Below are 70,232 nucleotides of genomic sequence, written 5' to 3'. Positions count from 1 at the left end.
CACTCAAAGGCGTGTTTTTTAACTAATAAGTAAAAATATGCAAATTCTATGTTCTTAATTTCATTTACAAAATTGTAATTCTCAGTGGAAGTCAGTATTTTCAGGATTTTCTTTAGTGTCACAAGTAGAAATGAATAGATTTGAAATATTTTAGAAGAGCTTTCTGTTCCAAGAAGCTGAAAATCTTAGCAATATCTGAATTCTCTTTGGCCCTGTGACTCCGCCATTTATTTTGCTTTACTTTATGAGCCTTAGCCTCCTGCCAAGAGATAAGCAGTATTGCTGTATCTCATTAGTTACAGCCTCCAAAACACAACAAAGTATTGCATAATTTAAGTCAGTGTTTAAGTTTTGCAAGATTTGGAAGCATCTGAGTTATTGTAATGTTGAGATAAAATGTACTTTGTTGCTTTTAATTTTTAGATAACTTTTCAGCCATGGAAAATAGCTGATTTGCTGAGAAGTGATAACCTTGATAAGACTGCATTTTTATTTGAAATGGTGAAGAAACAAACAATCCACTTGATTATTTTTAGAACTGGAATGTAACTACAGCAAAGGACTGGTGAGGCATGCAAAGTAATACTTGTGCATGTCAGACTTTCAGAGTAGTGCCTCAGAACCTCTCTGCAGATTATTTGACCACTTTAAGGCTTGTTTTTTTTTTTAAATTAATCGAGCTATTTCTTCATATGCACAAAAACGAATCTAGTGATTTCAGATTTGCTCATATAAGTTAGAGCTGGTAAAAATACAAACTTCTTAATAGGATAACATTTTTGGAAGAAGGAGAAAGTGTTGGAACATGGAGATGGAGAAAGCCGTACGTATAGTGAAATATGGTGCTCCAAACAGAAGAGAAGCCTGTAAATGTGAACATATCCATTTCAGATGCTTACTTAAGAGCTTTAATTGTAAGTACTCCTCTGTCTGAAAAAAAGAAATTGTCAGATCTGGCTTAAATTATTTCAGTGAGCCAAGTGTCTACCTGAGATGTTCTCCTGTAATGTAGTCAGTAAAAGAATTCAAATTAGTCCTGTAACATACTTTAAAAAGCCTCTTTTTATTTGGGGGATCTCAGAACATTTTCTAAACTGTTGATCATTGTATTCTACAAATCTGGGTTTGTTACCTGTTTTCAGGTCATGTATATAAACCAAGGTAGTTCTTAGTCTCTCTGACTTTAGATCTTTCTGGTGATTGGCTTTAAAATAAAAGATTATAGTAGTAGGGTTCCACATCTAACACGTTTCTGTAAATGATATATTAAAATACAATGAAACAAAATTAATCTGGACTATATAATCAATCTGATAATGAAAAGGTAATTTGTTTTGTTTTGGTTTGGTTTGGTTTTGGTTTGTTTGTTTTTTGATGTGTAATGCATTACAACTTGATTGCTGAGAGTAGGTCTCTGAAGGCATAAGTGTCTGAGATGTTTTAAACATGTGAAGACACGATAGAGAATATATTGCACAGATCTTTCAGCCTGCACTGGACTGTCTTTGCAGCACTGAATGAAAAAAAAAATAGTTTATTATGTAAATGTCCATTTTTTCTTTTATTTCTGCACATTGATGTCTAACTACATGATAGAGAACCAAGCCCTTCAAGAACTGGCTGTGCTGAAGTGGGACGGTGCTGCTCTTCCTCCTGCCTTGCGTCTTGCCATGTGGTCTACCTGCTTCTTTGCATAGGCTCTGGAAACCATCCAGTTCCATACCTGCCTGATTCGTCTTTCTACAATGACAGAGCCAAAATGCAAATAATTTTTTCCCTGGGGTAGTGAATCAAATCATTTTACGGTGTGAGATGAAAGGTCCCAGAGCTGTCTCCTTGTTGCCAGGAGTGGAGTGATAACAAGGCACATTTTTTTTTTGTAGCAACAAGCTGTTAGAGCAGCCCAGCCATGTATGTAACATTACCCTTGGCACAGCTGATGGAACTGGCCCAACTCATCAGTTTTGTGTGATGTTAAGTACCCGTAACCGGAGAGCACATGAGCCAATGCCCCAATGCTGTATGCTGCTCTAATTATAAATTATCCTTGCCAGTTGCTCCAAGTGATCCCTTCCAGGCTGCAGTTGTTAAAGGAAATGCTGCTCTTTTTGAATAATGCTCCTCGTTATTTTATTTGTCATCATCACCATAGTATAGGTGTATCTCTGTGTATTGTGCTAAGCAACAAGTTTAACATTTATCATGACCAATCTATTCTCCTGCTCACTATCTTGCAAAAGGAACACTGAGCATTTAGAAAAGCTCTTGGTTTTGCTAGCATTTTGGGGTGAGATTAAGAGCATCAACTTTGACATTTCAGATAGAAGCGTGCAGAAGTGTAAGCATCTGTCTTCCAGAGAGGGATTTGAATTGGCAGGTTTCCAGCAACACATACCATTGATGGAGTTTAAAGTCATTCTGCACCTAAACTAATGCACTCAAATAACTGCAGAAGCACTCTGTCTAAGCCTGTGAGCAGAAGCTAGGTACTTAAGCAGTCATGTTTCAATGCAAGAGTTGTGGTACAGTGAGAAAGGTAAACAGCCAAACTTGTTCTCCTCCAAGCCTAACTTCCTCCTTCCTTAACAGTTTACGAGGTTGGGACCTGATTTGTGTCTTCTTTAAATGGTTGGCTTTGCATGAATGTATGCATCAGGACTGGCAGGAATGTGGTCTATAAAACTGTAGGAACTCTGTAGCTATAAATGAGTGGATGTCATATGTATAAGAACACCTGTATGTCCATCAATACATCATAAAATTAAATATCTACCTAAAGAAATTAATACACTTCCTATTCTTTATAGATTTGCATATGGAAGTATGCTGACTGTGAACATTTCAAAATTTTCCTAGAAAACTATCCTTTCTCTTTGTGCTTTTATAGGTAAATATGGTAACTTCATGTTGAGAGGATTGATTATCCTTTATTCTTTTCAAATAGGCACGTGGGATGAGCTAATCCAACTCTGAGATACTTTCACAAAGTTAGAACAGTGACTGGAGCCAAGGAGCTATCAGCAGTATGATTCATGTTGGTCTAAATCCTCTTGGACATTGGCTCTTCAATTGCCACATAGCCACAGCTTTTCTGACAGACTGCTTATAACTTATGGAAGTGTTTTCTCTGCTCTGATGGACTTAGCCATCCCTGCTATTGTTTGGATTAAGACTAAACTCCTGAACTGCGCATACTGAAGATGAAGAGCCTGGAGTTGGTCAGTGTACCAATTCACCCAATCACTTCATCACTTGATCATGTCACTGTTGTAGAAAGCCTGGAATTTTTTTATCAGTGGCAAACACGAAGAAGGTGTGTATCAGAATACCTCTCAAATTTTCTTTACTACCCAAGTTAATAAAAATGGTCACCTCCTTGCTCTGTTGGAAGTTTCATCCTAGACACTTAAAACTCAAAGTCTGTCGTGCTTGGGAATATCCCAAAGTTCTCCATGATAAAGATCCATCAACCAGAGATAAAAACAGACAATATCACTGCTATAATATCAATAAATAAAGTACAGCAAGGTTCTCCTTTCCAGCAAGCAACATAAAGCATCAATTAAATTTAACAAATATTTTTATAATTAAAGTGAATGTGCAGGCATTGCCTCATGTCATTTTATGATTTCCATTGCTGAAATACATTTTCCTATTTCTTGATTTTATTTTTCCTTCTAGATAAGGATTTATTTTAAATCATATATATTATAGGTAAAAAAAAATAAAAAAGTAAAAACAACAACAAAAAATCTTCAAAGGTTTGTTCCCTGGTAGAGAGAGAAATAGTGTGGTGTGACAAGTTAGCTGTGTGTACTTTTTTACAGCTCAATAATGCACAGTACTCTTACTGAAATAAAAGCTTCATCATGTAGTAATAAAAACAGAGAATATAAGATAATGTTTCCCTTTATCCTCATTTATCAATGATTAAGAACACTGTAGTATATTTTTTAAGAACAGGACATTAAATCAAGCTTTTATCAAACATCAAGACAGTGTGCTAAAAGACTTTTTTACTTATGTAGCAAAAGGCTTTCCACTTATGTTGTCCTAATTTGCTGCTAGAAGATGATATGGCAGGACTATTTATGAGCTTATCAATACGTTGATCAATTCAAATTCAGGTATGGAAGAAAAGGAATACAGAGAAATAATAATGAACAATTAAACACACTGTGTGCATTGCCTTTTTAAATCTTGCATTTGGAAGGAATTGTCTCAATTCCTATTTTAATACATTTAACATCATCTCTGTTGAGAAGAGCAGCATGTGCTTTATATTAGCACATACTTGAGTTAACAGTGTGCTTAATATTATCCTGAGTAGAGATGCTATGTTGAATCACTGTATAAAGAAGAAAGTATTTGCACTGCAAGCATAAATGTCTTTAATTTCTGGAGACATGGTGAAGAAAATGTCTCCAGAACAGGGAAGGTCATTTCCTTCAGATGTCTTCTTTCCCCTCCCAGCTGCCTGCTACTCCACTTACCTGGTGAAATTTATGCCAGAAATTTATGTTCAGTCAGCCAGAAGAAAACTACCTCTGAAAAAGAAGTGGATTTCTTGCAAGAGGTAAAACATTCAAAGTGCACATAGTAACTACTGAAAACTTGGACTTACTGCATAAGAATGCTGCTGAAGATGCTTTCAGACAGGCTCTTCTCTCCAGAAAGGATTCAGCACCAAAAAGCACAGCTTTCACACTAAGCCTCGGGGTAGAGCTTTAACTCCTTGGAACCTTTGTCACACCCTCAGAACTTCTTTAATGTTTCTCATCACTCCATAAATAAGGATGGATATATATATATATATAGGGCTGAAATGTGTCTTGCCAAAGGTCCATCTAGCCAATATCCTAGTGACAATGGCTGATAGCAGATGCTTAGGAAGAGAGTTGAAGAGCAGTATAAAAATTAAACTGCACAGTGAATATGCACTATAAACCTTCCTGATGTCTGGAGGTCAGTTCATACTTTAGGGATTCCCAAAAGATGAATATGCCCTCATCTTTTGCTCAGTAGCTTCCAGTGGACCCCATCAACTCCACTCAGAGCTTCTTATCTGCTCTTCCAGTCCTGGAATCTTTTCCCACCACCCACCCTACATCTAGCAACCTCCCTTATCCTTACCATCATTCATAAAATAATGTACTCACCCACAAAATGTTGTGGTCATCAAAATATTTAGTTTTGATGCTCTGAGAACAAGGACAAAAAGGCTGTATATATATATATATATATATGATTAAATAAGTAGTGCTAGAGTATTAGCCAAGGCATTGTCCTCCTTTTGTCTATACAGTGGAACATTAGCATGTTAGCACCGTAAAGTTTTAGTCAAGGTTAGTCAATGTTAACACAGTATAGCATATCACCAGTTTGCACCAACCCATGCACCTCACAGCAACTCTTACACGTAGTTTGGAAGGTTGATATGGATGACAGACCATGCTCCATTGAAAGCATGGATGAGATCTCTTTTTTTTCTTTCTCTCTTTTTCTTTTTTTAGAATATGAAAGAGTTTTTTCCTTATGGACACAAACAGGCCACTTGAGTTGGCTTAGAGGTATGAAAGATGGTCCGTTTTATTTACTGGTGGGGACATGGAGTACAGACATTAATTTTTTTTTTTGTCTACACTTTTGAGAAACCCTGAGGTGGCCCTGGCTTCAGATGGTCCTTCAGAGATCAACATCTGCACTCTGATACCAGGACTGAGCATGTTCTGAAGCATAATTCATAGCCCCTGCTCCTCAGATCTAGCAGTAGGCAAAATGTGGCATTTTGGATGGCATTTTGGATGGCATTTTGGACTTCGGCATCTCAAGCCAAGTTTTGTAATTAATTGGAGCTCTCTGGTACTGCTGTGGTATCAAAAACTAATCAGCCTCCTCATTGCCATTAATTCCAATCACTGTGTTTGTTTGCTTGTTTTCACTTAGTTCCCTTAGAATTAAAGTCCAAAATTATAAATCAAAGGTTTTTCGCCCTTGGAAAATGCTTGTACAGCTTTCCAGTCCCAGTGCTCAATCTCCCATCTCCCCGTTCACATATGACCCGTAGGTTCACCTCTTTCACCAAGCATATGTGTAAAGCACAGAGCAAAACACAGACAGTCCCTCCGGAGCTCTGCACTAAAACAATGTCTGAAGTGGAGGAATTCAGAAAACAGCTGTAATTCATCATCCTCGGTGTAATTTATTTCTCCTTTGGGCATTACGACACAGCCCAACATCAAAGCCACTCAGCTGCAAAACGAGTACGATGCCATGCGCATTGCTGTAGAGCACAGATTATGGACAAACAATTACTCAAGCTAAATGGCACGAGGTCCAAAAGGAGAATAAACAGACAACAATGTTCTTCAACAAACTTGTATGTAGGGAACACACAAAATCTTTGGAATAACAAATTAGCAATAGAAAATAAGAGAGCTGGCCAGGCCTAAGGAGGAAGATGAATGTAGTGAAAGTGAGCGAAGAGACTGCTTGGCGAGGAGGCCACTCCGTGACTCTGGCCAAAACTAACTGGAAGCTAAAAATGATCTATGATGTAAAGGGAAAAAGTGTTCAGTGACTTAAAAAAAGATCTCAGTGCTGAAATATCACAATGAACTTTTAATGGCTTCCAGTAGAATAGAAAGGGCTCATTAAAGAGGACTGGTGGAATGACGTGGAAGAAGTCCTGGTCCTACCAAATCCATCCAATGGGCAGTGGATCCCATCAGCATACCTGGATGGATGAGCCTTGCTATCCTTCCTAGTTCATTTCCTTAACTCTTTCTTTTTCAATCAATTATGTCTAGCTCCAAACCTGCTGAGGTCAGTGCTGACTGAACTTACTTTTAAAACAGACTCCTCAGGAGAAAGTTGGGTAAACTTGGCCCAAAGTTGAGTGAAATTGGCCCAGAGAGAAAATGAAGGGCTGTGCATGGAATTACGCCAGCTGTTTCTCAGGCTGACAACTGATCCCTGGCTGCACCTCAAGTTCAAGGTGAGGTTTTGATGTTTGCTACCTGTCCCTCGACGGTCTCTGTGTGTCCCAAACAGATTTCACCTTATCATGGAAACAAGTCTCTGGTTTCCACCAGTTACAGGGATTTTTTGTTTTCTTCCTGACTGGGTAGGAACATATTTTTTGTTTAACTGAAGAACCTGTGCATCTGCTCTGTTCCTCGATAGACACTTCACAAACGCCAGCAGCTGCTTAGAGTGATTCATCTTTAGTCTGGATGTCAGGAAAATGACTGGATGAATGTTAACTGAGGAGGCTCCAAGACATATGTAATACGAGATTGGATCATTCCTGGATGACGCCTTCTAACAGATAAAAGTCTGTGAGGTATTTTGTTAAATTACAATCTTCTGAGAAGGGCTGTTCTGAGCTTTCACTGAAGTAGAAGTAGAAACACAACATGTTTTGTAAAATCAGAACTGAGTGGTCCCAACAGGTGATAGAACTGGGAAAGCTTCTGACTCCGATTTGTTAATCACTTTGGACAGAAGATTTTAAGTTGTCTGCAAATATATATATATTTCTGTGAAGACAACATCATGCTTTACCTTGACCTAGGCCATTAAAGGGATATAAATCACCATGCTCCATGGTATGAAATGATTACAGAGATTGCAGTTCATAGGGACTTTAAAAAGGAAAACATACATCCTGTAGACCAAGGTTATCCATCACGAAGGTTTCTACACGTTCTTCTAAAGTGCTAGGTCAGGGCCTCTTTCAAAGATGAGGTGCAGGTCTTGGCATTAGTACCTGCCACCTCTCCCAGCCCCTGTCCACATCCCGGTCTCTGCCAGCCACAGCTTTTCCCTCCTTACCCTTTTTTCCTCTGGGATATGACCTTCATGTCCCAGTTCTCTGCCTCCCCTTTTGTTGCTGAGAGCCAGCATTTGGGGGCAGGCAGGGGGAAATGCATCCAGCAGGGAGGAGGGAAGAGAAAAGGATCCCAGAAAAGGGATCAGCATGTCCAGCCAAGCTCGAATCAACACGTCCAGCCAAAGCTGAACCACCCTCCCTGTTTGCTAACACTTTTATTATCTAGCTGACAAAGATCAGTCCATGTTACATGGAGTGGCAGACAGATAAATTTCTAAGAAGGGAATGCAACATATGCATCAACAATCACTAGCAAAATGCTGGCTTTGCCTGGCTTTGCATCGTTTTGTTTTTGACTTGATCTGAGAGCTCTCCAAATTTATCTTTTCTTTTTTTTTTTTTTTTTTTTTTTTCTGCTTTGTGGCCCTGTGGGAACTGTGCAGTGTGGAAGTGTTTGGGTAACCTTGGGCTTGTACCTTAAACAGGTTCTTACACCTTTTTTCTTTTTTTTTTTTTTTTTTTTTTTTTCCCATATGAGAGAACATTTGAACATTTTGGATCAGTGTAATGAGTTCTGCGCTTAGTTACCTTAATCACAAATTTAGACACTGCTTCTTATCAGATATGCCAGTAGAAAAGGAATTTGCTCAGAGAATTGCTACCACTTCACTCAAGATGCTACAGTATCTGGTTCATCTTAATTGTCTGGGTAAATTGTAATGTGGTTATTTGAGCTGGGAAAGGGTGATCCTCGCAACCTCTAAATAGTGCAGATTACAGCATGTCTGTTTCTTCTCCACAATTACCATCCCAGTGTGTGCACACACACGCACATAATAATAATAATAATAATAATAATAATAATAATAATAATAATAATAATAATAAATAAAAACTATGTGGACACAGATACTCTGCCTGAAAGGGTTTTTCTCTATTGCAGAAAGAAGAGCTGATAGTTCTCTGAGGGAAGGGAAACCTACCCCTAAAGGAAGGGGATTTAGGGCCAAATGACAAACCAGAGCTTTGCTTGGACTTGGGTGCACTTTCTGAGGGTGGACTTTTGTTTGTTAATGATAATTGTCATTGCTACAATGGATTTAAAAGGCTACTTTCGTAGTAGATCTTACCAGTTGCAGCAGTCATTACTGCTGACTCCAGAAATACATTTTTGCTGCTTTTTGCTTTTTCCTGTTTTCTTATTTGTGGGAGAGTTTTGCAGGATAGGGGAAAGGATGTATGGTTTTAATTCTGTTGGCTCAACTGACAACCTGGCACCAAGGAGTCATGAGCAGATTTTATTCCGGATTTCCACCCTGCCAGCAGGACTGGTAGCTCACTTCCAGGACTTTTGTTTACTCCGTGGTTTATCCCCGCTTGGGAAGGTGTGCTTTATCTTGCCTCGATGAAACTCCTAGTCCATACAAGGTAAAACCTGCTGGTGACAATTTAATAGCAGCACTTATCAAAGCAATTCTGTGCTTTTACAACCTTTTCAATTTAGGAGCAAGCAGGGTTTGCTTGCAGTGAAAGGACATGACGTGGCCAACCTTGCTTAACCAGAATATCCCACTCCTTTGAAATCAGTTTGGTTAAGACAGTTCATAACCCTTTGTGGGCATATTTCAACCACCTACAAGGTCTTAACACAGCTATGAGCAAAGCCAGCTAATGTAGAAGATGATTTCCACCATGTAAAAATAAATAAATAAATAAAGATATGGGATAATATGGATAAACATTTGTAGAATAAAATGTGGATATCTAACGCTTGCCCATATAAAAGAAAAAACTCTAATTAAAATGTGTACAGAGGTGGCCATCTTTTCTCATAATCAGATGCTACCAGTGGTCTTTTGTGGCTCCATAAATGGAAAAACAAAACAAAACAACACAAAACAAAAATAAAATACCCCAACAACTTTATTTCTTAGTTCACACAAGCCCTTGAAGGTTGCTCCACTTGCCATTCATCCTGGAGCAATCGACAGATGGTGGGCACACAGTCATTTCAGGTTCCAGGGTCTTTTTTTAATTTGTTTTTATACGAAGCCATTCCACTGTCCGAAGTGACACCCACCATTTCTGCATGGCCTGGGTGCAAAATACTTTGTCCTTCGATGCAGGTATCACTTCAGATCACCTATGCCAGTTCCCAGATTATTACAGTCACGTCTGTGGTGGGACCCTCATCAGAAGCACCTGGGTGATGACCGCAGCCCATTGCATCAGCACGTGAGTGGGATAAAGAGCATCAACACTCTTGTCCTGTTCCTCATTATTGCTGAAGACAGGTGCCAGATCCTTCTCATCCTCTGAGCTCCCCTCTGGTGCCTTCCTCGCACAGCTGGACATCTCGCTGCACATTTAATCAAGGGAACTGGGAAGCTCTCATTGCTTTAACCTTGATTTTCCATGTAATTGCTGACTTCCTGGGAGTGGAAATCAAGCTGATTGCTGATTTACATGAGAGGAGGTGCATTTGCATTAATGTGAGCATTTCAAATGTGCTTGCATCCTGAGAAAGCTGCACAGAGATGGAAAGGAGGAAAGAAGCATGTGTTTCCCACCTTCTCTTTCTTCACCATCAAATTGCATGCAGCATTTTCCTAATTCATAAGACTGGTTTGCTGCAACCCATTGAAAATCCTCCAGTGGAAGGATCCCTCTAGCATCGGAAATGGGTAATTATTTGAAATATTGTCAAAGGGATGGGGTCCTTAGCACCCCATCCTGCCAGCGGTGCTGTGTAGGTTCAGTCCAGCCCTTGGTGAAGCTGGGAGGTGACACAGTGGAGGTTTACTGAATTACCTTCCTCTTAGAAATGATGCAGGCTGCCTCCTGGGATGACCTCAGCCCTGTTTTTCCCAGAACTGGGGAAAGGCAAAGCTTCAGCAGATTCAGGGGTGTCTGTCCACCCAGGATCCACTGCAATTCACTCTGAGGTTGGGTGCCTCCAAAGGAGTAAGACCTTTTTTGCGTGGGAGCTTTTGCCCTTTATCAGTTTGTACCATGCCCTCCTCCCTTAATTTTTCGTATTTTCCCATCTCCAGCAAGATGGGAATTCAGGATCAATTCATGAAGTTTGCAAACTGTGTGTTTGCCATCATCCATAAGCTAGAGACCTGTATAAGTGACAAAACGTGCATGAGGACATCGGATCTGCTCTATAACTAATTCCCTACTGTAACACCTGTAAGAAGCCGACAGTCTTCATGCATGAGTCAGCCTACATGGACTGGATCTACACCGTGAGTGACCTGGCACATCAAGGGGAGGTGTCACAGAGGAGCTGGATCCTTCCACTTATTAAACCATTAAGAATCAAACTGGGAGGTCTGGGCAGGCCTAAAATCAGGATATTTGGTGCTACGTTTGGTGCAAACAACTCTAAGGAAGGAGTCGTTGTCTTTGAGATGATCTTTTTTTTTTTTTTTCTTTTTTTTTTTTTTTTTCCTAGTTGTTCTGGCTCTCTGCTGAATTCACCTCTTTCTTGTTTTCCAGACCATGAAGAATAACGGGGGTTATTAGGGAAGGATCAACTAGTGCGTTAACCTGGGAAGAGCTGCATCAAAATCCCTCTGCTCATCAACCGTCTTTGCATCCCTTCTACACTTTCTTGGGTTATTCACCAGGTTTGGCTGAGATCATAATAAAACATCAGTGATTTCACCCAGGGACTTTGAGCCCCTGTTTTTGCGTGAATTCAGCCCTCAGTGGATGGTTGGGACAAACCCACCTGGAGCACACAAGATTTCCAAATTAAAGCTATGTTCCTATTAGGCAAACTGTGGGGTCAGTGAAGGGAGGCAGAAGAAAACACAAGAAGCCAGTTTTTGTCCTTTGATGAACTAAAAACCCATCTTTTAGGAGTATTTGGGGCATCCCTCTACCATCCTCTCCCACTGGCATGAGGATGAGCATTTGGAAATGCAGGATTTGGGTTTCGCTCCTTTTCCATTTCAACCCACTCGTGCCCTGCCTCTCGTAAGGGACACAGTGGTATTTTTGCAAAAATACCTTTGGGAATACCCAAATTCTTTGGGAGCGCTGTTTCTGCTCGCCAAAAGCCACTAGAGGGCATTGGCAAACCGGAGGAACCCTTGTCACGCTTCTCACCGGCTGCTAAAGAAGTTTTGTGGGCTGAGCGTGATAAAAAGGCATGGATACAGCCTTGCACTCTGTCCTTTGTGTTTGCTCGCAGACAACGCCGATAAGCACCCGGGAGCTGCCTTTAGCTGCTCTTTCCCAGAGGTCTGATTGGCAACCAAATAAGCCCTGCTTAAACCCCTCGGAGAGCGCAAACGAAAACAAAAACCGGCAGCGTTTCTTCAAGGCTTGCAGAAGGGCTGGAGCCCCAGCTGTGTCCGCAGCTCTCTGCTTTATCAGGCTGCCCATGGCTATGCCCCCTCTGTGCTCAGTTGTTGGCACTTCTCCTCTGCTGACAGGGAAAAAAAGCCAAATAAACTAAGAAGCTTGCCTGCCCTTTAATATTACCAGGTGGTTCTTGCTCCTTTTAAGACAGCACGTGTGGTTTCTGCTGCGATGGCAAGTTCAGCTTCTCCCTGAAGGAGCCTAAATCCATTAGACTCACTCAGTGATGGGCTGACAGCTCTTGAATTTCACCTAGGAGCCAAGTGAGAGCAGCCAGCTGGTCGCTGAGATCTTGCCCTGACTGTTTCTGATCAGAAGCTTTGGGGAGCATTTTTTTTTCAGTGGAGCCCCTCAAACCACTTCCAACCCCCCTTGGATGCTGAGAGGTGAAGGCCTCCAGTCCCGGCTGGCTTTGGAGTGCCTGATGCCTGGGGTCGGGTCTATCTCTGCATGCTCAGTGCCTGGGACATGAATGGTTTTAGGGATGTCACACGGGACCCCAAATTCCCCATCACTCTCCATCCAGCAGACCCAGGGACCTCCAGGGATGATGCTACTCCTTGGGCTGAAAACACTCGAGCACCGCATTAGCAAGTCAACCACATGTATGAGCAACATCCCATGCTCAGGGCTGTTCCTCATTGGTGCTTAAGTGGCTAATAAACACAACCCCAAACATTTATATCCCGATATGACAGCAGACAAGGGCTCTTCCTGCTTTTTCCTGCAGCTGCACAACTGCCCCTGCTCTCCAGGGAGCAGCCGTGGCTATCAGGCACTGGAAATCTGCTGTCAGCCTGCTCTGAACTTTGCTCCTTTAACGCCTCCTTATGCAGCAGCCCAGAGGTTAAACATCATGCCGCAGCCACAGGAGCAGGAAAACCACGTGTTGGAGACTGCTCGGGATCATTATCCCATCCCTGGTGCCAAGAAGAGCCTTTCTTTCCGGGTTCCTGTGACGGGAACAGCTTGTGCTGCTCAGCCCTGATTTATGACGCAGGGTAGGAGGGTGGTGGCGGCCCGGCAGCACGCACACGGTGCTTCCCTCATGCCCTCTCGGTCTCTGAGAGCCCTGTGGGAGTGGCTTGGTCCTGAGCAGCGTGAGCAAAGCTGTAATCCGACCTTGGGAGCACGTGGAAAGTGCTGTGCTTCCCATGGGTTTTATTGCGTGACAGTACCGAGTCTCACAGCGATGTAATATCCAAGAGTATGGGGCAAAAGCCACTGGGCACGGTAATACAAGGCTCCTATCTAATGTTCCCAGCCTTGTCTCCAAAGCTGGGTGGTGAGGACACAGCTAAAACCCTCTAGATTTTGGAAAATTGGTGCACCCCACGTCCTGAGGTGGAGCAGAAAAAGGAGATGCCCGTGGCTGCAAGGGACAGCTGGAGTGGTCCCACCACACGCAGGGTACTCTGGAGAGGTACGAGACTGGCTACAATGCCTCGAGATGTTTGATAGTGCTGTAAATGCTGAGAAACACAGCTCTGGGATCACTGAAGGGATCAAATCTAAGGGTCAGTACTACCAGGGATGTATGAGGACATTCCAACCCATCCTGCTGCTGCTTCAGAAGATCACAGCTCTCCTGAGGCCCCAAGTCATCCCCACCAGGATGTTCAGGCTACGGACATCTCATCCAAACGATTTCTATAATTCTATCACTTAAAGACCACAAAGTTCTCTTCTCTATTTACTCCAAAGAGTAACTTACTTAACTCTCCTCCAGCTGTGGACACACGCACCAGGTGAGGGCATCCTCACCCATCCTCCAGACCCAGGCAGATCATTTAAGCCTTATTTTAATTTTTTAATAGAAAAACCCAGTGAAATACACAATTCTTGGTCCCGTGGAGAAGTGCTTCTCCAAGCTGGAGCTCGAGCTGCTGCCCAGTAGATGGCAATGCTGCTGTTCACTCCACAGCAGTCTCAGTGGCCTGAAGCAAACTGATGGAAATGTGCGGATCAAGCAGTATAAAAACTCCTAATAGTTGTAGCTGTGAAGGAGGAAACCTAGTTCTTTCTATTAATGGCTTATCTGAATTCTCACTCCAGCCAGCCCTCTGACAAGAGATGAATTTTCACTGCTTTCTAGGGAGAAAACACTAGAGAGAAAACTCTGAAGCTTTATACTTACTTACATTTCTTCTCTACATTTAACATCACCCATTTCCTGAGATGCTGAGGACTTGCAGTCCCTCCGGAGACGGATGGCCACAGAGGGGCCCTCACAAGGATCAGAAATCAAGCGGCTTTTGTATTCATATGTAGTTTTGGTCGATTTGGTGGAGAGGATGCTTGTGGGATCCTTATGGTGTAATGAGGAGTTCTGTGATGCTGGATGTCAGTACCCAAAAAAAATAAGGAATAACTGCAGAACCTATGTATACTTACAACTTCAGAATATATATATATATATTATTTTTTTTCTTCTCATCCTGCAGTGTTGACAGATTAATCTCAAATGGTCCATGGAAACATGCCAATAATTGCCAATTCTGCAGAGCCTTTTTTTTTAGGCAGGCCAAGCCCATCTCCAGGTCTGAGTGAAAACCTCAGCAGCTGCAAATTTTTTCTCAACTACATGGAAAAAAAACCACTTGCATATGTGGAGAATGGGCCTGATGCAGGGACAGAGGTCTTGAAGCCAGTGGAAACTCAAAGGTTACCACCAAGGACACTTTTTGTTGCCTTTGCTGCAGACCGGGGACAACCCTACCCCTGGTGCCACGTTAGTTGGTAGAAACTTGTGTTTTCTTTTCATGACAGAGGAGCAATAAGAAAAGGCATTTTATTCTATTTTATTTTATTTTTGGACCTCCAGAGCAGGCACAAGGCATTGGCGTGCAGGAACTGGCCCTGTGGAAATGCCCCTGCTGCTGCAGAGCCACCACCCCTGCACTCGCCCTGCCCTGCAGCTCCCAGCTTGGTTTTTCCCTGCGGGAGATAAAGTCCATTCCCTTTGACAATTTTATAGCCCTTCCTGCTGAGAACAGCTCCGGGGTGTCTCCTTCCTGCCCCGTGCCAGCTCCGGGCAAGGAATGAGTCAGGCTTTTTCCATAGGTTGCTCCACAACCCGGGGAGAAACACTTTCTGTCTGCTGGCCACACGCAACCTTTAACTCTTCTCGTAGGCACCGGTGCAACTCAGGAAAAGAAAACAAGAGCAGGTGATGAGTAATTCCATGCCTCCGGGTGTTACAAGCAATGGTGGCTATACAGAGGGAAATAAAAAGTCAATAAAGAGGTAATAAAGAGGGTGAGGAAGGTGGGGAGCAGGCAGCCCGGGCTGGATGGGATTTATTGGGTTCATTAAAGGAGCACCGCCATCCGCTGCCACGCAGGGCATGGATCACAGCCTGTGTGTCACCAGGTCTGGGCATGGATCACAGCCTGTGTGTCACCAGTCTGAGCACGTGTGTCCCATGCTGAGCCCGAAGCCTTCACCCTGCCCTGCCAAGGAGGGAGGCTCACATCGTGGGAGGCTCCTGCGGGGGTAAAAAAAAAAAAAAAAAAAAAAAAAAAAAAGCAGGGGGGCTGGGGCGACATCAGCACTAAAAAATAATAACATAAAAAAAATCTTTTCTATTATTTTGGCACGGCGAAGCTGAAAAGAAAAGCCAACAGATTTGTTTTCGAAAGGCAGGAGCAGCAAAGTGGCTGCTGCTTTAATGCCAGAGCTGAAGAAATTGGGGAAAATCCTGCGGGGTTTCCGCCGTATCACACCCTGAGCAACCCCAAACTTCTCCTGGTACAAACCCTCTGCTCCTCCCAGCTGTGGATGTAGATGTTGGGATGCCGAAAGTCATGCAGGGTCACAGAGGGGATGTGGCACCTCGTGGCTGTCCCCTCGGGGGTGGCCACCCTGCTGTTCCTCAGGGCACGGTGCCAAGCCATCGGCATGACCCGAAAATGTGCAGGAGCTGAAACCGTGCATTGGGCTCTTCTCCCAGCCAGAGAACAATTAACAGACAGGAAATTGTAGGCAAAATTGCCATTGTGCCTATATCCCATAAATCCCATTATATATATAAAAATATAAATAAAACAAACACATCCTACACATCCTTCTGAGTGGGAAAACCCCGAGTCCTGCATGGATTCATCAGCGCAAGCCGTGATGACGGTATTAAACACCTCTGCCATGGACTTTGGCCTTTTTTTTTCCCTGCCTGGTCTTGGTTTCCAAGGGACTTAAACATCAATGTCAGGTAAAAACAGGTATTTCCCAAACCAGCTTGTTCTCTGCGTTAACATCTCTGATTTGCATTCACCGATGAATTTGGCCTTTCCACCAAAAAGCCAAAAGATGTTTTTTAACTCTGGGTGTGATCCCAGATTTCCAACAGCAGGGCTTCCTGCTTGAGGGCAAACAGGCTTGCTTTGGGTTTTCCTCGAGTATCACTGGAATTAGTTCAAAGAAGAGTAAACTGGGGTTGTTCCCCAGGTGATGTGCCTGATGCTGCTGGAGAAACCATTCCCACCAGCCTGGACCTCCTCCAGGCCAAGAACTCGGGGATGGCCTGGCACTGGGTGCCCCTCTGAGAGGAGCCCCATCCCTGGGAGAAAACAGAGGGACTTTGGGGCACCCCTGGAGGCCACCTGGACGCCCCCCTTCCAAGGCTGCCACCATCTCACTCTTTGGGGTGGGAACCCTAAAGCGAGGAGACCTCCATTCAAAAACAGTCCAAAAAAAGTAAAAAACAAAAAAAAAAAAAAAAAAAAAAAAAAAAAACACGAAAATGGAACAGCTGTGACATGCAATACAGCACTCACCCCCACCATCCAAGTTTTTGAGCCACTGTATGGAATAAAAATTAACACACAGCCATGCTGAAGGAGCAAGAAGGGCAAAGCCACTGCCGTATTCAAACAAAGTTCTTTTATTGAAAGTGTAATGGAAATTTCTTCATATTGCTTTGATGAAATGAGAGACAGCAGCTGTAGACAAATATGCTTTTTTTCTTTTTTTTTTTTTTTTAAACAAATGCAAATGGATAAGGTAAAAATAAAGCATTTTTTTTTAACTTGTACCTTTAAGCAACATAATCACAATATATACACAAAGAAAGCTAAAATAAAGCTATGTTGAAACCGAAGCGTTTCAATCAATACATTAGATAATTACAGATTGTGTCAATAAATACCCAGTTTTTAAAATGTTTAACAGGCAACTTTTTACACAGATACAAAGAAGAAAAAAAAATTATATTATTTACAATTCAGTGCCTTGGAAAAAAAAAAAAAAAGAGAAAAAATCTTTTCTTTTTTTTTTGGCACTAACACAAATAAAATGAATAAATTATAGAAAAAAAACATCCACAAAGGCAGGAGTCAATCCCCGTCATTCATTTAAAAAACAAAAACAAAAACAAAAACTGTGTATATATATATATAAAATATAAGTATATATTTTATATAAATATATATATATGCGGAGAAACCGAGGAATGTTACAAAATATATTAGTGCCAATAAATACAGAACGGTACCAGACTCTCAACGGTCAGCGAGTTTGATGCAGTCTGAAGGATAGCAACTACCACCTAGAAGATAACTGAAGGGGATTTTCAGTCGAAAGAAACGACGACGACGACGACGACAACAAAAATAATATATTTATATATATATATCTCCAGGAAATCCTCCATCTGCCAGTAGTATTCCTACAGTCGCCCTCCTGCCCGCGGGGTAGTCCCCGGGGCGATGCCTCGCGGGAGGACGCGGTGGGTCAGCAATGCTTCGAGGTTGACCGGCTCAATACCAGAGAAGATGAACAATTAAATAATAATAATAATTAATAATAATAATAATAAAACCCAGCCTTCGCGATATTCGTACGCCAGAAGCTGCCCGAATTGCTGGCAGGGCGCTGGTGGTGCCTGCTGGAGCGGGCAGGGCTCGTCCATCCCAGGGCAGGTACCAACCAGCACTCAGCAGGGATATCAGCGGTTCAGCCGGGGGAAAGGACCCCAAAGCCCCTTTTTGGGGTGTCCCCTCCCCAGCTGGGTGGCTCTGCACCCTTTGTAAGGGGGGGGCTCAATGTAAAGCTGCGGGTTCCCATCGCGATACCCGGCTGCTCGCGCTGCTGGCGTAGGCACTTAGTGTATCACTGGCGTGCGGATTTTGGGTCCAGTTATATGGCATGGCCAAATAGTGTCATGTTCTTGGGCTGATTTCCACAACAAAAAGCCAAGGAGGCCTCTAATTTCCCTCCTAAACACACTGATTGCTCTTTTTTTCCTTCCTTCTCCAACCGTACTCAAACAATAAATAACCCACCAACCTTCACATCCCTCCCCCTGACTCGATTTACCCAATTGACCTATAAAAATGAAGAGTCTGGACCATCAGTTTGGGGGGCTGCGATACCCTCAACATTTGGGAGTCCTAAGAAGCACTCGCTGAGAAGTATGAGCAGGGTGCTGCTGCCCTTTGCTTTGCTTGCCTGAGTCCCAGGATCCAGCCCCCCTGCTGACGGGTCCTCTGCATATTCAGGCACCGAAAGATCTCATGGCCAAATCCTTAGGAAGTTAAATAAGTTAGAAAATAATTTATGAAAAGGGTTGGGTGGTTTTTGTTGATTAGATTGAGCTAGCTTGTGTTTCTTGGGCAGTTGAGGGTCCCCATATCATGGATATTGGACACCTTCGTGCTCTCATGTCTGTGAAAGGCTGGCTAGCTATCCAAGAACCCTACAGGAACCTTTCCCCCATCCCTCCCCTCCCACCCACTTGCATTCGGCTCTTGTAGAAATGTTATGTGAAGACCAAACAGCCAGCACCTTCCAGACTAAAACAACAGGGCCATCTTCAGGATGTGTGCCACTTCGAGACCTTATTGCCCTTCCAGGTCACTGATAAACCACAGTGCTACTCATGTACTACAGGTAGAAAATAAATAAATACAGATATATTATGCAAAAAATATGATTGTACACATAATACATCTGAGGTATTACCAATTTAAATAAGGTTTCATGCTAGTTCAAGCTTCGGTGGCTATTTAAATTCTGGAATTTGCAATAAATAGATGAAGAATGATTATGTATATAGTGTACGGATCTCTTCTGTAAACCTTTTTGGATTTGAACGCAAGAGCGTGTTGGGCTAGCTCTTACGCAAATCACAAAGTTTCACAATAAATACAGCTTCAGAAGTTGTCTAAAAAAAGTTCCCACAACACTGAAACGTTTCTAGAAGGGGCTGTGTGTACGACTGGCAACGTTCACAAGGAGCATTTCTCAACAGGTCTTTGCATACAAAACACAAGGAAATTCATACTTGAAAGTCTTTGTTCCTCCCTCCCTCCCTCCCACCCCATCACGAAAGTTTAGAAATTTTTGCACAAACAGCAAGAGAACTGATTGTAGCTGCAGTATGTCAAAACGTCCACGTTCTATAAAGACCAAAAATAGTTTGTCTGCTCAGAAAGTCTCATTATTTTTTGTTTTTCCTTTTCACATAGCACATCATCCTGTCACTGAAAGTTTGCCCATCCCACCGTTCTTCGGCTTTGGTTTCGGCACCCCGATGCTGCCGGTCCTTCCCGTCCCTGGGTACCCGGGCATCTCACACCTTCACCGTCTCCATCAGCGACGACTTGATGGCGTCCTCCAAATGCTGATTGTCTGTGAAAGGGGCCGGGGTTTCAGGGACGGATTCGGACAAACCGAAGAGCGACTCCAACAAACAGGAGCCCTGATCTCCGCCTTGCGGGAAGCTGGGGAAATTAGGAAACTGAAACTGTAACGCTGAGTAGTTATCGAGGTTCTCGTACTCCTTCAAGGAGTTGTAAAGGGGTCCCAAGTTATAGTCCGAGAAGGACTGGAAGAAATCCAAGGAGTCAGAGGAAAGGCTGAGGTCAGCGTAGCTCTTGGAGCAGGGCTCGGCTGGGGCCGGGGCGCAGCAGGACAACCCGTCGCAGCGCGCGTGGGCGGCCTCCTCCAGCATCCCGCCACCGTCCTGGTTGGCGTTCTCGTCCAGGCACTCGGAGAGGTGGGACGAGGCCACGGGGCCGGGCTTGGCCTCACCGCCGTGGTCCTCGATGAAGAAGTCGGCGGGGTGGAAACAGCTCAGGTTGTCCTGGCAGCGGCCGCCCTCCTCCTCGGCGTCCGAGTCGTTGAAGTGGAGGATGCGCGCCAAGCCGTCGTCGTCGACGTCCGACTGGGATTTGTCGGAGGGGAGGCTCTCGTAGGGCTCCTCCAGGTCCTCGCTGGGGTGGGAGGAGAGGGAGGAGTCCGTCATGTCGCTGCTGCAGCTGTTCTCCCCCAGGGCTTCCAGCTCGGGGCTGAACTGGAAGGCGGGGGCCAGCGGCGCCGCGCGCTCCTCCAGGGGCCCCTTCCCCGCCGCGCAGCCCAGCTGGGGCAGCCGCTCCCGGAAAGGAGGCTCGGCCTCCGCCACCCCCTCGCTGCTCTGCTGCTGCTTCTCCAGCTCCAGCTTCATGATGGTGTGGATGAAGTGGGTCTGCACCCGGGACTGGTTGAACTCGATCCTGCCCTCGGTGTTGCCGCAGCCGTCCTTGGTGCAGCCGCAGGGGAAGGAGGTGTGGTCCATCTGGAGGGGGAGAAAGGAGACACAGGGGTGAGGACACGAACCCAAAACAGAAGCTTCCCTTGAGCCACCCTCGGAACCCACCCCAGCAGCACGAAGGAATGGCTGAGGGGTCTAAAAGCAAGCTAAAAAATACAGCTATTAAAAAAACTCCACCTGCTCTTTGGAAGGTTGTCATAAAAGATGGATTCCGGTAGAACGGAAAAACCTTAAAAGGTTTAAAACAAATCAAAATATAACACCCCAAAAAGAGAGGTAAATGGTAAACTTGAATTTTAATATACTGCATCTCAGTATTTAATATCCATATCCTTCATCCCAGGGAGGGGATGAAGGACAAACCGTGACACCTTCATGTCCCAGCTTTCAGCAGCCACTAGAGGGGGGCTGTGACACGCACACGGAGCACTCCACGCTTGTGCACGCCTGTGCACACCCACCCTGCAGCACCCCAGTGTGCAGCCACAGCATAGGAACGGCACCCGGAATAGGGAACGTGCCCCCAAAACCAAAACGGGGTGGGCACCCATAAAAATATGAAATATTTATAAAAAAACCAAGGTGCTAAATTGCATATAATGGGATTACCCCGCTGCTGTGATCTGCGGGGCTGACGCTGATGCTCCCACGTTTGCCCGAGTGCACCGGGAGCTGTGACACGCAGCAAGGAGGGGAACAAAAATACCAGCAGGGGGAGGAGGGGAAATCGCTGCCTCGCTGGAGGAGCGAAAAGCTTTTGTTTGCCAAGAGCAGCCCACATGGTCCATCTCTCTCTGCCACGCTCCGTGCGGGTGCGTTGGCACATCCCCACGGGACGTGTGGTTTGGGAGGTGGATGCTTTCGAGCAGCGCTTGCCTAGCAGCCTGGAGAGCATCTCCAAGACCTTCTCCTAGCTTTGCCCCGAGGAAAGACGCACACAACAGGGACAATGCGAGCCGGCGAGGGCAGTACCTGGCATTTAATGCCCGCCAAGCTGCAGCTGCAGGTCTCGGGGTCGCAGACCTCCTGGCACTCGCAGCCGCAGTCCTCCCGGGACAGGCGGATGTTGTGCAGCTCCCGCTTCTCCTCCTTGTCGATCTTCTTCACCCCCATGGCTTTGAGCAGCGCCCGCCTCTTTTTGGCGGGGTAGGGCTGGAGGAAGAAGCCATCCTCCAGGTCCACGTTGCTGACATCGATGTCATCGTCGGAGATGTCCTCAACAGTGAGCTGGTTGGCCTCCTCCGACTCCTTTGTGCCGTTCATGGTTAGCTGAGGGCACAAAATGGGCAAAACGTTAGGGAACTGTTGGGAACACCAAGGCAGAGACCATCAGGAGAAACGAGGAAGGGAAGATCTGTCCTGACAGTGGCCACCTATGGGACTTCCACCGACCTGGCCACTCACCTTCCATTTCAAGGCTTCCAACTTCTCCTCTTTCAATTTCTCTCTCAGTTTCTCCCGACGGACGTTTTCCTGCTCCTTCGAGAATTCTGCTAGCGTGAACTGCCGGGAGGAGCTGTGCTTGCTCATCATCCCCAGCGTGCAGCCCCCACGGCTCGGCACGCTCGTGAAGCCCTGGCAGCGCGGGAAGTAGAACACAGTGACCTGGTCAAACTCCACGTTGTTCTTCTTTAGCCGCTTGGATTTCTTCAGGATGGACGTGGCTAAAAATGGGGGAGGAAAAGAACATTCAGTCAGCGCTGCCATCCTGCAGATGGAGGTAAAATATTGCAAACAGGCTCACAGTTGCTCTCGCAATGGGGACACGACAGGGTAAGGTCACAGCATTTTGTGTTTCAGGATCGAGAAGGGGAATGTGGATGGTGAGGAAACTCTGCCAAGTCCTGGTGCATCGGAGTCGCTGCTCAGATTCACCCTAAGAAACGGCTGCTGCTTCTCCTTCCCGCATGACTTCCCCCCAGGAAACACACATTTGCTTATTCTTCACGTGCAGCAGAGCAGAACGAACAAGCAACTGAACCACCCTGCACGCCTGCCCTGCTCCAAGCCACAGCACCCTGCCTGCTGCCCCGCAGCCAGGACCTCGAGGTCCACTCCTGGGATGCCACGGCACTGATGCTGCAGCGTGGTGCAGCTCTGGCTTTTGTGCCAGAGCCCAAAATTAAGCCAAAACATCTCTTCTTTTGGTAATTCCTTTCACCATCCACTGGGAGGAACTATGAAGCCATAGTTTGTTCTCCAGAGACTCATCTGAGAGCAGCTGCAAAGATGTTAATCTTTACGCAGGTGATCCCGGGGTAAACATGGCAATACATGACTCTGGTTTATCTTAAGCTGCTGAAGCACGTTGCACGCCATTTAGAGCAGAGCTCCTCCTGAGATACCTGGTTCTGCATCTGCAAACACAGCGAGTGGGGGAGGACTAATTGGTCAGGGCAATCTCAGAGGCAGTGAGTTTCCACGAGCTGCACAAAGCAAATGCAAAACGCAGCAGTAGGGGTTGCATGCTGCTTGCACGTCAGGAAGGAGAATCAGCGAGGCACAAATGCAGCATTTGGCTTTTTTTCTTTTTTTTTTTTTTTGGCTGTTAGCTGCTAGTGCACGGGTGGGAATTGAGGAAAAGCAGCCAGGAAGGGCTGGGTGATTCCCTGGCACGGGACCAAGGCAGAGCCAGAACTGAGCTGAGCTCTTCGGATGGCGGAGCTGGGAAAGTGCAAGACTGGACAGTTAGCTGCACCCACGTTTCACAGGTCTCGCTTGCCAAAACGCAGCTTTTCGGTTTCGGATGAGAAGAAAAAAAAAAAAGCGTTCACCCAGCTGTGTCAGCAGCTTCTGCTCACGAGCTGAGGGTTTCAAACCAGGCTCTGCTGTTGCTTTGATGCTATCTTTGCATTGTGCATTGCTTTTTCATAATAACCTTGATTCAATCTCCTAAAACATCAGCTCTTTATCAAAAGGCAAGTTAACCACCGTGATCATCTATCGACTGAGCTGCTGCACTTTGGCATTTGCTTCTCTCTCCTTCCCCCCCCCATCTCAAATTGTTTTTCCATTCCTGACCCTTTCCTATTGAGGCAGAGAATACAAAAAGTTCATTGTTTTGTCACCAAACCTGGGAAGACAAGCAAGAATGAGCCTCTTTATTATTACAAGACTTCTAAAGCCTTTTCAGACCACTGCATGTTTGTGTATGTCTGCTAAGTGGACCTTAACTGCTACATACACTGGGCGTTCAGCATAATTTACTAGGTTGGACCATTTCTCCTCCACGAAGATGGTCCCCTATTGTCTTGTTTTCCCCTTTGCACAGCAGATAAGGGATTTTATGACCTTGTCTTCTGCATGTTTTCCTAAAAGCTCTCAAAACCGATAATGCTGGGAAAACAAAATAGCATTTATCTGTACTGACAGCGGAGGCAATGTCAAACGTGTCGCGTGCTTTGGCAAAGTCCCCACCTTATGTAGAAAATGGGCTCTGAAATGGTAATTAGGCTACTGGTTAACCATTTTGAAAACCCAGCATTATGGGCTGTGCTGTCTGTCCCATATTTGCCTGCTGAATAGCTTGAGAGAGGGCTGAAGGATGGCGGATGCTGCTACAGCACAGGCCTGGAGGCACCCGTGTGCCTCTGCACACCCACGTCCTCCAGGCTCCAATTCCCAGAAATTTGGACTTGGGCAAGAAAATAACAAACGGGTGACAAAAGCTGGGAGGAAGGGCTGAGGAAGAGTCCCCTGGGTGAGTATGAAAACGAGATAAATGAGCACAACAAGAGGGAAAAGGCACTGTGGCTGCTTCCAGAGTGGCTGCAGAGCTGGAAGTGGGTGGCAGGGATACTCACGGGTGAAGCTGGGCGTTAAGGCAGAGCTGGGCTTGCTCTCTCCGCGGGAGTTCTCCTCATCCGAGTCCCAGCCCGAGGATGCTGAGGAGGACAGGGGGGAGCAGGAGGAGGAGGAGCAGTAGGTGCTGTCGTCCCCCAGCTCTTCGTACTTCCTTTTCAACACCCCGCTCATGGTGACGCCGTATCTTTCATATAACTGGAAAGCAAGAGAGAAAAACATAATAAAGCAAGGGAAATAACGCCAACTGCAAGCAAGGCTTTGGCACCATCTCAGTCCGGCCGTGCACGTGCAATTCCCAAAAGGTGCCCCCAAAACCCACACCTTGCTGCCACCCCATGGTGCATCCGCTGCTCTCCTCTCCTGTTTTAAGGCGCCGCAGAAAAAAACAACTATCACAGACAAGCAACTGTCCAGAAACCAATTCAATCAACACAAATGTTATCAAACAATAAGTATTACGTTTTGCTTACTAATTCTTTTATGTTAACTCCTTACCAGATCGCTTTCTGTGCAGTTACAGCTTTAACGTCGTGCTAATTACAAAAATAAGCCAGTTTGCAGAGAACAATCTGTTGGCATGATTTACTTGCTACAGCCCCCTGGGGAAACAGACTTATTAAATGAAGCACTGAAATACAAATATATCAACTGTGAAGAACAGCCCTTCTCCTCACGGTGCCTTTCATAGCCAGTCCCCCATTCAATAAGCTATTCTTGTTTAGGCTGGGTTATGCATCAAGCATAGTAGCAATTAAAAACAACGCAGCTAATTAAAAACAAAGGAGCTCTGTGCTCGCCGAGATTCTGAAATATCCCGCATGCTTTTCCACTGCTCATCTCGAGAAGGAAAAAATAAAAGGAAAAATGGGGAAAAAAAAAAGCCCACAACTTTATTGCATGCTTTAACCTTTGGTTTTATGAAGTTTGTGGGAAATTGCACCAAAGCTGCACGCTTTGCCTGAGCGATATCAAAGCCCTCTGACACCGGGATGCTGGTGGGAAGGGCTCCCCCAAAACTGCCTCCAGCAAGGAGGAGCCGGGGGGATGCTCCCTGCCAGCCCCACAATAAAACCAGCAGCAACACACGCAGCCAAAAGCAATCCCGAAATTCGGATAACAGCAGGAGGACTCAGACACAGAGCCCTGATGTCCCCGGACCAGGGTGGTGAAAGGGCAGGTACGATGCTGCCGGCCACGTCCCCGTACCCTGCTGTGAAACTCTCCCCCCAATTTCGCTCCTCGTAACCGTAACCGTATCACTTTCTCACCCTCTTTTGCATGTCTGAAGTTAATTTAAGCCCGTCTCAAGAAAAAAAAAAAAAGAAAACCCAACACAAAACCAACACCCTCCTGACAGCTCTGAGCATAGAGCACAGAAACCGCACAGCCTTCAGAACCTCCTGGTGACGGGATTTTCGGTATCTCAGCGGCGCTGCACAATAACACCTAGGCTGACGGGCGCGTACGCCGGGCCTCCAAAGCCCCAGAGCTCATTAATCACGATTACCAACAGCTTCCCAGGAGCCGGCAGTCCCCTAAAAGGTTAAAGATGGATGGATGGAGCCGTTCCTGGGTTGGAAGAAGTTAATCATTCACCGCAACGTGCGCACACGGGGCTGCTGCCCCCCTGGGTCCCCCAGCCGTCCCCTTCTGGTGGCGAACGGTGGCCCTGGGGCTGCAGGTGCTGGTGCCAGGGGTTGGGTTTTTGGGCCTCGATCCAAAGCAGATGGAGGGAAGGTGGCCCTGGCGGCCCTCCAGTGGCAGTGTGTCCTACCTGGCACCTGCACTAAGCCCTCTTCTGGCAAAGCAGAGCTTGTGGGCAGCCACAATGCCCAAAAACCTCACGTCTCCTTGCTTTTTCATTTTTTTCCTCCTCCTGTTCCATTGCCTGTTGCTTTTAAGAAACAACCAGGAGTGAAAGAAATCTCCAAATCCATGGAGTGGGTCTGAAGGGAAGCCCAAAGCGGAGGTTTGCGTGGCACTGCTGTCTCCTCGTCCACACGGAGTGACCAAAAACTGCAAAAATAAACTCTGGGAAGCAGCAGCTCGCACCGCAGGACACCCACTCGCCACTCCGAGGACACTTCCTCCACCTCCACCTTCCAGCCAACGGAGGGAGCACCCGGCTCGTCCAAGGATGGGATCTCCAGCAGGAGGAGAGTCGAATGGGCAAGGCGGGCGGGTGTCATTTCCACTTCGTCCCCTCCTGCGGGGACACCGGGGCGCGGTGGAGCAGCCGAGGTCACGGTGCTGGAGATGAGTCCCTGGGCAGCGACGCTGCTCTGGTGCAGCTCACCCCATCCTGGAGCCACTTCTGCTCGATGCCATCTCCCATTTGACATCCATCCATCCATCCGTCTGTCTGTCTGTCTGTCCATCCTCTCCTCCAGGGCCAGCCCTCCCCAAGCACAAGCACCCTCCTCTCCACCCCAAAACCTGCCTCTGGGGATGCGCCGGGAAGGGAACATTGCTGCCAGCCTGAAGAGCATCAGGACTTTTACCCAGGGCCAAAAAAAAAAACAACACCAAACAACATCTTTTTATAAGGGGGTTGCCCAATTTGTAGGATTCCCAGAGAAGGGAGCAGAAGGGTGATGCTGCAGGGCGAGGCAGCCCTGATGCTCGGGTCACCTGCAGAGCCGGATTTCCCAGCCAGAGCTCACCAAGCTGTATTTTGGATGGTGCCATCATTTATTTTTTGGAGGGGATTTTACAAAATATATCTTCACGCATCTACCCCCCAAAAAAACACCCTCTGGGCGGGGGTTCAGCTGGCAGGTCACAGCCGGTGCCCTCCCCTCCTTGCCCCAGCGTTCGGCGGTGGAATTTGCGCCGTGGGAGCGGTGCTGCCGAAACCGCCGGCCGCAGCCGGGAGATTTGAACCGCGGTGATGCCGCCAGCCTGAGACTTCAGCCCGCGTTTGTGCCTAGCACAGAAGTCACAAAAATGTGCAGAGCACCGTGAAAAACAAGGAAAATATCTCTGCTCGGCGGTGCAAACCTCTGCAAGCAGCACGGAGCGCAGGAGGATTTTACCACCTTCTCTCTCTCTCTCTCTCTCTCTTTTTTTTTTTTTTTACATAACCTGAAATAAAATAATCCTATCTTCCTTTTAGTTGCCAAAAAAGACATTCTGTTCTTGGCTAAGACTTCTTACTCATCTATTTTACTGAAAACAGCTTTTGGAACAAGTACATAATGCAATGGATCAAACCCGCAGGAATTCCTCTCTGGCACCAGAACTCCCACTATCCTGGGAATACTTTCTAACAAATATTTAGCCCAGATGTGCATTCCTTTCTTTCTCTCTCCCTCTCTCCCTCCTTTTTTTTTTTTCAAACATTACATTTTTTTTTTTTGGGGGGGGGGGGTGTCTAATGGGGGCAGGGGAAGGGAAGCGAATCTGCTAAGTCCCATTTCTGGCGGCCAGCGAGTTGCAGGGTAAAGCCCTAATACGCAGGAATGCAAAGAATTAACGTTTTAACTATCCTCCTCTGGGACAACGTATCAACAGTAAATATTTCGAGTAATTTAGATTTAAGAAGGCTTGGCATTTGTTGAGCCCAGCGAGCAGGAAGGCAACCAAAACCACTATCAGCAGCCACTCGGGCTGGTTCTGAGAGGCTGCACAAAGAGATACCGCGGATAAGGAGGTTCGGCGCCCGATTTTGGGGCCCTATCTGCACTTTTTATGGGGCAGCGCACGCAGCCACGCAAGGCAGGCGAAGGAAACCTCTCCCAGTGCACCCTTGCTTGCTCTGCTGCTCCTCAAAGCAGCTTCCAGGGTATCGTGGCAATATTTGCAATTTCTTCTTTTCCAGCCGGGGAATATCCCAAAAGGTGGAAGGATCCCAAATCTGCGCGCAAGCTGAAGGCAGACTCTTCCTCCACAAAGCAACTTGTGTTAACAAAAAAAAAAAAAAAAGCAAACAACCAGTGCAATCCACTAAAAGCACGTATTTTCAGAGCCAACCTCCTGGCTCTAGGAGCACCAGCATCCCCAGGCAGCCGGGTGGGCTCATCTCGGTGCATGGGGTCGAGGTCACAGCCCAGCCCCACGAGCTCCACGCCTCGAGCCAGGATAAATATTGGTTTAAAACCCACTTCAGTCAGGTACGACTCGCGCAGTGAACCCTGGGGGAGTCTTTTGCCCCCCCCTATTCCAGGGGTTTATTCGGGTGACCTTGGCGTGAGCATCGCCAAAAACTGCCGCGGTGCTGAGCCTTGCGCTGAGCACCCCGAAATCCTCACCCCGAAATCCTCACCAACTCACAGCCTGGCAATGCCTCCAGGCAACTTCGTCACCCCCGTGCTATCGGCACCGACTCACTGCCCGTGCATTTAACTATTTTAATTCCTGCCATATTTACCTCCGTGGGTTCCCAGCCGCCGCTGGGGCATCCTCCCTGCGGGGTCGCTTCCCAGTTTCGGGGGCCGTCCGGTTCAGCCCAGCTGATTTTCCCCCCTCCAAGGCCGGGTCTAAGGTTTCATAACCTTCCCCTGGTTAAAAATAACCTCTCCTGCCGCTGCACGACCCAGGCGCGGAGGCAGGGATCCGCTCGCGGTGCCACAAGTGCGCTCTCCTGCGGGGCTGGGCGAAACGCCTTCCCCGGGAAGCAAGGCAAAAGAGCTCACTCTTGCCAATATTTTGGGAAGCTCGCGGAGAAAAAGCTCCACGGGGTTTGCCACCAAGCCCTTCTTTCTCCCCACCAGCCCGAAGGGTAAATAAGAAACATTAGCGAAGGCATTAAAAGGTTATCTGGCACGGCCCGGACGAAGCGGGCTTCAAGATGTACTCGGCGCAGATTGCACCGCAATAAATATGAAAGGAGCGAAGCGTGCTTTGTCTAGGAAAATCCTCTATTTGATTACAGCTGATGAATAATTCACGGCGGGTTTCCATCCTCGTCCTGCCCTCGGTACACGCCGTGCGTTACCTTGCCGGCCGTGTGTACGCCCGCGGGTCCCTGCGCTGAATTATTAAAGGGAGAAACGCTCCGGCACCAAAGCAAGGGGAAGAAAATAATAAAAATATATTTCAAAAAAAAAATAAATGAAAAAAAAATAATAATAATAATTAGCTGTGGGACACCGCTTCTCCCTGCACGCCAGCCCCATCCCACGGGGAAAACACGGCGGAGGGGTGACAGGCGCTGGGGGGAGCCAGAAAAGAGGAATTAAAGCGAGGTTTGGGAACTCGAGAGGGTTTTTTTTCGCTGCTCTTGTTCCTGATTTCCACCCCCCCAGGTGCGGTGTGAGAGCTCCCCACCGGGGGTCGGCGGTGAAGGAGCCCCCCGGGGGGGGGCGCCCCGTCCGTCGGTCTGTCCGTCGGTCTGTCGGTCGGTCGGGGCGCCGGTAGGTGTTGCTGTAGCGACGGGAAAACATCCCCGAGCCGGGGAGTTTGGGGAAAGAGGGAGCCTTGCCGGGCTCTCCCCCTCCACCACCACCACCCCCGGTTTTATTTCACCATCGCCGCGAGCTGGCGGGGGGGCGCGCTCCCCCCTCCAAAAAAAAATAAAAAATAAAAAATGATTTTTTTTTTAAAATTTTTCTTTTTAAGGGGGGCTCAGCGGGGCCTCCCCAAGACTCTCCTCATTCCTCATCCTAACCAAGAGGTCCGGGGAGCTCCGCGATGTGTCCCGGTTGTGTCCCCGATGTGTCCCCCCCCTCCCTCCCCAGCCCGGCTGGGAACGAAGACGGGGTGTGGGGGGGGGGCACCCAACCAAACCCCGCTCCCCCAAACCCCCCGTGACGGATTCACCCCCAAACCCCTCAATGCCAACCCAAACACCCCACACAACCCAGCCAAACCCCTTTACCTGAGGAGGCGGCGGGTGGCGGCGGCGGCAGCTCCGGCTGCAGTGGCGGTGCCTGGCGCGGCGCCTCCCGCTCTGCCGCTGCCGGGGCTGCGCCGCGCCGCGCTGCCCTTTTTCGTCAGTGGAAAACTCCGGGCTCTGACGCAGGCGGTGACAGGAGCGGGGCCGGCTCGGCCCCGGGCCCGCCCGGTTTCCTGCTTCTCTTCTCTTTCTCCCCCCCTCCTCCTCCTCCTCCTTCTTCTTTCCTCCGTTCCCCGGGCGGGGCGCTGAAGCTCGGCTCGGGGTGGCTCCGCCGCCGCCATCCCGCCCGCACCGCCGGGGGCGCTGCCCCTGAGGGGCCGCTGAGGCGCCGGGTGGCGGCCGCACGGGGGTGGGGAGGCGATCGGGGAAATAAAGTGGTGTGGTGTGGGGGGTTAAGGCTGTGGTGGGGTTCAAATGGGTTTGGGGGACTCGGGGTGTTCTGAGCCTGCAAGGGGTTGGGGATGCACAACCACTCCGGGACCCCAAAATGGGTTTGGGTGCTGCAGAGGATTCAGATCCCACAAGGGTTTGGGGACCCACAACCACTCTGAGACCCTAAAATGGATTTGGGTGCTTCAGAGGATGCAGATCTCACAAAGAGTCAGGGACCCACAACCACTCTGAGACCCTGAAGTGGATTTGGGTGCTTCAGAGGATTCAGATCTCACAAAGAGTCGGGGACCCTAAAATGAGCTTGGATGCCTCTTGTGTGTTCAGGTCCCACAAGGGGTTGGGGACCCATAACCACTCTGTGACCCTAAAATGGGTTTGGACACCTCAGGGTGTTCAGATCCCACAAGGGGCTTTGGGGATCCACAGGCATACTGGGACCCCCAAATGGCTTTGGATGCTTCAAAATACTCAGACCCCATAAGGGGTTTGGGACCCACAACCACTCAGGGACCCCAGAATGTGTTTGGATGCCTCAGAGGATTCAGATCCCACAAGGGGTTTGGGACCCACAGGCATGCTGGGACTACAAAATAGGTTTGGATGCCTCAGAGGATTCAGATCCCACAAGGGTTTGAGGACTCACAACCACTCCAGGACCCCAAAATGGGTGCCTCAGAGGATTCAGACCCCACAAGGGGTTGGGGTGCCATAACCACTCTGGGACCCTAAAATGAGCTTGGATGCCTCTGTACGTTCAGGTCCCACAAGGACCTGGGGACCCATAACCCCTCTGTGACCCTAAATTGGGATTGGATGCCTCAGAGAATTCAGAATTCACGTGGCATTTGGGGACCCACAACCACTCTGTGACCCCAAAATGGGTTTGGACTCCTCAAGGTGTTCAGATCCCAAAAGGGGTCAGGGACCCACAGGCATACTGGGACCCCCAAATGGCTTTGGATGCTTCAAGATACTCAGACCCCACAAGGGGTTTGTGACCCACAACCACTCAGGGACCCCAAAATGTGTTTGGATGCCTCAGAGGATTCAGATCTCACAAGAGCTTGGGGACCCACAACCACTCCAGGACCCTAAAATGAGTTTGGATGCCTCAGAGAATTCAGAATTCACATGGCATTTGGGGACCCACAATCACTCAGGGACCCCAAAATGGGTTTGGATGCCTCAGGGTGTTCAGATCCCACAAGGAGCTGGGGACCTACAGCCATGCTGAGACCCCAAAATTCATTTGGATGCCTTAGAGAATTCAGATCCCAAAGCTGTTTGGTGACCCACAGGCATGCTGGGACCCCAAAATGGGTTTGGATGCCTCAGAGGATTCAGATCCCACATGGCATTTGGGGACTCACAAGCAACAACCCCACAGGACCCACAACTTGAACCCCCAAATGGATTTGGGCCTCACATATCATTTGGGTCCCTTCAGGGGTTTGAGACCAACAGGCAATGGTTGGGCTGTTGGGCATCCAAACCCAGAAGAAGATTTGAGCCCTACAAGAGGTTTGGGTCCAACAAACTTGGCCCCTGAAAGGGATTTGTCCCTCACAAGGGGGTTTGGTTCCCTCAAGGTTTTGTGACCAGTTAGCAAGGGTGGACTTTGAAAAGGGTTTGAGCTCAGCAAGTGTTTTGGGGCCCACAGTGTTGGCCTGTGGCCCAACCAAGCCCAGACGAGCATTTGAGTACCACAAGGAGTTCAGGCCCCATGAGGAATTTGGGCCCTATAAGAAGTTTGGGACCCAACAAGCAGGCTTGGATCCCAAGATTTGGGCTAGCGTGTTTGGGCCCCACAAGGTGTTTTGAGACTCATGAGCAAGGGCTGACCTGTGAAGGGTTTGAGCCCCACAGGGAGCTTGGGCATCACAAACAGGCAAAAGGGATTTGAGATCAAACAGGGGTTGGGACTCCCAAGCAAAGTTTGGCCTCTTTAAGGTGTTTGGGCCCTCCAAAAAGACATGGGCCCAGCAACAAGGCTTTTGTCCCCAGAAAGGGATTTTGAACCCAAAGGGATTTGGTCCAAAAAAGGTGTTTAGGCCCTATTAACAAAGGTTGATCCCCCAAGGGGATTTGGGCCCCCAAAAGGGATTTAGGCCCCATGGGCATGGGTTGGCCACCAAATAAGTTGGAACCCTTCAAGAAAGAGCTGTCCCCCAAGGGACATTGGCCCTATAAAGCAAGGCTTGGCTCTCAGAAGGCCCCACCAGCAAGAGGTGGGATGTTTTTGGGGGTTCATGTCGCAGTGTGGCTCTACCAGCAGATGCATTTTGGGGGGATGGAGGGACATTAAAAAAGATTATTTTTATTCCACCCCCTGCCAACACAGGGCCCTACGAGCAGCAGGGTTAGTGGGACAGGAAGAGGTACGCTGGGGGCTTTGAGAGTGATATTAAAAAGCTGGTGAAGGAGGACAAATTTATTTTTTTTTAATTAATTTCGCTCCTGCTGGGTTATGTGTGAGTTACCCTGTGGCAAGAAAGGCATTGTAAACCCTGGAGTTTGGGGGGCAGCAGGGAGTCGCCGTCAGGTTCCTTCCAGCTCTGGTTGCTGCAGCCTTCAGCCAAAGATGTCCACATGGTACCAGGAGCTTCCGAAGAGCTCCAGGTTTTTGACCCCAAGTAATCAAACCCCTTCCATCAGCAGGCAAAGCACAGGTTTACCTGACATTCCTCAATTTCGCTATTTTGCCATATTTTCGCCCCGCAAGTTCAGCTGGGCCATCGCCAAGCAGCGTGACGAGAATCCCCGAGTTATGATGCTGTCTTCTCCCGGGGATGCTCCGTAAAACCTAAAACCCTAACACCTGACAGCGACAACTCCCAAAGCACGGCCGGGATGAGCCGAATTTCTTTCCCAGACACAGACATCGTGGAGGCAATACGTAAGTGCAGCCAGTGCCCTGCTGCCTTCCTGAACATGACGGCGTGCAGTGCTCAGTCGCCAAAGGAGTGGTTTTCCTGAGGTTTCGTTGACCATGTTTGGACACGGCCGTGATTAATATTTCCTAACAGGAAGACGTCATGCGTGCAGGCTTTCCTCTTCGGGGTTCGGGTCGCGGCTGACCAAGTTCAGGTTGTACGCCGGCTCCGCGCTTCCTCCGGCTCGCAGGCTACACCCGGCGGCTCCGTCTCGGACCCCAGCGGCTGCGGTCGCCCATCGCCGAGCCCGACGCGGGTCCTGGCGCCGAGGTGGTGTCACCACGCCATCCCTGGGGACCCGGAGAGCTTTCGGTATGGTGGGAGCGGAACCTAACCTCGCTTCTCTATCAGACGCCGCTGTGGGACGAGGGGGAGGTCGTTGGTCACTGTCCCTTAGCTGTGCTTGGCACAAAACCCAGGGCATGGGGGAAAGGGGATATCCTGGAAAAAGTTTGGGAAGGCTACCGGCGACCTCCAGGTTTCACTTCCTGCTTATATTTATTTCGATGAAAGTAAAGCCGCTGTGGGCTAGAGCCCCGTGCAGGACAGGAATTATTCAGCGATTCAGTCATGCAGTGAGCAATTCTGACCCCGGTCTGCACATTTCTGTGTGTCGGAGAGAGAAAGGAGCTTTGAAACAAAACTTTCTGGCTCTTCTTTTTGAATCAGCATTTCTTGTCTTAAAATCAGCCTGAAAACATTACGTGCATAAATAAGTGGAAGCGTACACAGAAGGGTAAATAGCCCTCAAATAACACGAGACGTTTTCCTGTGTAGGTTGAATGAAATATTTCACTTTGACTCGACGTGCAGTTTGTTGATGTTGCATCTCTGAGACTCCATCCTCCAACAAACAAACTCGAGAGGAAAAAAAAAAAAAAAAAAAAAACACACAAAACAAACCAACAACACACAACTGTTTCTTTTTAACCTGAACCAGGTTGTTTGTTTTTGGCATGGCTTTTTCATCTCGGCAGGGATATCCTCCTCTCCCCCGTGCCCAGGAAAGCCCTCGCTGCTCTCCTTTGCCAAGGGCTGCTGGCAGCACCGACCCGGAGCTGGGTTCCCTGGCTGGGTGCCATGCGAGCACTGCTCCAGTGGGAGGAAATTCCCTGCTGACCGGCCCAGCAAAGCGCAGCAGCTGAGACCAAGCGCAGGATGCAGCGGGAAGGACCGGAGGGAGATGCTGTGAGATTTACGGGGTGGCCAGATAATGGGGGACAAGCCCTGCATGCTGAGCTCCTCACCACCCCTGCAGCACAAAAAGCGTTTTCCCTGGGTACAAAGCCTCTGGGTGCTTTCCCATCTGGTTTTATCATGCACTGTGCAGTCCCAATAAGCTGCCACTGCTGGGCTGCCTTTCCTGTTGCCAGGGCTCCATCCCACCCCACACATCTGAAACACAAGTTTCCCCTAAAATGTTTTTTCCCCTAAAAGATGGGCATTAAACTGAAAAATTGGAGGCTTTGCTTCAAACACACCTGGGGCTGCTCACCTCCACTGGCCGTGTGGATGTGATGGAGATGTCCTGCATCTTCCTCAGTGACTCCACTCTGCCACAGCTCCATGAGAACCTGCTCCTGCTTTGGGCTGATGCTAGATCTGTAGCATTTCAGGCCCTATATGCTGTGCTGTCATACACCCGCTGGGTGGTTATGGATGCGTTTAGTGACACGTGCTAACTGCTGTCTGCTCCTTGTGTCCTCGGTACCTACCAGGGCATCACGATACGACGCTCTCCTAAATGCACCCTCGTAGCTGGGGAGAGCTGCAGAACATGACCTGCATGCTGAGGAGTGCCGACAGGACTGTTTGATTCCCAGCAAATGTACAAAAATCATCAACCCGAGTGAAAAAAAAAGAAAAAAAAAAGAGTGTTAATTGAAAATGCAGGCATGAAATGGGAATTGCGACAGTGCCGAGCAGCTTCCACCACCACCAGTGATGGTTAGCAGCAAGGAAAATAGGTGTGAGAGGAAAGCAGCGTTAGGCAGACAGCTGTGTCCTCAATTAACCCACCTAATTGTTAGCTTGGGTGTCAACGGGAGCCCTCATGCTGGGATTTGGGGGTGGGTGATGCTGAGCGCTCTGCTTTTTGCTCCTTGACATGTGGTGAAGCCGCCTGGTTTAGCGCTGAAACGTCTCGCGTGATGGGACCGCCGCAACTCCTCTTGCACGGGTACCACAGTAATTAAATCTCCAGCTTTCAGGTGTAATTGCCAATGACACAGCCTCCGAAATTGCTTTTTATGCTCGTGCGTTCGGTCTCCTGACAGAAAGGGCTTCCGGAAAAATAAAAAGCAGCCGGGGAAGAGTTGTGAGCAGCGGCAAAGGCAAGGAGCAGCAACACGAGCTCCATCCTTGGGCACATTTAGTGACAATAAGCCATCTCTAAACACCTAGGGGGGCCGAAATCACACTCCTGGATTCCTCACAGGCCCTGAAGGAAATGTTAGCTTACAACACGGCTTCTGCATTCCCGGGCGCGTTGGAAAATGGTAATTTTTCAGCGCTAGGACCTGTCTCCCGCTCCTGGTTTGTAATTGGTGTTGTTGGCCGCGAGCCAGGCAGTGCTCGCAGCTCTGTCTTGCGAGGACAAAACCCCCATTACTTTTTGCTCCCTAATTCTCCCAAGGTGTGCTGCTGTCTATCAATGGAGTCGCCATGAGGTAATAGAAATTACAAGCCTCCCCAGACTTATTTGTCTGAAAGCGTTTCTTGTAAAAATAATTATGTGAGTCTCCGGAACCGTGGTACATGAGAATGGCAGAAGAGAAAGTTTGCAAATTAAAATGCAACAAAAGGCTCTTTATCATAAACTGTGAGGGAGACTGAGCGAGAGGGTTATTGCCCTTCCACTGGGCTGGCTGGTGGAGGCTTTTGGAGAGAAAAAGCAGATTTTGGTGTCTGTTGGTTGCTTTGCAGTGAAGCTGCTCTAGACACCAGCACCCAGGTCTGGGGATGGCAAAGGTTTTTCCAGGCACTGCTCAGGGCTTGTTCCTTGCCCTTGCCATGGTCTCACCCTGAAAACTTTGCAAAGCCACCACTGTCCCATCCCGCCACCACTGTCCCATCCCACCACCCTGTAAGAGGCTTCCTCAAGGCTTCATCCTACCCGTCCTTAACCAGCTAAGCCCCATCCGGAGCACAAATATGTGCAGTGACGGCAGACGTGGCAGACGAGCTCTGGAGGAAATACCTGAGCTGTCTGAAAAATGTTACTGCCCCCCTGCCTCCAGCAAAGGACCAAGCCTTCAGGCTCCGACATCTCAGCACGATCCCATTCTGATGCAAAATTGGGGCGAATGTGTTAAACAGGGAATGGGAACATCTGGGGCAGGGCACAGCCTCCTTCTGCTGCCCCAGTGAGCACAGGAGAGGGCTGGAGGCTCCTTAAAGCCACTGCAAGGGCTCATTTCTGCCTTTAAACTCCAGAGCTTTCCTGGATGCCAGCTCTTTGGCTGGGAGACCTGACCCCAGAGGGCCTGGCAGCATCCACCTCTCCGACCTGCAATCATGCCAGATGCTTAAGTTTTGCTCAAATACGTTGTGACCCATCCGGGCTTTCCCTTTTTGCCTGCAGGTTTCCCCGTGCAGAAGCTGGCACCCTGACACGCTGCGTTCATCTCTGAGGGATTCCTGCTGGAGGGATTCTGCATGGGCTGCAGCAAAGCCTTTCTGCCCGTGTCCCCACGTGTCCTGCCTCCAGCTGCCACCCAGCCAGCAGCAGCAGCCCCATTAGGTCTCCTGCGTCACCAGCAACTGTGCCATGAAACACTGCGCCGCGTCCCAAAACCGCCTTACCCCACACGGATTAGCCAAGCAGATGGGTTGCAGCACTGGGCGGTTGCAAAAGAGAAATTTTGCTTTTCTGGGATGCTGGCCATCGGGAGAATGTATTTCTGCTGAAGGCTGCAGCACTAATGGTCCTGGAGGACAAAGCCTTCTGACTCAGACAGCACCCGGTTAACTGTGCAAAGGTTGTAGGGACCTGGGCAGCCCCACGAAGTGCCCCTTCTGTGGTGTAGCAAGGGGGCTTTGGGGTGTATCTGAAGTTTATTTTCCCTATTCATCCTATAGGATAGGGATAAAACAGAGGAGCTGCATCTGCCCCCTCGCTTAAAGGTTTTCCCAGAGAGTAAAAATGAAAATGGAAGATGCGTGTATCCGTATAAACACGCTTCCAGATACACTTAACAACATAATGTGTTAATGTTATGGGTGGTAACATCTTTTATGGGTGGCAACATCTCTATGTGGGAGAAACTTCCATAAAGCAACGGGATAAATGACTGACAGCCCTCAGCAGGAGGCAGAGAGGGAGACGGACACGGTCCTGCTGGGACCAAAGTGCCCACCACCTCCCAGCAGACAAGCAGCTGGGCTGGGTCCAGCTTAAACACAACCAGGCCGCTTTTCAGAGAGGATTCAGCAGGGCCAATAACCCCAGGTCCTTCTGGTTTGCATTCTGGGTTTCAAGCCCCTAAGCACTCGCACACGTGAGCTTTCCACCCCGACCGTGGCAGCTGCAAAAATGAGTTCTCTGCTCCAAAGGAGAGCCGAGATTCCCATGTAATGACCTGACCCCAGGAGACAGACTTCTAAAAAGTACCAAAAAAATGTGGCAGACCTGCTGCATCGGGCATACGCACCTGCGTGTCCAGACGCTGGATTTAGAGCAAGGCTTTGGTGAGCCAGCAGTTGCTACACACAGTCTGGAGGGCAATGAAAAGAGGAGGCTTTTTGTTTCAAGAGCCATCATTTATTTTCATTTAGAAATCCATCTACTCGGGACAACAGGAAGAAAAAGACAAGAAGAGACTCCAAGTAAAGAAGGTTGAGTTGAATCCCAGAAGAAAATGTTGTGGGAGGCCTGAAGCAGCTTTTGGGGACTGAACTGCTCCCCACAGGTTGTTTTTTTTTGTTCATCCATTGGCTTGACGCATCCCTTCCCCGCTAGGCTCTGCCCATGGTCGAGGTTGTGTCACACACGTCGCAGAGCATCGCAGCCTCACCTCCGCAGAAAGACACTGCAGGGGAGAAATAGTTCCTGAAGTCAAGCATTGTAATTTACTAACAGGTTTATTAAAATCTTATTAGAAGATTATTTTTTAAAGTCCATTTTACACAGCCGTTGCCCTTCTGCTGCTGTCTAATCCTGGAAAATCTCGGTGAATGAGTCATTTGCACTTACTATCTATTACACCCTCTTATTATAAGCCTGAGCGTGTTTGCAGAGGCTCTTTATGCACATCTTTTGGGTTTGGCAGGTCAAAGATGTGTTGCTGAGAGTCAAGTATTTGAAAAGGACATCATCCCTGCTTCCTAAAACAACCTCAAGCACCAACTACTGTCCATGCAAGCCATGAGAAGGAAGACATCTGGCAGTAGTGCATCAGGGATAGTTGAGGGCCACCTTGTTTGTTTGCTTGTTTTTGCTGTATGAAGGCTGATGAGCATTAAATGCAGCTCGGAGGGCTGAGATCTTTGCATCTCTGCCTTGTTTGGTTCAGGATGTTTTGCTCCTGAAAAAAAGAATGAAGGAGAACCTCATATAAGGACATCAATGAGGCAAACGCTGCCTCAGCCCATCCTCCTTCTTCTCTTTGCCGCCCCAGGTGGGTTACATGGGACAGGGACTCAAAAAGCTGCCCTGTCTCTGGATGAGCTCTCCCTGGGCACACAAACCCTGTGCTCCCGATGTCCTGGAGCAGCCCCTTCTCAGGGAGGGCTGGCCCAGAGACAAGGGGAGAGCTTTTGCTCTGAATGCAACTGCGGGAGAAGAAAGAAAAAATGCACATTCAAGGTTTAAAATCGCACTTGCTGCAGGGGCTGTTTCCATTGGCAGAGTCGCCAGAACCGGCACAAATGATTCAAAACATTTTGTTAAATGAAATTCTCAGATGATGTCAGAGCTGAGGCTGCTTTAGCAAAACCTTTGCAAAGAAGGGAGGTCGAAACCAAAAAAAAAAAAAAAAAGGAAGATGAAAAAAAATGACACCATTTGACAGGGGGGGGATTAGGAGCTTAAAATTGTATTTATAGGCTATCCAAATATTTGAAAGCTTGGAAATTCATAGTTCCAGTGCTTTAGCTCTGCTCTAGAGGCCTGCCAGCCTCTTAGCGTAAGTCACGCAAGGCAGCCAGCTGGGCTGGACTCGCTGCACTCCCAAAGCCTATTTTCTCTTCTCCTGCCCTGCCTCCCATTTCCTACAGGCTCACAAACAAATCGTGTGCCTCAGTTTCCCCCTCTGTCCGACACGAGTAATTCTGCCCTCCTGCCATAAAGCGTTTTGAGATTTGGCATCAGGGATGGCAAGAATGGGATGTGGTCTCCTCTTCTCAGCACTTGCACCACGGACAGCCCGATGAAATAATGGGGTGATCATCCAGATACTGGCATCAGCTCTTTGCAGGGCTTTTTTCCTCACTACCCATTTCTTTCACACACCTAAAACCCATTGCTAAGAACAAGGCTGTTGAGGTTCTGTTTTATTTTGTGCCTGTCTCTCCAGCCTGGGCGAAATAACCCCGTCTTTGTCACGGCTCCGCTAACCCACTTCATCTTTATTGATTAATAGGCCCTAATCCTCTTTTAGTGAAAATATAACCATGCCCACGGCTAAGGGATTCAGATATCACCGACGGGAAGATTACAACCTCTTAGTCTGAACACGGAGAGTGAGATGGACTGTCAGAGCAGGAGCACTTGTTAAGAGGAAAATCAATGGTGAGCTATTTGGGGAGGGAAAAAAAAAAAATCCCCGCCACCACAAATGCATTAAATACAGGCTGGGATGCTCCAACTTTATATAAGTCCAAATTAAATGAGACCATAATAAACTGTTTGCTTTCCTTGGGTTTACCCGATAGAAAGGAGACGCTGGCTTGCTGTAACACCCATGGCAGTACAAGCGTTGGGTCTGGTTTGTGGCCACCTCCACCGGCTATGTCCCCACTGGAGGAGCCGTGGAGGCTCACATGGGTTTGTGAGATGGGGGTGGCAGGGTGTCCTGCCCTTTTTCTTCCCTTCCTTCCCCCCGTTTTACCTCGTGAAGATCCCGTGCTGGGATCAAAGGGACATTCACACAAACCCTAGGCACATCCCTTAGCCTCGCATCTTCGTGATGCCTCGGGTGGTGCTTTCCATCACCTCGTCCCTCTATTTGGAAGCCTCCCCAGGCAGAAACTACTTGCTGATACATGAACACACAGCCTGGAGCACCAAGAGGGATGGCAATCCCACACTTATTTCCCCCATTATTTTACAGCAGTGATGCTGAGCCCATTTCTGAGCAAGGGTGCACCCAGCATGGGTGACCCTGCAGCTCTGCTCCTCGCTGGTGTCAGGACCGCAGCGTCCAGCCACTGCTGTGAGACACAGAGTTAACAAGGAATAGTGGAAAAGCACTAGATTTCCTTTGTTATGCAGCTCACTGAATGAGGTTTCCCACATCTGTAGAGCTCACCACATCTTTTATGAGATTTGACTGTCAGCAAGATGTTATGAATCCCAGATGTTAAAATATGGATTTATTCATAACTCAGGGCTTATAATAGAGCGCTCAAAAAGATTATATCCAGCCCCCCCTCCTCAAAAGATCCTCCTGAAAAAAAAAAAAAGTCTTAGTTTTTATTATTTCTTAATTATTTTTGCTACCTGATTTATCTTTTATATTACCTCTTTAAATGTCTCTTAATTACCGTGGCTCTAGGATGGGTGTGCGTGGGCCTTCAGACCTGCTGGGAGAGCAGAGCACCGCTGTTAGGGGCTGGAGGGCAGTGGGGGGAGAGAGGAAATCCAGCCCCAGCTCCGGGCACCTGCAAAATTTGGAGCTGGAGGTGTTTGGTATCTATTGCAGCCCCGAGGAAGTGCTCTGGTCAATAAAAAAGCGGTTCCTCGCAGCTGGTGACCATTACGGCAAACACAGCGTCGGACATGCCGCAGCTGCTACGCTGCCGGAAGATGGAAATGTTTTTGGAAGCAAGTTTGGAGCATTTGTTCCATTAATGCTTTACTCCCTCCCTCCTCCTGCCCCTTATTTTCCAGGTTGCTGCAAGAAGAACCTACAAGAGAAAGGGGGGAAGACCCTCGGTAGGCAAGGGCTGCCTTAAAAGTCCAGGTACAAATGTTCTCCTGAATTAATGCTCAGGTAACAGCACCAGGTCCTGCAGGAAACCAGCAGGGCTCAGAGCTGTACCTTTGCATGCAGCCACACGTGCTCTGGCACAACCATCCCATGCCATAAACAGAGAGGGCAGTTATGAAGGGAAGTATGAAGAGTCCTGTTTTGCACATGAGGAACAGAAAGTCAGTGATTTTACCCCAGGTCACACCAGAAGCTGGCAGCAGCCCCGTGAATCATGAGACAAGAGCACGAGGCAGCGCTGGCAGAGAGCAGCCCTCCTCCCTGTCCCCGCTCCCTGCCACCTCCCCCTGCTGCTCTCTTCCCCATGGACCTTGCCTGGATTTAGGAAGTCCCATCTTCCTTCCCCTTCCTTTCTTTCTTCAAGCTAGGTCATCTCCCTGGTCCAATCTGGAGAACAACTTCAGTGCAGAGAGCATCTGGCCATGTAGGACCATGCCACCAGCCCCTTGGACACCATAAGCACATCCTTTAATGATGAAAACCGCTGTCCATACTGCAAAGCTGTAATCCTGCAAAGGTGCTCCAGCGTCCCGTGAAGGAGCTAGACCATTCCCAGCCCCTTCCAGCCCCTTCCAGCTCACACGTAACGGCCTCGTGCAAGAATGGGACATGGGATCCCAAGCTCTGCTCAAGGGTCACCAGGCTGGGCAGATGGAAAGCATTCAGCCTGTGCGCCCTGCTGAGCTTAGCTTTGTTCTTGTGCCTTACCAGGTTCACATTTCACTACAGAGGTGGTGGAGCCTTTTCTCTAGGGCTGGGCAATTTGGCATTTTAAAGGTAAAGTGGGAAGGAGGATGCCTTGAAACCATACTTCAACACGGGCCTCCTGCCCTGAGATGTGCAGAGCTGGAAACCTAAATCTTCCCCATACCACATCAGTGGTGGAAAGCCAGGAAAGTGGCTGTGGATGCTGACAGCACACAAACCTCTTGGAGCTGTGAGGAGGAACAGCAAATGGGCTGTTGGAGAGGTTACCTGGGCTTGGCACTCCCTGGCTGCTGGGTGATGGGGAGGAGAGGATGAGAGCTCTGGAGTAAATCAGCACAGCTCCTCCGGTGCCTAACGAGAAAAATCTTTGGAGGGAGTTTATGGGACGCTCACCAGCTTGTAAATATTTTTTGGCATATCAGCTTGTGTGTCATGAGATTTAAAACCTTCATCACCCTAACGTTTTCCATCCCACTGAGATCTCCGATCTGAATATGATGTGCGCTCAAGAAAGTTTGCCAGTAGTACGATGTTACAAAACTTGTGAAATGCCTCACTTAACCACAACATTATGTATTTTCCAAGCCACATACCTATCTATTACAAGGTCCTTCAGATAGAGTTATAGACAGACCGTGGGTCATGAGATCCTGACCTTGGTGTGTTTTTACTCCCTTCTTCTCATGAATTAACTCCTGAACTATTGACTCGCTGTTGAATGGGTAGCAGAGTTCAGGCACATTTTACATGCAAGCTTTTACATCCTGTATCTCAACAACTGCAAACCCCAAGGACGAGTAAATACTTCAGGCTCAGCCATAAAATTGATGTGTTGCAAAATGAACAAAATGGGTTTAGTAACTTACAAGGGAGATACAAGTCTGTAATGAGCCAGAACTGAGAGTTATCCTGTCCCTCTCCTCAGCGGTGTGGCTGTGAGAGCTGGGAGTCGATCATCCGCTTGCAGGTACTCAGTTTATGCCTTGTATCTTCACTGAGAGCTAAATCCATCTGTGGGCCTGACAGACCTCAGCCCTTTGGGCCCTCCTGAAAGGAAAAGATTGGCTTCAGAACTGCAAGGTTTTCAAGGAGAACGTCAACTTCCACATCCCCTTTTTTTTTTCCTTCTAATTTTTGAGTCTGCACATTACTCGCTGCTAGGTTGGAGAGCTTTTCTCCTCAACCAGAAAGGCAAAGAAGTCATCAATAAACATAAGAATAAAATTCCTGCAATCTCGGGAAGTGCAAAAGAAGCCATAAAAACACAGAAATCACTCAAATGGCCAGTACCACTTTAACAGATCAGCAGCCACAACCTGCTGCTGTAGCCTGGTGCAAATGAGCACGGCAAATTTGGCTACAACTGGGGACTGAGCCCCTGTTTTGACATTAAAATAAAGAAGGTCACCACTGGCATATTTGAAAGTATGCAGACTGTTTCTGTATTGTGTGTTCTCCTGAGCAGAGTTCTTAAGAAACGGAAATTTAAGTACTATAAAGGAAAGGTGCAGTTTTCTTTAGACTTAGAGGTCAGATGGAAAACACAGTTTTAGATCTGGTAAAGAAATGCTCTGTAATGTCTGAAAGCTGCTTGTCTGAGGAGCAAAATAGCTTCATCTCTAGCTTCATGAATAGCTCCCCAGCAAGCCTGGCTCTGAAAAACACCTCTCCATGCTTGTCTAGCTTCAAAGATGAAAAGTTTGAAGCTTTTCATGTTGATTCTTCACGTTTAACTGAAAATTAAAACACAACATCTGTCTCCCACTCCAAAATACAATTGAGGCAGTGGTGGCATATTAATAAATACCCTCACTAGAAGATTATGAAAGGAAAAAAGTAGGTTGAGCCCCAAAGCAGAATATTTCCATCATCTTGGCAAGGAAAAGTCACTGATATGTGATGCTAGATTAATCTGCAAATGGGAACAGAGAACGGCTGAGCCCACCTGGTTCAGCACCAGGGTGGCTGGGGGTGGGATGCAGCAGGGAGCTGGAGAGACGTGTAGGTTGGCTGTGTGATCTCCACCAGGCATAAACAGGGCAATAACACTTCCCTACCCCAGACAGGGCTTATCAGGAGAGCTCGGAGATATCTCGGATGAACTCAGGTCACATTCAAGCTGCCTACCCGCGTCGTCACTGGGGCACCGTTGCTGCAGAGATCAAAGAGGCTCTCTGCTATCCCAGGCTGGTTCCTGCTTCCTTGTAGACCCCGTGGAGGGCGGTGATGGCAGCACTTGAATTAAGCTCAGCACTAGGTGGTCTGTACACTCATGCCTACGCTGGTAAACTCAGAACTAGGGCACAGGATCAAACATTCTCCAGTGAACATCAAGAATTTAGCTTGCTCCCTGGCATGATTTTTGGTCCGTGCAAACTAGGAGGCTCCCAGATGGTGCCTTGGCATGGCTCAGAGCATCCCATGGACCTGGGTATGTGGCTGTCCTATCAAAGCACCTCTGAGGGTTTTGGGGAAGGGGACAGGAGGGGGTAATCCTACTGACATGTCTTGCTTTATCAGTATCTGTAGAAAATGAGCTGTGTCCTGATGTTCACCCTTAGGGCCAGAAAAAAAGGCTGGGACAAGCTGGCCCTGCTTGATTTGTTGGTGTAGGCCCAGCCAATGTGGGCTGCCAAGCCCTCTGTCTTGGACCCAATGACCCCTAGATACAAAAACAGCAATATTAAAAGGAAAATGGCTGAATGGCAGCTAAGTGTGATATTTAGCCAATCATCAGTTCAGATATAGCTCCTAATACTTAGAATCTTCCTTGAGCTATGGCCAGTCATGTCAACCTCCCTCTCCTAGCTTTAAGGACTTCTTCAAAACCAGTGTATTCTGCAAAGAAATGAGGTATGAAACCTCAAGATCAGAAAAAAATATATATCAGAAAACAAGAAAGTTCATGTCTGCCCATGTTTCCTCAGCCAGCTCTAGTGTCTCTGAGTGGAGATCATGGCTGTGCAAGTTTGGGACATCAGACATTTGCTTGGGCTTTCATCATGCCTCAAGCACATCTGTTTTGTGCACACAGCCCATCCCTATAACACATTTGCAGCAGTCTGACAAGCCCAGGACATTCATCTGCTGCATATATATATATATAATTTTTTATTTTTTTTTTCCCAAGAAATTCTGTGAGAATTCTACAGAGCTGGAATAATACAATATGCATGAAACAAGAGTGATCAGGGTATGTACTAGTCTTTGCTGCACTTCTCCCTTCTTCCTCTCTCTTTGTCCTGGTTAGGAGCTCCTGGGGACATGGAGTGTGCCCCTGAGTCCTTCAGAGATTGACCCAGCTTGCTGGCATGACTTGGACCTTATATGGCTCCATCAAGGCTGGCTGCGCTCTCTGAAGAGGAAAAGGTGATTTAATTTAAGGCAGTTGGCAAAACCTGGCCCCTATATTTCAAGGCTCGATTCAGCACTTCAGCTTCTGGGGCAAAGGACACTATCAAAAAGGGAGAAGGTGCCCTAACGGAAGCACATCAGAGAGGACACGTTACATGCTGAGCATCTGGATTCGTCTTGTAAGCACAGACTGTTCTGAAGGCTTAACACTCCCTGAATAAGGAACATTCATGCTGAAAATGTCATCTCTGAAGGAAGGACAACAGGAAGTCTTATTTACAAGGCAAAGCTTACTGAGATTGCAAAGCAAATCAGACTCTTCCCCAGTACAAGAACCTAAAAATAAGAAGAGGCGAACTACGTTTTTATCTTACAAGATGCTTCCAAACTTTGGTTTAACATTTTCATGTGAATTTGTTTCCATCACTTTCCAACATTCAGTCACCCCCTTGATAAAGCTCTTTTTACCAGTACATCTTAAATTTTCTTCCACTCGGTTGAGATCCACTGCAAAAACATCTGGTTTTGTGTTACAAGAGGTTTCCCTCTCCTTTGCATCCTGCAATGCTCTACTGGCATGGGGAAATTCCCTTTTCTTTCAAAGCAAAGCAGCTCTCCTGGAATCCGTGCTGAGAATGAGAAAAGGGGATGCTTGACATGGACATCACACACAACCCACCCAGACCCTGCTCACCTAATCAATAGCAGAGCAGCCCACATTCAAAGCTAGTTTGGGCCTGATTGAAGAATTTGGAAAGGCTTCTCTTAGCTTCATTTCTCTTTCCTCCTCATGTTTTCCAGCTGCCGGGCTCTTCAGACAGTGGATGTGTGTGCCACAGTGGAGAAATAGGTCAGAGCCATCACGCTGAGGTCCGATCTTTGGTGTGCAGCCAAGGGCATTTGTATGACTGAGTCCTTAAATATGTAAAAAAAAAAAAAAAAAAAAAAAGGCGAGCCTTAGAAATGCTGCAATTACCACCGGGCTGGCACGTGTCTTTGTGAGCCCTCAGTTTTCCTTTGGTCACGGTGCTTCCTGGAAACAGAGCAAAATGTCCCCGAACTGCCTGTGGGTAAGTGCCGGGAGCTCGTCAGCCAAGACAAAGCTCTTGCACACAAAGGAGAGCTCTTCAAAGGCACAAAGGGAAACCTAACTCCTCTTGAATTTCATGCATTGGAAATCTATCTAGCCATAGTATTTTTTGCTTGACAGGCAAACTTAGGCTCAAGTTTCTCCTTTTTAAAATAAGCTTGACAAACTAATTAATTAAAAAAAAAATATCTAGCTATCACGTTCTACTCTCTCTTGCAACAGAGTGACTGCTGGAGCATTAGTAGATAAATGGATCTGATTGGTGAGATGTTCGTGTATACCTGGTTCACATTAAATAGTAGGCTAATATAATAAAGCATTAAGCATAAGCAAGTCTGATCAGGACTAGAGAAAACATTAATGTGATTAAGTAGGTCATTAATTGATGATTCAGAAGAGTCAGACTAGAGGACATTGCAGAATTGTTCCAGGTTTATTTATTTATATATTTGGTTTATAATTTTTGCTTATATTTATTATGCTTTTTAATTGCTCATTTTGGATAAGTCTATCTGGGGATTCAGGCACACCACAGAATCTGACTATTTCTTGCAGGATCTGAAAGGCAAAATGATGAAACACAGGGGAGACAACTTCCCTGACCTAAGAAATAAAGACTAACCTGCTGATTTATTTTATTTTATTTTTTTCCCCATGAATTTTCAAGAAGCTGACTGCTCTGATCCTGGTCCTCTGACCCAAGTCTCAGAGGCAGGCTAGGTTGTTTTATGATCCTTTAGGTATCTACAGAATCCTGGGCAAATATAAAATTAAGAGTTTTATACATCGTAAGACTTGGAAGGATTTATTCTTGTTTTTATGATTGATATATACATGAACCTGTGTTGATTGGTATTGGCTACATTAGTGTCATTATTAATCTAGTAATATATTATTCATATGTATATATATATATATAACAACAAAAACAACAACATAAAGATATCTGATCTGGTTTTAAAAAAAGGAAAAACCTTGGATGGAAACTCAAATACCAACCTTAGGAAATGATTCCTGTACTTGATTCATTTCTCATTGCTGAAAGATATATATCTTGTTTCTAATATGAATTTGACCAGCTTAAATTTCTGGATGTCTGATCTTATTATGCCCATATCAGTTAAGCTGAATATACTTCTATCACCAGAGTCAAGTCATCCCTTAGCTTTTCCCCTGCTTTTCTAGACACCCTGAGGGCCCTTTAAGCATGTCAGTGTATGCCATATCTATATATTCAAATTCTTTTATCATCTTGCAGCTCTCTACCATTTATTAAGATTTCTTCAACGGTGGAATTATAACCATGTCAACACCCACAGCCATCAGATCTGTGCCAGACACAGACCACAGCCTCCCTACTTCTGTGCAGCGGGCTTGCTTCAGGATCCATCTAACCCCCTGGAAAACAATTCTCAAAACGGCTGCTTCCTGGGCATTGTTCTGTACTGTAAGCGTGCACAGAAAGTCTTTATTCCTCAAAGGATAAATGTATATTTGGCTGCCAAGAAATTCATATTGTTTGCCTGCAATGATCATAGCAAGCAATCAGGGGTACCCAGTCCCCCCGACCTCTTCTTTCTTTGGCACTTTCTAGGTTTCCCCATCATTTGAAAACTTAAATGATGTGTTAGTCTCAAGGAATCAAGGAATATTCCTAAAAAAATTAAAGTGTAAGGCCAAAACCTGAGCTCTGCTAAGTACCACTGGAAGCACAGGAGCTGGGTGAACTGTCTCCTGTTGCAATTAAGGTTTGAGATCTATCAAGTGTCCAGTTCTTAACAGATTTTACGTATGCCAAGTGGATTTAATCAGCTTAAAATACCCTGTGCTACCGATACCTTTATAAAGTGCCAACTCTATTAACACCGTTGTCCCTATCAACAGCAAAAAGGTGAGTTTTCTTTGACAGGATCCCCTTTCCATGAACCTGTGCTGATTGCTATTGACTACATTAGTGTCGTTATTAATCTAGTAAATTTGAAGTGATGTAGTTATCGGTGGTTTACTACTGTGGTAGGATTGGTACAGCCTCCCGTTTAACTAACAGACACCCTTGAAAAAATAAAACACAATATTAATAGCCCTTGGGCGGCGTGGTGAAAATCCCGGGCTTCAGGTTAGCCATTTAGCTTTAGTCACTTGCTGTCTAATGGCTTAATGACCACAACACGTATTAGAGGAATGGAAATATTTAATTTTCAACACATTATAAGACTGTATCACTCGGCTTTTTCACCAATGCACTACAGAGAGATTTACTAAACATTTTTTTTGTCTGTTCTGTTGCTTTCTTTAACAGAATCCTGCAATTTGGGCTTCTCATGTACGCTTAATCACAAAATATATAGATTCCTTGTTCAGTCCCTCTTGGTTAATTCGGTCAGTGAAGGAGCAGCAAGGGACGCCCCTGGGAGATAAGGGAGTGGGGCTCTTGAGCTGTAACAGCCCAGCATCTGTTGGAAGGCAGGGCTCTCTCCCCACGGCAGAAGCTGACGCTGGATGCTGGCCAGCTTCTCCTTCCCTCGCACACCAGGATGTTTTCAGCTGTTCCTGCAGCAGCAGCAGCAGCAGCTTGAACTCAGAGAAGAGGGGAAGGGCTCAGAGGTATCTCGGAGGGCTATTTCCCCTACTCCTGTGTGCTGGTGGGAAATAGGGGGAAGCGTCTTAGAGCAGCTTCCCTGTCAGAATTGAGATTCCTACCCCTAACTACCCCTTTTCTTCCTGGCAAGTGAAATACTTGTCCCCAAATTCATTGTATCTCCTTGGAGGAGGAAATTCAGCAGAGGACCAACTTAATTACAGGCATGATGCAAAGGTTTGGGATGCGCTGGAATGGTTTCTCATACCCAAGAGGTGAACAGAAATTAATATTTGGTGTAAGGGAGCATCCTTATTTTGGAAGAGTCAGTGCTGGGACGGCTTGTGTGGGGCTCTTAGGTTGCATGTGTGAGCATCTCCTCTGCTCCCTATGGTACCAGCAATGTGTGTAGCAGATCTTGGTCCTAGGAAGATTTTGGTATGCAGATCACGAAGCCATCTGTACTAGCCAAGAACCAGAAGCATGAGCTTCTCCCTGAGAAGGATGAGTGAGCCAAGGTGATGAAATGTCCTGCTCTGAACCCTAAACTTCAGCAGCTGTTAACCAACCCAAGTGCTGTTACTTCTTGGCATGGGCCCTCTGGGAGCCGTCATACATATCCTGCCCTCAATATAGCAAGAGGAAGGGATCTTCAGGTGAAGGCACCGCCCTGGGGCAATTCAACCCAGCTCTTCAACACTGACCTTATCTGTTCAGGTACCCAAAGGGAAGCACCCACATTTAGCCAATGTGATCCCTCTAAAGGTGGCAATTGGCTCTCAGACTCCTGGCTGGCCTGGAGGCACCTACATGTAGCATAAGCAATAAATTTAAATGAAATGGCTAAATTTAGGTATTTTGTCTGTGAGCTGAATCTCATCCCACCATGCCTTGTTCCAAGACACAGTTCAGCCTTGGACTATCATTTTTACAAGCCACAGCCAAGCCATCCTTGTTATCCTAAGTTATTCTTAGTGCAGCCCTTCAAAGAGCTCTCCAAACCACTGTGCATGCAAAGGTCTCACCACCACCTTGGTGTCCTTTCCCCTTTCCATGGATTCCCAGCTCCTGTTGGGAGAAAAATCCACGTTTCTGAGGTGTCCCAGACCAGCTCCAAATCCCTCTGGTTTCAGCCAGACTTGGATCCCAGCCATCCATACAGGACACCTAGCCCACCACTGCTCGACTTTTGCCAAACACCTTGGACTTAACATACTCAAGGCATCAATGTTTGACGCAATATGGGGGGACAGCCTCAGTTCATGATAACACTCAGTGAGTGTCCAAGAGCTCTCCTGAGCCACCGAATGTCAGCAGTAAAGTCAACAGAAAGGTCAGCAAACTTTGTAGGCTGAGCTCTGACCTCTTGGGTAGCTCATGATTGCCTAACGCTCTTGTACTGCGACAACAGTGATGCATTAACTTGATAAGTTTATGCAGGTTTGGCCCGAGGAACCTCAGTGGCTACACATTTTCCAGCATTTCTTATTAAAGTCTGAAAGAATTGGAGGTTTTAGAGATTTCTACTGCTCTTTTAGCATTTAATTTGCTATGATGCAAAGCAAGCCAGGCAAAGTGAGCCGTGACTCCTGCATTTTCTTTCTTTTTTTTTTTTTTTTCCTTTTTTTTTTTTTTTCGGCTTGTCTGGCATCACTTTCCCTTGTAAGCCTGGCTCTTAAGTGGAGACGGTGCATCCAAGGTAAGGATATTACCTCAAACCTCCTCTCTATAAATAGGCCTGGCTGCTGCTCCGAGGCTGCTCGTTCTGCTGTCAGAATATGGCTAAATGGCCACTTATGAATTCCAACATGTGCTTGATGTGGAGATTACAGCTGCTATCCTAAACAAAGGAGCTTTCTCTTCTTGCAACGTGCTTCTCCCTTTACGAGGCAGTTTGGAAAACTCGTGTCTCTGGAGAGGGATTAATCCCTGCCCCGTTGCTTCTCTTGTGTGAGGAATGAAGGGACAGCTTCCTCCAGACCTAAATGAAACCAGGACCCCTGAGGGTCCACCAGAACATATTGGGTGTCCTGAAAATCATGGGGGAGGAAAGGTCTGGTCCCTGGGGGCTCATCTGTCCTGCACCATGGAGCAAAACGCAAAGATGTGGAGTTATGTCAATGGGCATAACTCATGATGAGGCATAAAAGTGCAGGGATGGACCCCAAAATGGTCTCTATGTAAGAGTGTGGCATTGGCCCTGTTCCGTGGGATCCTTGACCTGAGGGAAAGGTGCTGGTTTGGGCTCAGGACCGTGTTGTTGTGGCGGTGGTGATAGCGAGGGTGTCTCTGAGTCACGATGAGCTGGAGGTGGCTAATGAATGTCAGCTGGTACAAAAAGGTGAGGCTTTGCAAAGAAAATAAATTATTAAGTGCTCCCGAACAGCTGCATTTTCTCACAGCAGTTTTAACAGGGCCAAAGAAAACTCTGGTTTTCTCGTACTTTGTTCTTACACTATTTTTTTCCTGCTGGAGGCATTTTGCAAAGGAAATGGGAACGGCTGTGCTCGCTTGATGGATGTGGGAACTGGGGGCTCAGGTGAAGGGATATTTCCTCCTGTCCCACACCAAGCCCAGGCAGGGCCTGGAGCAGCCCGTCCCACTGTGTGCCCTCTCACAGAGGTATCCTGGCCAAAAATGAGCATGATAAATCAACTCCAAAACTCTGGGAGAGCCTCGTCCCTGCTGGAGTGGGGGCTGCAGCATGGCCAGCCCAGGAACTGCTTCTCTCACAGTGCTGGCAACGTGACTTTGGGCCTCGTTTATTCCCTTATGCTTGGCTGACATCTCTGGCTGCCATTGTGTCTCCACAAAAAAATATATAATTAACGTTCTCCTGGGCAGCCACAAGGCAGATGGCATGGTGGGGGCAGTGGACAAGGGGTGGCCGTGCTCCCCATCTAACTTCTTGCTCTGGGAGCGGGGTGTATCCCGTGGGTGGCCAGTGTTTATATTTGCTAGTAAATTACGACCCGCAAAATGCTAAACGAGTCTGGCTGCAACCTCAGAGCTCAGCCCGGCTCCTGTGACCACAGTTTTGAGTCTCGCAAGTGGAGCCATGCTACAAAAGACCCCTTTGTGCATTTTCTCCTGCTCCTCCCAGGCTGGGCGCTTCTCAGCTGCTCCACGGCCTCGCGACTTCTCCTGGTCCATGTCTCAGCCACTTTGCTCTGAGCCAGGCCAATGCTTAGGGCAATCCTTCAGCTACTGAGAGCTCCCAGACATCCTTCAAGATGCCTCCAGTCTTCTCCTGACATCTGCTTTCCTCCATTCCTGTCATCTCCAGAGCCTTGCTCCTCACCCACCAGCATGTCTTGAGGACGTGGTTCTTAGGGACATGGTTTGGTGGGTGATATCGGTGGTAGGGGGATGCTTGGACCAGATGATTTTGGAGATCTCTTCCAACCTTAATTATTCCATGATTCGACGACAGTGTCACCAAGACAATGTCATTGTCATGCGGTCATTGTCACCGCAGAAGCTCCTTGCTCCATCAAGATGAGGATATAGCTCTTGGTGATGGGGGTGCTGGTGGCCTGCCCGTGTTTCATCCTTTGGCAGCAAGTCCCAGACAGCAGCAGATGACACCTGTAGCATCTTAAGGGAGGGAACGGGAGGTGTGCACTGCCCGAGTCACTGCACAAGGATTGCCTTTGTTCAAACCCTCCTGGCATTGTCTTTACCACCCGGCCTGGCACGCTCCCATGTCCTCATTTCCCCCGCTCGCTGTGGCTGTATCAGTCCCTCAACCTCGCCACATTACATGAGAGGGAAACCTCAGCTCATGCCTGCGACCGTAAGCTCGGTTTCCTTCCCGCTGCACTCATTTCCCAGCAATGGTGACAAGCAGCTTCGATTTACTGCCTCCGAGGGAGTTTTGGGCTGAAGGCTTTGTGCAAGCCAGAGTGTGACTGCAGCCAGGGCAGGACGTGGGTCCCGCATCCTCCATCCCTGTGCCACCCTTGGGTGCAGGATGGCCATGTGGATCTTCCCTGGGAATAAACATCCCCAGCAGCACAATTTGCTGCTCGTCTCACACTGACCCAGCTATCGTTAGCTGATGATTTTCGATGGAGGTGCTCATGCTTAATGGGAGATTGCCAAGCTAGGAGTAATTAAAAAAAAAAAAAAAAAAAAAAGCTCCTTTCACCATGTTATAATCAGTCTGAATTATTAAAGGCGATGGAATTTTTAAAAGTCTAATTCACTTTTCCATTATTTATGCTGTTTGCTTCAGCTTTATCCCATCTTTCGAGAAGGGTGAACTCACCAGAAAGTTTCACTTTCGGGTTGTGGGGCTGCTTGAGACCAAACGCTGCACAGAGAAGAAGCCCAGGCAGGGGTGGAGGGGGGGGGATCTGCTGCATCTTTTCCCCTTCCCATGCACGACATTTATGTTTCAGGCCACTTCCAGCACTGCACCTACAGGCTGAGGAATTTTTGGAGCAGCACAGGGGCAGATGTGCCCCTGCAGCAGGTATGTGATCGAGCAGATAAGGACTCACGCCTGCACCGCAGCGCTGACTCCCAGCCCTGGCTAACATATCCCAGCTCCAGCAGCAAGCCTTGCTGCTTAAATGCTCTAAAACAAAAGGGTTTTAAAACATAATTTACTGTTCCTTTTTTTTTTTTTTTTTTTTTTAGACATTTCTAAATCGGTTCAGTATGTCTTGAACCACTAGACTAAAGTGTTTGACTTGCTTCCAAATTGAAGTGTTCATAAAAAAAAATAAAAAAAAAATAAAAAAAAAATAAAAGGGAAAAAAAAAAGGAAAGGGGGATGGTGGAGGGAAAAGAAAATGCAAGAAAAAAAGAAAAGTGCTCTGATAGTTTAAATCAGTCAGCCCTGCACAGTGATTTAAAACCAGTGGAGCACTTCAAGTTTTCATGAGCACTTAGCATTGGAAGCAGTCCGAGTCCTGGACACGTGCATTTGTGGAATCATTTACCATTATTAGAGGGTTTGAATGGTGCTTGAGCTCTCCCTCTGCCCCGATAAGCGCTCAGATTGCCTGTGATTAGTAGGGTGGTTTCAAGTTGTGCACGGTTGAGAGTGATTATTTTAAAGCGTGCCATCGCCTGTCCCTATCTCAACAGATCTGAAATCTTCCAAATTCATTAATTCCTTCAGCTCATCTGAATGGAAATTGCCAACTATACATAGTTACCTCAGTGCAGTTTTACAGCATGTGTCACGGAGAATAATAAATGTTTGCAAGCAGGGCAGATGGAGCAATAATGTGCATGCCACAGAGCACTCCTGTGCTGGGTAAGACCTGTTATTAAGACGCGTGATTGCAGAGCCTCGGTGCTCCAGTCACGGACTGGGAAATTCTGGTTTGAGATGCCCCAGTGAGCTGGAAAGGGCAGACGGACACTGCTGAGCGTTCCCAGGTGTTTTGCTGCATTGCACAGCATTGCTCCGATGGGCAATACTCAGTTAACCCAAGTCCAAATCCTTGCACCAGCGTGGAGGAAGTCAGTGAGGCTGTCAGAAGGAGCTGTGCAAGGAGCTGATCTGTCAGGGCTGCTGGCTGAACCGAGAAAGTTTTTTTTTTTTTAAAAATACATTGTAAGAATTCCTGTTGACTAAAGATGGAAATGTTTGGCCTTTCTGAGCTAGGCAAAAACCTGCAAGAAACCGCTCAGATTCTTGTGCTTTTGTTTTGCAGCTTTTTGGTAGCTAACGGCACACAAGTTTTGAAATAAAATGCTGTTGCAAAATGAAAAATGGAAGCTCTCTGCCTTGAAACCATCTCAGCAATTTCCCCCGGGTCTTCTGTGGGTAAACCAGCAGAAAATGCAGCCCCCAAATCCCAGTTTTTTTGTGGAAGTTTTTGACCATTCGAAACCACATGGTCCTGTGTAAGAGCAACTTGAAATACCCCAATTTGTGCACGAAGATTTGTGACTGATGCTCAGAAGCTCATTTCCCCATGATTTCCCTGTGAAATAGGGCTTTTCTGCAGCACGGGGCATGGAGCTCTGCTGCTGCCGGCAGGGAGGAGGCCAGGAGTTTGAACTTTCGAGAGGGTCCCTAGATCCCTCCATGTGGAAAATCAGAACAATCTGCTGGCAAAGAGGTCAAATTGGAGGCAGGAGAAAGATAATCCCAGCCCTGCCTCCTCCCAGACACGCAGCCAATGGTCTCCAGCGCCCTGGCTCCCTCCAGAGCTCCCCCAGCCTATCTCAAGGCACCGTGAGCCGCCTTGTCTTTAAAAAGAAAAAAAAAAAGAAAAAGACAGGGAGTTTTGGAGTTTTCCCTGGCAGACAAGTGACAGAAGCACTGATGTCTTCACTGTTTTCAGTCTTGGGCACCCAGGACGTGCACTTCAGATGCTTGCACCCCAGCACCCAGCACCACTCCAGTCCAGCATCTGTGCAAGCACCAAGAGGTGCTGGCTGTGGAGAGCTGTGTCCTATGCCAAGGGGCAAAGGGACATCCTGTGGTGGCAGCATTTCCATTGCCCTCCTTTGTCCAGCACTTCTCCCTGTGCTGTCTAAGCAGGTTATTAAATATTATAGGGATCCTTTACCAGAGGTTGGACCCCAGCCTGCTCTGGGCTTTGGTCAGGTGTCTTTTCATGATGATGATGGCTAATTAGCCTGCAAAGGATGAACATAGTGGGGGAGACAAGCATGTTGCCCAGGCATCCCTGCTCCACATCCCTGTGTGGGTGAGGTTGGCTGGCTCCCCTTCCCCAAGGCTCAACCGGGGGCCCATCACTTTGGAGATGCAGGGACCTGATGACTCCCTCCTTTGCCCGTAAAGGGTGGCTGAGTCAGACGGCGATGTGCTACCTAAAATCAGGGCAGAAAACTCCTTCCCCACCTACATCTCTCACTGGTGTACCCCTCCACCCCACTGACTGGCACAACTACCCTCCTGCCAGCCCCCTTTTATGAGAAGTGTGACTTTCTGCAGGTCGTGCACGTTGTCTCTGACAACTGAAACCAAAAGTGGGTCTTCCAAGACACGGGCCAACATATTAAACATGTGCTTGCCCTTCCTCTTGTGTAGCATGAGCTCTGTCCTGTGCTCGCCTGTGGTCTTAGCCTGCAGAGCATTTCATGCACAGCACCACCATCAATAAAAATGCCAGCTCTGTCCGGATGTATAAGCAGGTATCCTCTAATTTCCTTCCACACCGATGTCATTGATGTTAAAGGCTTGAAAAGGGATCCTTACAGAGTTTGCATGTTGTGTGCAAGATATGCTGAGGTGGTGGTGGTGGTGTCGCACTACACTAGGGTGGAGAGACAGAGGAAATTCGGCTACTTGAATTTCAGTCTTGCATTGCAATATTTATGTAAAAAGCTTTTATTGTGAGGAAAAATAAAAATAAAAAACAGAGAGAGTATTTTGGATGGTAGTGCTCAAGAAAAACCTCAAAACCATTGATTTTAGGTGTCCAAAATTCCTATGTCCTAAGGAAATGTGTAGCAGAAGGCCCTCTCCCATCCTTACCTATGCAAAAAAAAGCAAGCAGACAATTTTGGTCCAGATCTAGCAGCCGCTTCTTGAAAGGAGTAAATCATATGTTTACACACTGCCCTGCTACCCCACAAAACACGGAGAAACTGGGTCTGAAGATGGTTATTGCTTGCTGGAAATACAGAAGTAGTTCAAAGTACAAAGTAACAGCCTAAATATAGCTGTGATAAAGGGGGACAACTCCTGGGTAGCTGCGCTGCTGGCTTGAATTGCAGAAATTCACCCTGCAGCTGCAATGAGACCTCCAGCTGAGGATGCAGTTCCTGCCTTGACCACTGACTGCCTGGATGATGCTGTTCAAGCTGTCCTACAACTCCGTGCCTCAGTTTCCCCTTCTGCAAAATGGAGCCCAGGATTCATCCCTGTCCTGCAATGAGCTTTGAGCTCTGCTCATGCACTGATGTAAAACAGAGCTCTCAAAGGGTTTGGGTATTTTTTTTCTTCTTTTTTTTTTCTTCCTCCCCCTAGAAGTCTGGGTCTCTATTGTCTCATTTTACAGTCTTAATGGAGGGGTAAAATACACCTGAACTTCTCATGGTCTGGAAGGAGAAAGTCGTTCTCATTATTAAGCTGTTATTTTTATGAAGCCATAACTTACAGGCTCTCAATACTTATGTTATAGTAGTCAAAAAACAGGATGAGATCCCATAAACCATTCTTTATAGTAACCAGATGGTCATCCAGGCTGCAAAGGTATCTGACAGTGCCTATTACAGGGAAACACCTGCATGAACCTTAACCATCTCCGTACCAGCCCTGCCAGCAGGGTGACCTGCCAAAGCTGGGTAGTGGTTTAGGAGATGCCACACTCCCCGGGCCCATTAATTGATGCTGTCCTCTTATAAGGATGTGTCACCAGCCCTGACTCCTTCCCTGTTATTTTTAATCCCTTTGCTGGATGTGGGTAGGTGAAATATTGACCCCTTTCTCCACCCAGTAGATAACTGGGTTGAGTTTTTCTTGGCTTTCCATTTCCATTCTGCTTTTCCTTGAGAGATAACATTGAGTAAGCTCTTTGGGAAGTTACCAGCTCACTGTGGACAGGATGACACCCTCCAGGGTGCCAGGAGGTGCCAGGTTCCACCAGTCCTGCAGGTGACACCCAGTATCACCCCTCTTGGAGTCCACCTCCCATCCCTTCCCATCACAGGGGACACTCAAAATGAGCTCATGCCAACACATCACCTTGAACAGGAGAGGTTAGTGAGCAGCCCTGGGAGCGTGCCAGGTGGCTGATGGTGAAGAGATGCTCAGAGGAGGTGTAAAGCAGAGGATTTCCAAAGAAAAGCATAATCCACTCGGGCACGTGAGTCAGCTGCCAAAGCATCTACATGCCTAATAGTAATTCCTAATAACAGCAGGGTCACAGCACCTAGTGCAGCAAGGAGGTGCTGCTACAGAAAGGCTTGTTTCACCTCTCCCCTAAATTATATTTTTTCTCTGTGCCCCAAAATGGTTTTTTTTTTGGCCTGTGAAAGCAAGATCCCCTGAACCACAACAGCAACCTCTGTGGTCTCAGGGGATGCAGTGGGGGTCCTGCACTGTCCCCCAACAGCCGTGCCATGGAGGCCTCTTTATTTAAGTGCCACTGTCCTGCATGGCCCCATTCCCCTTGGAAAAGTTAAAAAAAAAAAGAAAAAAAAAATCCTTGCTCATGTGTTCTTTCCTCGGAAAGCCACATCACGCTCAGTTTCCCAGAGCATGAGTCATGCGCTGGCCTCGCCAGCATCCTGCCTCTCCCCGAGCAGCCTGCAGCAGGACAGAGGAGGGGCAAAAGGTGTTCAGCCGAGTATTTCTGAAGAAAGAGAGTTTCCAAAGAAGAGAAGAAGAATGTGTCTTGGAACAGAAGCGATTGCCACCACCACACTGATATGTTTTGTAACTCCTGACATCAGCGTGCTGGAGGTGGCCACCAGCACCGAGACGTTGTGCTGAGCACCACGGGGGAGAAAGCACAGCCTCTCCCTCTGCTAGCACCTTCGAGGTGGAATTACCCTTTCTCTCTAAATAATAAACACAAGAATGCAATTTTTTTTTTTGTGGTTTCGTTTGTTTGTTTGTTTTTCCCTAAAGTAACAGGCATGCTGTAGTCCTAAAAGCAAACAGCTAACAACACAGGAGATTTCTGTTACAAATAGATGTTTCTACTTTTTCTACAGAGTTTTTTTGTTTGTTTGTTTGTTTTTTAATATTGTTGATGTTTATTTTTATTTTTAGGTAACAGATATACACCATGGATCCATGGATTTCTATTGTCACCCATAAGTGACTTTCCTACCTTAATTTTTTGATGGCTGGCTAGTATCTGTCCTCTGAAAATTTTGAATTGCCTTTGAAAAGGGATGTCAAAAGTCATTAGGGTTGGTCTGATTATACAGGTTTGGGAAGTTTGAAGGTCCTTTGTTTGCCATAGGGTTAAATAGATTCAAGGCTACTTCTCCATGACCTGCCTCTCCCACCTCTAACTCTTTGTGCCCTGCTTCTCCATACCCTGTGTCTCCATCCTCTACCTCTCTGTTCCCTGCCTCTCCATGCCTTGTCTCAACACAATCTCCTTCTCCATCCTCTGCTTGTCCATTCTCTGCCCCACAAGACTGCTCTCACCCACATCATTTCAACATCCTGCCCACCAGCTGCCCTTCAGAAGTGTTTTCTCATGTCTCTAATCCACCACCAAAGGACGAGTTTGCATCTGCCCTCCAGAATCCCCACTGCTATTTTAAACTGAGCTTCCAGACACTTCCTGAAAATAGTTGACAGCCCATGTCCCTTCCTGAGAAATCAAGTGCTGCGAGCTATCTGGATTGGAAAGGGCAGCTACCCAGAAAGAGGGAACACTGGAAAGCGTTGAATTCCAGACTGTTCCGCTGTGATATCAAAGCATGATGGAAAAAAAAATAGAGGATTGGAGGTTGCCAATGTTTCTGAGCTTAAGGCTGGTACCTATAAATAGAGGCACCCGAAATTATTCTTAGGAATTGAGTCATTAGTTCTTAATTCATGATATTTCTACTAAATCAGTGGGAGTTGTGCTATTTAGGACAGAGGCAAAAAAAGTGGGTAGGCCTACACAAAAAAAAAGACAGCTTCAAAAAGCAATTACTAGGTCTTTCAGTCTTGAGCAATGTTTTCTTTAACAGGAAGATGTGTTCATCAGTGAGATAACTTATTCAAATCAGCTGTGCACAGCCCTTTCTGGCTAAAGAGGCACAAAATCCATGCTTAGCCTAGCCCCAGGCTTCTCCCCTTATGCAGACAGCAATGTTTTTGTTTTGTTTTGTTTTGTTTTCTTCTGTTTCCTTCGGTTTTTTTGTGCCCAGGGGTAGCTCAGCCTTGGTGAAAGCCCTAGCCATGGTGGGATGTGTTGGTTGAAGAGGTGGTGGTCTGGGAAACCTTTGCATTGGGGTTAGAGAGGTGGTGTGGGGCCATGCTTATTGCAATGGGATGTTTGATGGCATCCCATTGCTTTTAATGGGATTTATGCACAGAATCCATGAATGAGAATGATTTTGAGCATCTCAGCATTTTCTGTTGTCCAGCAGTGAGCGTGTGTCAGCAAAATGCACAAGTCCCAAGGGGGGATTTTTACTTTGTTTCCTGCCTTTGGCTCCTTGGCTCTAAACATGTTCAAACCATGGCTCCTCCAGGCTGAGAAGAAGGTGGGGATTTCCCTGCCACTCTTGCGGTGCTGACTCCTGCATCTGGTCTGCAAAACTCAGTCTATTCACACAGGCAGGAAGAGGATGAGTAACTGAGCCCCAGAAGTTCTTCCTCTTGCAAATTTATGGTCCTTTCCCGGTGCGAGGGCTAAGTTCTTTCCCTGAGCAAAATTCCTAAATCAATGGCTTGATTAATAGCTGGGAAACATTTTTCCTGTGGACGCCAGGAGGATATTTACACGGCATCAGCCAGAAGAGCAGCAGAAGGCATTCAGATTTGTTTTAAACTTTGTAAAGCCATCAGTTTTAAGAGGCAGCTAAATGAAATAGCCTTCCTGGGTGTCCAGTCATACAGGAGAGAGCAAAACATGAAAGAAAGGGTCTGAGATAGTCTGAAAGCCCGAGTCTCTCTTTAATTCACTGCATGCCAAAATACGTGACTAATGACCGTCTCAAATTGCATAAAGACCTGAACTAGTAGAGGTCACCTTAATTTCCTCCACCTTAACTAGTACATCTTTGATAAGCAGAGTGGGCACTAGAAGATAGGAATAAGCCAAAACAGAGCATTCCTCATCTGAGGGTGTACAGGATGAGGGGGGGGAAATCACTCAGAAATTAATATGTCTGTAGTGTGTTTCCCAGAGTGGCTCCTGTTCAGACAAGCATAACATTTGCAATTTCCCTTTAACATTTTTCACTGGGTCAGGGTTGTTGGTTTTTATTTAGGAAAAAAAAAAAAAAAAAAAAAGGAAGAAAAAAAAAAAAGGAAAAAAAAAGAAAAAAACCTGCTAACCTATTCAGAATGAGAGGCTGGGTCAGGATTGGGTTTTGGAAAGTCTGATGCTGTGTGAATTTCGGGTTCATTTATAACTGTCACCAAGTTGTGGTAGGGGATGCAAGGCACAGGGACAGCAATGCTGTCTCTGCCTGGTCAGGAGAAATAGTGCTGTTCCTTAAGGCAGTGCGTAGCTCAAATACAGATCATCACTTCATGAGAAGTCCAGGATGTGGGAATAATGCATGGATTTTGATGGATTTCTTTGCAGTGTATGGGCACAAACTGGATCTTTCATTGGAAGTGCCCTGGTGCAGTCAGTACATTGGTAATTTGCCTTTCAGTCAGACCAGGCCCGGTCCTCCTCCTCCTTCCCACCTGCCCCAAGACATCCATGGAAGCCCTCAGCCCTCTTAAAGCCTTTACCCTCTTAAAGTCAGGGCAAGATCTTGTCCCTCTTCATCCTGGGCACTCTGGGGAGCAGAGGAATTGAAAATGTGGTGGATATTTTTGGAGGTCTGCCCTTACACTTGTACTCAAGGCCTGGTGAGCAGGAGATGCACAGATAGGGGCATTTGCACAGCATCATGACCAGACCACCACTGATTTTCCACCCTGTTGGCCACCAAGACCAGGCAGGGAGGTATCTCGCCCCCAAGACACCCAGCTACCAGCTCAACGTTTGATTGAGGACAGTGAGATTTTGGCCAAGTCCTTGCAGAGACAAGGCCTTGCCCACAGCCTGAGCTACCTCAGGGTGCAGCTTCTTGAACAACAGTCAAAACACCTCGGATTCAGGACTACTTCACTTCAAATTAACAAGTCCAAATCCAACATAAACCTGTGCTGAGGTTCACATTGACTCAGTACCGAGATGTTTGTTCCCATAGAGGCCCAGAGCCCGGGCTTATAGTTTCTGCTCATATCACGCCCTCCAGCATGTCGTAAGAGAAGAAATTGCTCCGATAGGAAAAATGCATTCACCTCCTTGTGCTTCCCAACCCAAAACCTCTGCCAACCACCTTGGGCTACTGCCACCAGTAGGGCTGGAGAGCACGGGACATCAAGGAGGAGACGAGCCCTGGGCTCCCTTGATGAGATCTCCATCGGCTGCAAAGGGAGACCGGGGAGACTTGCTCTCAGATGAGCAATTTAAGTGTCTGCTCTTATCAAATGAGTCGCACCCAAAATATTCAAAGGCATCCTACCAGCTGTGAACAGGCAGACTTTCCCATGAAACCTCATGTTTACTATCCGGATGCTGACACCCTACCTTTTGCATGATAGAAATCAAGGCTGCTCTTATTTTGGTGCAAGAAGTTTATCACAACTGAAGTTTTACATGGGAACGCCACAAAAGAACCAGGAATAGCATCAAACTAAAGGAAATTTATCTCCTGCTAAGACACAAATAATGGTCAGGGGAAAATAAGGAGAAAATATGAATACCCAGCAGCTGGAGATAACTGCACTTAATCCCCAGGGTGGTATTCCGTCTCTAGAAATTTAAGCCAGAATTTGGATTTTTTCTGCAGAAAACAATTTAATAGATTATTTGTTTCATTTCTTGGCAGTTTTTCCAGCTGAGTCGCTCTGTAATACACCCTCACATCCATTGGCCAAGGGGAAAGGAATCCTGTTGAAAGGGTAGATGAGCATGAAGAAAAAAAAAAGGCAAGGAGCAGAAATTGCAACTTGGCAGCACATGGGCAGAATAAACAAGATGAGCAGGGGACAGAATCCTTCCTGTAGTCACCTCTGCAGGGAAGGTGAGGACAAGCAGCTTAGGCTAGATGGACCTCTGCCCCAAAACATCCCTCACAAGTGATGCTGCTGATCATGGCAATCTCTTCCCGGTTTCTGCATGTCTTTTTGCTCCTAGTAGGAGTTGAACTGATTTTTAGGACATGCAGAGGACCAGCAGTGTTGGTCAGGGTGCTGCAGAGCCAGCTGTGAAGGCCAAGTATTCCCTCTGTGATTCTGCTGTGTGGTGTAAGACATAGCAGTGTGATCCACTGGGCTGAGCAGCTCCTCAAATCTGATTAGCAAAGCATGACACTAGAGATGGGCAACATTTATTGAATCAAGCAATTTGGGATGGTTAAAAATGGCCTTTCCCTGAATTAAGGACTCACAGCAGTATCTTATTTTGACTTTTTTTTTTCATCTTCTTCAAAATACACCCCAAACAACAACAACAACAAAAATACATTCAGTTTTCATTCATCCTCCCCCTCCTTTTTTTTTTGGTAACAGAAAGAAAGAAGTTTTCTGTGGGTGAAAGACTAAATGGCTGGATGTTTGTACTGATACAGATGAAAAATGTCATAATAACAAATAGCTCTTGTCTAAAAATTGTTGAATGAAAAGATTTGCTATTTTTTTTTTCATGAAAAGATCTCTATGTGGGTAAATAATTAAATGTAACAGCCCCTAACTGCTGACTACTCTTACAACATAACTGGCTCCCAGCAGCAGGGAAGGGCACAACCTATGAATGGAGCTCATCCTGCCTTGGGCAACACAGATGAGGGACAACTTAGGATTCAAGAGTTTTACTTGTGGGGTTCTTCAGGCTCTTTTTATCTGGGTGGTCTCCTCTGAGCGTGCTGAACCACGCTTTGCTTTCAGGAAGGCTGCCATCATTTTCTTAGGCTCAAAATGTCATTGCCACACTCTTCTGCAGGGGAGGGCTGGCGTGCAGTGTCCTGGGACCATGCTTACTATGCCCTGGGGCTGCGCAGACCTGGACTCCCTCCACGTCTGCTCCACGTGCCCCTCATTGCATTTAGATTTTTATTTATTTATTTATTTATTTTTCCAACAGAACAGACACAAAAGAAGGCAAGCAAGAAACCCTGAGATGTTTTTATTTTCAGCTCCTGTAAGACCAAATGATGAGAGTACATGTGGAGTCTGTGGGACCTGCTGGAGAAATGCCCCAGGAGTTTTGGAGCTGGGTGACCTGCACTTGGTTCGTGCCCACCCTTAAGGATGCTCACCACAGAGGGACTTGCCCCATCTCATGCCTGGGTTCCAATGCATTGTTGCCAGCTTGGTGCTCTGGAAAAAGCTTCTGTGCCTGTCGGGTGGGCTGCTGGGGGTCTGTGGCTGCCCTGACCAAGAGCAAAGATGCATCTCCCCCAGCTGTCAGCACCTCTGGCTGTCAGCTCCAGCTCTTCCAGCATTTGGATGTGAGGTCTGTGTCCTAGTAGGGGCCAGCCATGGCAAAGTGACACCCTGCCTTGCTTCCCCAGGCAGCAGAGGTGCTGGGATCACAGCCCCCCTCCTGCATCTCACTTCAACCAGTTCTAAGAAAGACTCAAGACAGCTGGAGCCATCCCTGCAAGGGGCTGGAGCCACCCATGCCCAATTTGCCTGCAAGGGATGTGGGCTGCATATGGGTTTTGCAGATGCCTTGTGCCCTCCGGAGCACGAAGAGCTTGAAGGAAAGGACTTGCATCCAGAAAAGAGAAGCAGAAACATCCCCTTTTCCCTGGTCCCTCCTGGTCTGCAGGAAATTTATCTGTTTGCAGGTTCAAGGGGAGATCAGGGAAATTAATGGAAAAGGGTTATTAAACACATAAAACCCACATCCAGCTCAGGAAGTCCCTAAGATGCAAAAAACTGAGGCTGGGGAGCTCCAGGAGGAAGCACGACGTCCTGTCCTGCTGCTCAGGTTCCTCTAGGGCTTCTGTGCTGGGGTGCTGTGACCACTGTGCTTGCTGGCCCTCCGGACCAAAAGCATCAGTCATTCACCTTCATTTCCACCAAATTCTTCAGCCAGAGGCTGACCCTCATGCACAGCACTTTCCACAGGACAGAAAATGTCATTTTTGCTTGGGTCTTTGGAGCAGGAACCGGAGGTTTTTGTACATTAACCCATGTGGCTCCAGGGTCAAGCCCCTACTTGTGCTTGTTAAGTATGCACGTGCTTATCTATCTGTATGTGTGGCATATAATAGCACAAAAGTAATTTCTCCCAAGCTCCTTTACTGGACACTTTCAACCAGTGAACAATCTGGGGAAAAGCTGGGACAATTGGTCAATAGGTTAAAAGAGAAGGGCTTGTTTTTGTGCAACTCCATAAGCGAAGCACAGAACAAAAACCACCAAAAGACCAAGAGCAACAATAGGGGTGTTTTCCTTCCTGTATGTTTGTTACTGTTCTTGCTGGCCATGCAAAAAAAAAAAAAAAAAAAAAAAAAAGGAAAAAAAAAAAGCCATAACAAAATCTGGCACACAGGTCACTATGTTCTTCGGGAATCAGAAATAGACTGAGTGGGCTTGGTAGGCAAACACACATTTCACAAACTCCTTCTCGTCACAAAGCCAATATTTGTTCAGGAGAGAATTCTTCTTCTGGGTAATTAATATTTTTTTGCTATTTATTGCTCACTGGATGGAAGTTTTGGAATGTGTAAGGAAGGGGGGAAACCTGGCAGCGTTCCTCGCAGTTATTACATTGCTGCGGAGGCCTCCAACAAAAATCACGGCACCGAGTGTGCATTCCTTTCATAAGCAAAATGGATCATCAGGCGATGGAATGGCTTCAAAGGAATGCGTGCATCATGCCTTTGACATTTTGCTGCAGCTCGAGCAGGAGGGGAAAGAAAGAGCTATGGAGAAGCACTTTCCTTAGGCTGTGCATTTGTTCTTCCCCGTCTGCTGCGAAGGAAGATTTCCACTTGGCACCTCGAAGGCTGGAACCTCAGCCCTGCCTCTTCCAAGCCACACGTTAGAGAAAAGCCAGAGAGTTTACATTAGAGAGGAATAGGAGGTGAAGGAAATTGTAAACTCGAGTGAGATGTTATAGGGCAGGTTAGATGCTGGTGGGTAGACTAACAAAAGTGGAATGTTATTGCTAAAATCTGGCTCCTTCCAAAAAACCCGTAACGTTGTCAAAGCCTTGAGTTTTGTCTGCTAGTTTCAGACATTCCAACATATGCTTCTTATTTTGTTTTTAATACTTACAGTCCATCCAGAGACAATTCATGGCAACTGTGGCTATTGTAACACTATATAAAACACAGGGTTTGATGACAACTGATATGAAGTGTGATTGGAAAAAATAATGCCCCCTGGTAATGATAATATTTCCTGCTCAGATTGGTCTCACGATAATAGGCCTTGCTCCAGTGGTGTTTTCAGAGTTATATACAGGACTCTGGTATTACATTACAGCTGCTGCCTGGTTATACATCCGTGTGAATAGGAGGAAATAAATGCACATACAGAAATACCAGGACGTCTGAAAACGGGGGCCCGACAGCAGCAATTCCTTGCTTGGCTCCTGAGGGGTGGGTGAAGCATGGTTTGCAAGGACCTGACCGAGCAGGGAAGCATCTCGCCTGCTTTGGTGGAGAGCTGCAACCTCTGGAGCGTGACCCCAGGCAGCCTGGCAGCAGCTGGGGAGGTCAGAAATAGCCTGGGGCAGAAAGCTTTGCTCTCAAAAGGATGTGGATGGAGTGGGGTGGGGAGAGGGGCTGAAAACCTGCCTGAAGGGGCTGAAAACCTGCGGATAGGTCACTCCTCCAAAGGGTTCCAGGTTTTAGGGGTCAATAGGTATGAGGAGAAGACGATGGGGAATTGGTTTCCCTGGGCAGAAGCACACGAATAGCTACTTTGGTGGGAAATGGGCCTGGGAGGCTGGAGCTGCAGGGCTGGCACACGGTGGGGGTGCTGGTTTTGTCCACTGGCTCTCCGTGACCTGGAGTAAACGTCTTCCCACATTAAAGGCCTAAATCATGCCTACGGGGTGGCAGATATTCCCCTCTCTTCCCGTGCCTGAATCCATCCCTTTATGTCAACAAAGCCTGCATGCTAGATGTGGCTTTGGGTCGATCACCAGCCCCCAACACACAGCTCCTGGGGCTGTCCCAGCAAGCCCTGGACAATGTGGAGCATTCAGGACAGCTGCTGAAGGTCATCACCACTGCTTTGCTTCCTGCAGGCCTCAGGAGACAGCTGCAGGTGGTGAGCTCACCAGAAAAGAGGTGGGCAAAAGAGAAATTCCTCGAGGAGGGGAAAAGAGGTCAAAGAGACTTCTCTTAAGAACCCAGGCGATGCGCTTTGGCTCTTTCAACCTCAATTATTGCAGAGTAAAACTGGAAAAGAAAGAGTGAAGCCCCCCATTTTAGAAGTTGGTAGGAATTCTGAGACCTATGATAGTGGGCTGTAGGATTTCACTTCCAGGAAGCGGGGATGTCTCAGGGACATCCAAGCCAGCTCAACATCCTGCCAACAAGAAGGAAGAAGGTAATGCTGATATGTGGAGTCCCCCAGAACTTCAGAGCCCGTGGACCTGGGGACCAGGGACCACATGATGTGGCAGTTATCTGCTCAGGGGGACGTGAGACAAAGCTGGCAAACAAGGTCTCATCTTGCTGGGAGAGGGAGGGAACTGAGTCACCCAGATACACACTCACTTCAAGGGGAAACTTCAAAGAGGCCAAGAAAACCAGGATCAAGGACTCCAAGGAACTATCTTCAAAGGCTGAGCAATCTGACCCTGGGGCTGGAGGAATGCTAGCGTCCACCCTCCCCAGCACGACGTAGGATGGGGGAAATTATGCAATCCTCAAAAGTCTGCAAACACGAGCGAAGACACATGGAAACTGGGTACTGCTCAAGATGCCTGGCGTCATGCCTCGGGAGCGAGACCAGCTGAGGTGCCTGCCACTCTCATCAGGGAGCTGAGAGGGATTTTTCCTGCCAAATCCCAGTGGCCTGGTGTGAGCTGGGCCTTGTGTGCTCTGCCTAATGGATATGGGTAGTGAAATTTCCAAAGATTTTTTTTTTTCTAATCTGTCCCAAATTGCCTTTCGTAACTGCTTCTCCCCTCCGTGCATTGTGCCGTGCTGCAAAAGCTGCTCAGTTCCCAGCTCAGCGATGACACACAGGGACAGCAAACGTGTGGGGTGTTGATGTGGGTGACTTAAAAAAGGGGTCTTCCTAGGTTAGTCCATGTCCCTCCTCAGAGCAGCACATGGTGGAGTGGGTCACCACACTGCGTCTACCTCTGCTTTAATCCCTGGAGGTTTCCCTGAGCCTGAGATGAAGGATGTCCAGCATGAAGGGATGTTGTTTGCTCTAGGTTTGTGGGATAAATGACTCCTTGTGCAACGGCAGCATGAGATACTTGGTGGGGAGGTGTGGCATGGTCTCCCCAGCTCAGCAGGGCTATGCTGCTTTTAGAGTAGCTGAGGACCCAGGAGAGCCTGAGGGTGTCTGTGGGGAAACCAAATGGATGAGCAGAGGTCACCAAGTAGAAGGGTGTTGAGAAATGTGTTGTTCTCACACCTTTCTCTGCTCTTCTCACCTTATTAATGCCCTGACACTGCATAGACCAGCAAACAGGGTCGTTGGCCAACATGTGAGCTTTGTCATGATAATAAAGGACTCCAAGCTCCTACTCCAAGCAGCTTGTGTCCCCTCTCCGTCACCACCCCATGAAGTCCTCTACTTTGGGAATCCCCCTGTCCTGCTGAGCACATGCATATATCTCTGCACAACAATCAGCCTCCCAACTCCTTCCCACTGCTCAGAGCTCATTTCCCCACCGAGCATCCCCATCTCATCACAAGCCGTGGCATTTCAACAGAATTTCTGGGCAGCCCTACAGCTACCCAGCTTGCTCCAGTGCACAGACAAGGTGTGCCAGGGAAATAAGCAGGAGGAAGCATCTGGAGGAGGTGGCTTTGGAGCAGCTTGCCCAAGAAGAGCCTAAGGGCAGCTTTGCCTGGCAATGAAGGCAAGGGGGAGGTTTGCCGGTAACAGGGGCACCCAGTCCTGGAGGAGAGGGAACAGCCCACGGTGGGGTGAATTAAAACCTTGGTATTCAGTGTCTGGGTCTGAACCTGACCCCAGCAGTTCAGAGTGGGAAAAAGGGCTCAGACCCCCAGAATTTGGTTGCATTTGATTGTTCAGTGCTGAATGCATCCATTAGATGGAAAATTCCCAGAGCTTTCCCCACACTAACCCCCCATCCATCACCCTGCAAAGACACAGCACCGAGAGAGAAGCAATGGGAAGAAGGTCTCAAGGGATGGAGATGCTGGAGCTGGGCACCCCGTACAACAAAATGCCGCAGACAAGGAGTGCAGATGGGGTTAGCATGGACTTATCAGGGCTCCATGCCCCAGGTACCGAGGGCAGCTTCATCCAGCTGGCACGGGGTGCTGAAGAGTTGGCTGAGAACCACGCTGGCAGCCACAGGGCGAGCTCTCCAGGGGCGGCCGCTTGCCAGCCCCACTGCAGCCCGCGCTATCTCGCCTCCGCTGCCGCGCTCCCCCAGCCGGCACCTTGCCCAGATCAGCCCTTCCCTAGGCTGGGCAGACACCAGCATCCAGCTGTGTGGGTTAGCTGTCTGCCCGCGATAAAAATCGCAGAAAAGAGACGGCTTTTTGGTAACGGCTGTGATTTTTTTTTCTTCTTTTATGTCTACCACCTGAGCTCTGCTGCAAGGGAAACAAAAAGTCCCAATTAGAGGCACGGTAAGGCTGGTTTACTCAGCAGCGAGCAGAAAATATTCCCAGGGCTCTGGAACTAAGCAACGTACTCAGAGTGGAGGCCGGAATATGATTTTAGTTATGTTGGCAGAAACCTGGAAGAAATTCACTCAAATCAGTTGGTTTTGCTGTAGTGAAATGGCAGTCCCCTTGCAAGCCTTGCTGCTCTCAGCATCCGTCCTCTCCTGGCACCCTTGCTCTGATTC

The 70,232-nt window shown here is 47.5% G+C and overlaps 1 protein-coding gene and 2 long non-coding RNA genes across 3 annotated transcripts; 1 reads left to right on the top strand and 2 right to left on the bottom strand.

Annotated features, from left to right (window-relative positions):
• Nucleotides 1-17,074: 17,074 nt before the first annotated feature.
• CSRNP1 (cysteine and serine rich nuclear protein 1) lies at nucleotides 17,075-30,513 on the bottom strand. Its single transcript, XM_084507893.1, has 5 exons — nucleotides 30,361-30,513; nucleotides 24,542-24,737; nucleotides 22,143-22,402; nucleotides 21,711-22,007; nucleotides 17,075-20,762 (listed from the first exon to the last, which is right to left on the bottom strand). Exons 2-5 carry the CDS (start codon nucleotides 24,711-24,713, stop codon nucleotides 19,779-19,781), a joined length of 1,713 nt encoding a protein of 570 aa, XP_084364019.1. The 5' UTR covers nucleotides 24,714-24,737; nucleotides 30,361-30,513; the 3' UTR covers nucleotides 17,075-19,778.
• Nucleotides 30,514-33,812: 3,299 nt separating this feature from the next.
• On the top strand, nucleotides 33,813-38,808 carry LOC311430602. The gene is made up of 2 exons (XR_014688902.1): nucleotides 33,813-34,016; nucleotides 37,288-38,808. It is a non-coding gene; the product is annotated as an uncharacterized lncRNA (long non-coding RNA).
• LOC311430603 lies at nucleotides 38,445-46,788 on the bottom strand. The gene is made up of 3 exons (XR_014688903.1): nucleotides 46,611-46,788; nucleotides 43,429-43,609; nucleotides 38,445-38,734 (listed from the first exon to the last, which is right to left on the bottom strand). It is a non-coding gene; the product is annotated as an uncharacterized lncRNA (long non-coding RNA).
• Between the last annotated feature and the right edge of the window lie 23,444 nt (nucleotides 46,789-70,232).

Source organism: Aythya ferina (genome assembly GCF_964211825.1).
Source record: "Aythya ferina genome assembly, chromosome: 2".
In the NCBI taxonomy this organism is placed as follows: Eukaryota; Metazoa; Chordata; class Aves; order Anseriformes; family Anatidae; genus Aythya; species Aythya ferina.
This window is presented reverse-complemented; position numbering and strand designations above follow the sequence as displayed.

Coding starts and splice junctions, on each gene's coding strand:
- CSRNP1 (XM_084507893.1), bottom strand. CDS start 24,713: ATGAGCGGGGTGTTGAAAAGGAAGTACGAAGAGCTGGGGGACGACAGC. Junction 22,403..24,541: donor CTTAACGCCCAGCTTCACCC/GTGAGTATCCCT, acceptor CCCCATTTTTAG/CCACGTCCATCCTGAAGAAA. Junction 20,763..21,710: donor TGGCGGGCATTAAATGCCAG/GTACTGCCCTCG, acceptor CTCCCCCTCCAG/ATGGACCACACCTCCTTCCC.